Below are 72,089 nucleotides of genomic sequence, written 5' to 3'. Positions count from 1 at the left end.
GATTGTCAACCTACATTGAGGCTCTGTTTGGCAGTGCACCTGGTTTTTATACAACCAAAACTTGCTCCCAAATCTGGAATTCAAAAATAATCACCTACTTTGAGGCCACTGGGAGCAACATCAAAGAGGTTGGAGAGCAACATGTTGCTCACTAGCTACTGGTTGGGGATCACTGCCCTAAAGCAGTGATCCCCAACCAGTAGCTCGCGAGCAACATGTTGCTCACCACCCCTTGGATGTTGCTCTCAGTGGCCTCAAAGCAGGTGATTATTTTTAAATTCCAGGCTTGGAGGTAAGTTTTGGTTGTACAAAAAACAGGTGTACTGCCAAACTGACCCTCCTATATGCTGGCAATTCATGTAGGGGCTACCAATAGCCAATCACAGCCCTTATTTGGCACCCCAGGAACATTTTTCATACTTGTGTTGCTCCTCAATTCTTTTTACATCTGTTGGGGACTCCTGCCCTAAAGAGACTGAGTGAGTTTAGAGAGTGGGTCTTTGGTCTAAGGTTTTCTTGTGGCCCCTGGCATCCCAGTCAGACACTGGCTGGGGAAAATATTCTTACTTGTTGATAATTCTGCAAAAGTTACTGAAATTACATAAAAGTAATGGAATTTCATTAGCAGCTGAATTTGATAGCACTAATTTTTCTTTTTCAGCAGCTATTTCATTTCATAATGAGGCTATTCGTCTATTGACAAAAACCATAAGTCTGTGGTTAATAAATAGTGCTCTGATTGTACAAAAAAGAACTGCATTCTCCAGCCTAGGGAGCACATTTTTTGGGGGGACATGTTGCTCAGTCACATTTGTATTTCCTCATTCCTACAGATACTCTGAGCCCTGGGGAATGGACATTTATTTGAATCTTCTCCTACTTCTCAGTGCGATGTGTATAGGAACAAGTGAACTTAATATGGGTGCGTGAGTTACAGGGCGAGTAGAGGAGATAGCCGGCATGCGTTAAGGAGGGGCCACTTGGGGCGCATCATTTGAAAATCCAGCACTGGCCTCTTAAGCAAAATAAAAGTACATCCAATACAATAATGAACCTAGAAGCTTTCACAAATCTACGCAAAACAGTTTCCAAACAAAAAGAGAACTCAGAATTGAACTGTCTGACACTGAATGGTACAATTTATCTGCTTATCTGTTTACACGTTACTTTTTCCAGGTAGTGGACTAATAATAATTAAACCATGATGTCATATATAGAGTATAACTCAGTTGAACACTGGGAATATAGAAATTCCTTAGCAGGAGCCATCCAGCATGTTGTCCTACAGATCATAGGTGGAAGAAGAATAATGTGAATAGTATAAGTTTAGCTTATTGAGAAACCCGAATACTTATCTCAAATATATTCAGCTTCTTAAAGGGGTGGTTCACCTTTAAGTTATGTTGTAGAATGGCTTATGTTTAAGTTATGTTGTAGATTTTTTAGGATTTTTTAATTATTTGCCTTCTTCTTCCGGCTTTCAAACGGGGGTCACTGACCCCCATCTAAAAATTCAAATGCTCTGTAAAGCTACACATTTATTGTTATTGCTAGGCTCTCTCCTATTCATACTCCAGTCTGTTATTTAAATGAGTGCATGGTCGCTAGGGTAATTTGGACCCTAGCAACCAGATTGCTGAAATTGCAAACTGCAGAACTGCTAAATAAAAAGCTAAATAACTCAAAAACCACAAATAATAAAATGTTTTAATTCAGGCGACTTCGGAAAACAAAGCGATCCGAGTGCCACCCCGCCGGCAATTCAGATTCTATCCAACGGGAAGCAGTTCGGGAGATTAGGCGCCCCGAAGAAGAGGCGATTTATCGCCGGGCGACTAAATCTCCCTGAATCTGAGCGCGTGTCTCTGCCCTAAACAACTGAATTATCAACCCTGTAACCCTTAATGACAGTGGCCACAGTCCTCCTTCAGCATTCCCAAGTTGGAATTTTTATAAATCAGCTCCTTAGTTATGTGCACTGAATACCATGGAGTGATTTCCCTTCCATTGACTGCCAGACTTTTTATTCCTAATTTACAGGGAGGGAACATGGTGAAACGGCACAAATGTTTAAATTAAGCAGAGGAAAGAAAAGCAAACTAATCAGGCATGAACACAACATTCAAAACCACAAATTACTGAAAGATTCCCTGAACTTTACAAAAATATTTGGAAAGGGAACAGGAGTATATAAACATGATGAGTGTTTTCCTTCTGTGTTTTCCATAGTGTTAGGGGATGGGCAGAGAGGAACATGACAGTTATTCCTTTAATGAAATGTGCATGATGATTTGCTTCCAGCTGTATATTATCTGCTTATGGCTTGGGCAGCAAACTGTCCTACACAGAGGAGGCTCCGCTTAGCCGAAGTAATTATCTGCTGGAATTCTGCTGCATGTGCATTTGCTTCAAGTGAAATTGTAACAGCGCTGCAGAATATGTTGCCGCTTTATAAATATGTGATAATAATAGTAACAGCAAAAAATGAATGCAAAAGATTAATATTAAGTAGAATTTCAAGAAGTTAAGCAATAAATGTTGCTTTATAGTGATGAGCAAATCTGTTCCGCTTCGCTTAACTGAAAAATTTGCAAAACTGGCGAAACTCCGAAAAAATTGTGAAATGCATCGAAGTCAATGGGAATCAAAAAAATGTTTACACACGAGAATTTTTTTCTCGCACAATTTTTCTCATTTTTAGGGGTACATTCACCAAGCTCTGGTGAATGAATAAAGGGGAAAAAACTCGAATTTCGAGTAGTTTTTTGTGCTCCTCGACTATCGAATTGGCGTAAATTCACCTGAGTAGAATGATTCGAATAGATTGAGCGCAAATACGCTGCCAATATTCGCCCATTCGATAGTCGAAGTACTGTCTCTTTTAAAAATCATTCGACTGCCTACTTTGCCAGATTAAACCTACCGAATTGCTTTGAAAGCCTATGGGAAAGTCCCATGGGCTTGTTTTTGTTTTTGATCGAATAAAAAGGCATTCGATCGATCATTCGATCGAATGAAAATCCTTTGATCGAATATTCGATTGTGCGACTATTCGCCAGCACGTAAATTAGCCCGAATTCCCTATTTGTTTCTATTCCCCAGTCGAATTTCGAGGGATTTAACCCCTCGAAATTCGACCCTTAGCAGGGGGCGAAGTACAGAAATTTGCCGCAAATCCATGCCTGGCGAATAAATTCGCTCATAGCTATTGCTTTACTTTTTTTCTGAGTACAACTGAGTACAACTCTTCTCCAATCCCAAAGCCATTTCAGATGGTTCCCTTGCTTAAATCCTATTCTTCTGCCAGTAGCAACCACCAGGGTTGTGCCCTAGCCACGTGCCTACACTGCCTACCCTTAGTTCCGGCCCTGCGGTCCTCGACCCGAAGGGATTTTTAAGATCAACCAATCGACATCTGGCCAAGAGATATGGATCGGGGAAGCCCGTTGGATGGCCCCATACACTGGGCAATAACTTGCCAACTTAATCTGTCAGCAGTTTATATGTGCCCGTTTATGGGGGCCATTAGAACACAAAAATCATGTCAGTAGGTGACCTCCATAAATACAGCATGAAAGTCTCTGAACAACCAGAAAGTCCTTAGGGAAACTTCTTTACACATTTATAACCCCATATGGGGCATCTGGTGTTTTGTAAAGTGTTGTTTTAATATTGAACCTAAACTGTTTGTGTCTGTTATGCCATTGGCAAATACAGTGGCCTAACTAGATATTTCTGAGTCCCACAGCAAATGAATTGTAGGGCACCCATAATATCCAGAGTTTGTCCTGTTTTAACAATAAGGGGGTTATTTATCAAGGTCCGAATTTATTGCAGTATTTCTAAGATAAAAATCCGTCCAACTCTGAATTCCCAAACGGACCTTATTTATCATTCAAAAAAAAAAAAGTTTTTACTTTTTGGCCCAATATCCCTGAAATCATCGATATCGGTACTGACAGCAGCACAGACACTGGGACGTTCCCCATTGACTAATACAGGACCCCAAGAGCTTTGAGATGCCGGGTTTTCGGATTCAGAGTTTTCAAACCATAGGACTTTAATAAATCTCGAATAATTCGTACTATTTTTTTTTACTCTGAAAACTATGAATTATTCGAAGTTCGGATATTCGGACCTTGATAAATAACTCATTATTTGGGCCTTATGGGGCCCCCTATACTCCCCGGGCCCCCTGCAGCCGCAGGGTCTGCTTCCTCTGTAGTTAAACCCCTGGGCAAATAGAAAGTTTGTAGCCATAATGGTGCCTAGAAAGGAGACCCAGCAGATGTTGTTGTAAGCAAGACCTTTCTCTCTGCTTTCTTTGTCCAGGTTTTCTCCTGCAATAAAGACCAGTTTTTGCAGTGTTTGCACAATTGTTATCTATTCAATTACAATGGTATATCCTGATTTCCCAAACCCCACACCCCTACGGATCTTCCGATGACAACATTCACATGGACTCCTTTATTAGGCTCTGGGATGGAATAAAGTTAAAGAACATTCCTGCAAGCACACCGTGGCCTCTGACATTAGTAATTATAACAGCAGCAATTAGTCACCCATTAACCCAAGTAAATAGCTTTTCTTACAGAATCAGTTGCATAACTTTTACTACCTGTGCATAACAACCCAAGGCTTGTGACAGAAGGCATGAGGAAACTCAAGTGTCAGAAAAATGATCAGAATGAAAACAATCAGTTTGTAGGAACGAAACCCCAAAAGACTGTTGATTTTCCGTATAGGATGAGCCACCCAAATACCAGAACCAGCAACATTCCTATATTGTAATGTACTTTCTAAGGGTGCAATATTATTATTCATTAAGTCTAAACTGCATTGGCCACTTTAACAAGCTGACAGACGAAGCCTATTAACTGAGTATAACCTATGGATCAGAGGACTATAAATACTATAATTTAAAGGATTGCCATTCAATTTTATGACCTCAGAGTAAATGTAAAACAAAAGCTGGCTCTCGCACACCCAGTGTATAATGCGAAGTCCGGTGCTCAGTGGTAGAGGTTCGGCCACCTCACAATTGAATCAATACGAAAGAAATCCACGGCACACAGGCTGCTGCAAGCAAGGATCCCCTTGCACGTTTAATGCGGAAGTGAGCAACGTTTCGGGGTCACGCCCCTTTGTCAAGCCGGGCTTGACAAAGGGGCGTGACCCCGAAACGTTGCTCACTTCCGCATTAAACGTGCAAGGGGATCCTTGCTTGCAGCAGCCTGTGTGCCGTGGATTTCTTTCGTATTGACTCAGAGTAAATGTAGCAATATAAATGGATTGATTCTAAATCTAAATGAGTTAAGAGTATTTTTTACATATCAGTCATCTTGCAATTCCAGTTTAGGAAGGCTCTCATATGTTTGGGGATCCTTCACTTGATAAATTAACTTTACTTTTTTGGTTCTAAGTTCCTGAAATGATGCATCGATGGAAGATGGGGAAGAATCAGACACCACCAGGCATCATCAATAATAAGCTATTTTAGTAGATATGAACCTGCTTGCTGCAAGGTCTCCCAATACAAAGTGTTGATTAAATTTACTAATACTGACTCATAAATTACTTGATTTCCTGAATGGTAAAACAAGGAATTAGCAACATTGTACAAAACCATTGAGTGGGTGTTTACAGTGATGATGTGAATGACTGCAAAAGCTACTTACAAAAAAAAATCCTTCTACTGTCAGTGTCTATTTACAAGGTATTTTGAGTCTGTGAAAGTGTTGGAGTGCATACCTGAGGATCTGCTGCAAAGTTAAGGCTACGACCACTACAAATCTTGGGTAGTCGAGGGCCTTGGGGAAGAGCCCATCAGGATTTCTCCTGGTGTTCACCAGCCCAGTCTGTGAAACGGAATCAGTTCTCTGAAGAAGAAAACATCTTTCAGAATAGGTAGCAACACTGAGCTTTTGCTTTGAGATGTCCAAATAAAGGCAATCATCATGGGCATTTTATAAAGTGGAGGGATAACAGTCTATAATCAGTGATCCCCAACCAGTAGCTTGTGAGCAACATGTTGCTCTCCAACCCAATGGATGTTGCTTTCAGTGGCCTCAAAGCAGGAGCTTATTTTTCAATTCCAGGCTTGGAGGCAAGTTTTGGTTGTATAAAAAGCAGGTGTACTGCCAAACAGAGCCTCAATGTAGGTTGACAATCCACATAGGGGCTACTAAATGGCCAATCACAGCACTTATTTGGCACCCCAAGAACATTTTTCATGCCAGTGTTGCTCCCCAACTCCTTTTCCTTCTGAATGTTGCTCACAGGTTCAAAAGGTTGGGGATCCCTTGTCTATAGGAAGGGACTGTGGCTGGGGGATAGCAGGTATAGCAGGGAGTGATGGTGCCTATAGTAACAGTGGATAATAGTCTCTGGGAAGGGAGTGTGACTGTGGGATAGCAGGTATAGTAGGGAGAGATGGTGCCTATAGTAACAGTGGATAATAGTCTCTGGGAAGGGACTGTGACTGTGGGACAGCAGGTATAGTAGGGAGAGATGGTGCCTATAGTAACAGTGGGATAATAGTCTCTGGGAAGGGAGTGTGACTGTGGGATAGCAGGTATAGCAGGGAGCGATGGTGCCTATAGTAACAGTGGGATAATAGTCTCTGGGAAGGGAGTGTGACTGTGGGATGGCAGGTATAGTAGGGAGAGATGGTGCCTATAGTAACAGTGGGATAATAGTCTCTGGGAAGGGAGTGTGACTGTGGGATAGCAGGTATAGTAGGGAGAGATGGTGTCTATAGTAACAGTGGATAATAGTCTCTGGGAAGGGAGCGTGACTGTGGGATAGCAGGTATAGTAGGGAGAGATGGTGCCTATAGTAACAGTGGGATAATAGTCTCTGGGAAGGGAGTGTGACTGTGGGATAGCAGGTATAGTAGGGAGAGATGGTGCCTATAGTAACAGTGGGATAATAGTCTCTGGGAAGGGAGTGTGACTGTGGGATAGCAGGTATAGTAGGGAGAGATGGTGCCTATAGTAACAGTGGATAATAGTCTCTGGGAAGGGAGTGTGACTGTGGGATAGTAGGTATAGTAGGGAGAGATGGTGCCTATAGTAACAGTGGATAATAGTCTCTGGGAAGGGAGTGTGACTGTGGGATAGCAGGTATAGTAGGGAGAGATGGTGCCTATAGTAACAGTGGATAATAGTCTCTGGGAAGGGAGTGTGACTGTGGGATAGCAGGTATAGTAGGGAGAGATGGTGCCTATAGTAGCAGTGGAAACGTTGATCAGATGGTGACAAAAGTGCAAGAAGGCCACAGCACATTTTGTATATCTGTGCTGCCCAAACTGTATAACTTAAGTTGGTGTTGAAGTACAGCTTCCAGAACCTTCTGGTGGTCAGATATCGCTGAAGGGTCAAAATTCATACAGTCCTACTTCATATAAATAATTTGTCCCCACAAAGTATATTTTGTATACCATGACTAACGATGGCCCTGGTCATCTGTGTCCTGACAGATATCAGTATTTACCACACATCTGTTAATGCAGTTACCAAGCTGCCAATTAATTATTATTAGACTGTCTGCAGGGAAGTTGGCTGAGAACAACATTCAATTCTTGCTGACCGTTCCAGAGCTAATCCTGTTAAAGAGACTGAAAGTTGAGAATATGGTCTCGTTCATTGGTCTGCTTCAGTCTGGTCCCCTAGTTCTGTTCTCTGACAACAGATTGTATGACAAAATATCTTTTCATTTGTCTTCATTTTACAAGGTAAACCAGTAAAAATCTGTGGTTTTGGGGGCAATTCTATAATAGAAAAAGGCAGATTGTTTTGGACGCCTATAGAGTAAACTGTGAGCACAGAGACTTGTATGCCAATCACGGGATTACTATTAAGATACACTAGAAATAAAATTAGAGCAATAAGTTACAAACCTAAGAAATATCCCATAACAAGATGCTCAAGACAAGTGGAGATAAAGGAGACTGAGTATGAAGAAATACTGTCTCGGAACAACATACCTTAACCTTTTTACTCAGGAGGCCCATATTATGTTTTGCAATCAGCTTTGAGACCCAGTGAAGTGAAACCTATAATCAACAAACTTTTCTGTAGTATCAGTGTCACTACCCTGTTGATTAAGGCCATGGAAGAAGCTGGAAAAAACTTCTATTCAATGAGTAAATTTGGCCACATGAATACAGGTCTGGTTGTTTGGCTCAGCTGACAACTGGTGGCTAAACTCAGCCAATGGAAAGAATGATGAATGAACAGGGGTGGGGAGAATTTACTCTGAGTAGATGACTGCATACATACTCTCATGTGATCAAACCTACCTTATTGAAAAAAAAACACATAAAACACTAACCATCTTAAGAGAGAGGTGGATATGATAATTTTTTCAGAATTTTTCCATTGGGTCTGACCCATGTCAGCTATACAACAAACTCCATCATCTTCCAGGCTTTTTTAACTAGGGAGAACTAATCATTTATCCTCTCTAGTTTTACCATCTGTGTGCCCAGTCTGATGACTTGGTTATACTGGTCTATCCTATTTCCACTTCTCTGCAGACAGTAGACTAAAATGATTGGAATCTATTGGACAACTATTGGATCATTTAGATATTGTGCAGTTTGGCCTATTTGACACAACATGTGGATGACAATTTTACTGATCTCTTGGATGTGCTGCTCTATATTTCACCTTGGCTATTGACCCCATATATATGAAGAGAAGAGTCATAGTCCATACTGGTTTAGAAAACCAACTGTGGTTCAGCAAAGCAAAACAGTTCCAAACGTGCAGTCACACAATGTCACACTCTGTGAGGGACATAAAGTAAATTGAATGTATTCATGTTGCATGTTTTGACCAGGCATACTTGCTTCTGTAAATGGTTAACTTGCCCTTAAAGAAAATTCATAACTTTTCCCATATCACCACCTGGGCATTTACATCACTTTAAGTCTCTTGCGTCTCTGGGCATTTACATCCCTTTAATGATTTTTGGTTTACTGTATGTTTTTTTTTGGTACCGGTAATTTTATTTTTCTCTTCAGTTTTTATATTCTCTTCCCTCTCCTTTCCACTAAAAAGGGGCCACCATTCCTTCTTACTTGTTTTTTGACCTTCTCTCTTTCTTGCCTTCACCCTTGTCCTCTATGCATTTTATTCTGTTCCTATTTTCTTTTCAAACTTATCTTTACAATTCTTTTTGCCTCCTGTTGTCAGTAACATGGAAACGTATTTGATGTCACAAAGATGGTCTCAAACCCTGAAAATGGATTGGACTAGGGGTGGTGGTTTTATAAAGACATTTGTGCAGGTCATAGAGCAGTATATGTTCAGTCATTACATCATTTGAAAGACAGGTCTTTATCTGGCCAGAAGCCATTGTGTTACAAGAACATTACAGAGATAAAAGACAGGTGCATCTTTATATGAATAGATCATGTGGTGCGCCGCATGCCATTTCCTAGTTGCCATTGCAATTTATAAAGAAGTGCCATGTAAACCCATCAACCAGTAAGCAGGCTATGCTAAAGAGAGGGCCAATCAAGTCACTATACCTCCCAGGGGAGATGGAAGGAGAGGTGACCAATATAAATATAATGGGTAGGAGGGAGAGGAGGTGAAAAAGTACAATGACGTTGCAAGACATTAAAAACAGTGGTGGAGGAAAGATATGAAAGGATTAGTATCAAAGCTCATAAAGAGGATGGGCGAGAGGTGTTACATTAAATACAATGGAAAAACCATGGGAAAAGTCAGGTGCCAGAAAATAATGGGGATGGGAAAAGGTAAATACACAGGGGTGGGAGCCCTAAGGTGGTGAATCAAGTACCCCCTATTGTAAAATATAAGGCACATGACTTGGGGCAGCTGGGGAATTGACAATATGTCTAGCCCCATGTCAGATTTCAAAATTTAATATAAAAAAATCTGTTTGCTCTTTTGAGAAATGGATTTCAGTGCAAAATTCTGCTCCAGCAGCACTATTAACTGATGCATTTTGAAAAATTTTTTTTTTCCCATGACAGTATCCCTTTAAGAGCAGGCAACAAATGTGCCTGTGTGCCAGTACCATAAAACATTACAACAATGTCAGAATGGTTGAGATAAACATGAGTGATCTATCAACCAACAAGGACAATTAGGAGCATGCAATTACCAACATCACATTTCTATGTTACTCTAGGTCATCTAGACCTATGACAGATCTAGTAACCCAAAGCAACCAATCAGATATTAATTTTCAAACTGCTGACTATTAAATGCCATTTGCTAATTGGTTGTTATGGATCTCTACACCAGTGAAATACACTAAGAGGGGACCAATCAGAAAAACAAACAAAATTGTGAAAGGGAGAGGTGGGGGGGATAAGTGGAGAGGGGAAGGGGAGAGGTAGTGATTGGATACATTCACTGAGGGGCGGGAGATATGGGGTAAATACAATGAAGCAAAAATTATTTACGTGGCATCTTAGTGGAACAAGAAAAACAACAATGGTTTGTTATCATTGGATCAGACACAGTCATATGTCCTTTAATTATTTAAGCAGAGACTGGGAATACCAGAAAGACCAGTGCATCTTTATTTGACCTCATATTCCCTGCTTGTATCTTTATAAACCAGTGGGAACCTAGAAACACCTACTGGAGTAATTGCCAACACAAAAAATGACTAATCATGTAGTGTGGAACCACAGTATTGATAACTCACTGCAAAAAAAATCACAGTTGAAAATATTTTATAGGGTTTCATACCATACCCTGGCCAAGTGTGATATTATCCCGTTTACTACAGCAATTGCTCAGCAGATATGTTCTACTGGTCTAGTGCAGTTAGAATAATGAAAGCCAACATCCGGTTGGGTTAGTATAGTCTGTATGGCAAGCTTTGCCTGTGCAATTACTAGAATGGCACAGTACGTACAAAAGAACAGAACTAATGAGCATTATGAGAAACCAATGCCAACGAGAAATAAAGTGGGAGAAAATGCCTTGAAGCGCAGGATATCCTCAAATTCACATTCTTTTACCATATCAACGAATGGCCTTAGTTATTCATTCAGTTGATGCATGATCATCTAAGCTGCTATATATACACTGCTGCTATCAAAATCTACCCACACAGCAGACACATACATGGCAGCACTGTAGTAATAGGACGTAGTAATGCATAGACCAATATAGTAACAACTATTAACAAGCATTAACAGTGTCCATGGAAGCTGAACTAATTAGCCCCCAGGCATCATGCAGTGCTGTCTTATTTGGAAACCTTTATGTGGAAAATCGGTGTGCAATAAGCCTGTGCTCCTCTTGAATGGCACACTTTTGTCTGTCAGACACAGAGAATAAATCGGGACACTAAGGGGCCGATTCATCAAGCTCGAGTGAAGGATTCGAAGTAAAAAAACTTCTAATTTCGAAGTGTTTTTTGGGCTACTTCGACCATCGAATGGGCTACTTCGACCTTCGACTACGACTTCGAATCGAAGGATTCGAAGTATAAATCGTTCGACCATTCGACCATTCGATAGTCGAAGTACTGTCTCTTTAAAAAAAACTTCGACCCCCTAGTTCGGCAGATAAAAGCTATCGAAGTCAATGTTAGCCTATGGGGAAGGTCCCCATAGGCTTGCCTAAGTTTTTTTGATCGAAGGATATTCCTTCGATCGTTGGATTCAAATCCTTCGAATCGTTCGATTCGAAGGATTTAATCGTTCGATCGAAGGAATAATCCTTCGATCGTACGATCGCAGAATTTGCGCTAAATCCTTCGACTTCGATATTCGAAGTGGAAGGATTTCAATTCCTAGTCGAATATCGAGGGTTAATTAACCCTCGATATTCGACCCTTGATGAATCGGCCCCTAAATGATTTCTAAAAATGCTGCCATAGATACTGCACCTTAAAATACTACCGTAGGATTGGACTTAATTGAAGCACTGAAGTTCAGTCTTTGCCTGCAGCATTGGGTTTCATGGGTACTTCATATTGGATGAAAAATTTGCATTTGTCCATCAAGGTGAGAAACTTCTTTCAGATCTTGAGAGGTGTGGCGCATGTATCCTTATTTGTTTGAGACAGTATTGATGATTCCAATATTACAATACAAAAGACCTACATTACTTCAGACACCGATTCCATGTCCATAAACACGGCCTTCATGGGAACCCTCCAAAGTAATGTTCAAGAATTTCTGAGTTTGTCTTTGCTGCCCTTGTAAGAGTGTATCATTCTTTGCACATGTTGTACTCCTGCTGCTACACGGTACTTTTTGATTGGTCTTGGGATTTTAGACCACAACAGTGAAGGCAAGGAAACAATAAAATTGCAAATATACTGTAAATATACAACAGTAAGGGCAGGGGTTTCTCAACCTTTTTTATCCATGAGCCACATTGAAATGTAAAAATTGTTGGGGACTAACACAAGCTTGGAAAAAAGTTCCTGGAGGTGCCAAATAAGGGTTGTGATTGGCTAGATTGGTAGAATTTAAATATAAGCACCTGCTTTGAGGCCACTGGGAGCAACATCCAAGGGGTTGGCAAGCAACATGCTGCTCACAAGCCACTGGTTGGGGACCACTGGGTAAGGGTTATGGTACAAAAAAAGTGTCAATCCCAATGCTAGTCTCCTTATGCTATATGGGAACATATACCATTTCATGAACGTCTCTTTTAAAAAGCAAAACCGAGTCAGCCAATCGAGCACGTGTTATTTTACTCCATAGATATAATATATTTAACACCACTTTCTGTACAAGTACAATAAATGTTTTGTAAGCAGGCAGGCGTAACATGGATTGTCATAGAGATTGAAAAGAAACCCAAGTCAAGGCAACAGGGGGAGACAGGTGTGTTGGAAGCTTTCAACTGCATAATTTCCTACGCTGGAATGACAACCCAAGGAAGCCTGACATTCTTAGTGGAATGACTCATGAATCATGTAGGTTACTCATCCTTATTGCTGCTCCTGAGGTCTGAAACTCCTTGTACTGAAGAGGCATAGCACTGCACAGAGAGGGATTTTACTGTTGATTTTACTAGATATAGATACATATCAATCAGAAAATATAGTGCAGGTTGGATCTATGGGGTACACACACACACACACACACACACATATATACCTGTGTCTATAATTGAAAATCTGGTACAAGTTGGGGCTACAGGGTATTTGGGTGGCATCACTTCCAGAATCTGGTGTTAAACTGTTGTTAGCATGTGATTATTTGGCTTCTGTCTACTGCGCCTGTTGACACAAAGTGCTGAGGAACCCCTAGAGCTACTGCCACATTAAGGGTGCTGGTAGCTTTGGGATTCCCCAGCATCAATAGGCACACTTTTGCTTGATTCTTTGTAAGGGGCAGGTTGAATGAACGGAAGCTCGGCACTCTGAACTTTATGGAAGTGCAAGGAGAGGCTTTGGATGCAAGTACCTTTAAAGAATGGCGAAGATTCATGCAACAACTGCAGCCATCCTTGCATCCCTAATAGGTTGCAAAATATCCATCTATCTGCTAATGTTTTATACCTCCAAACATTTTAGAACAATCGCCAGACTCAAGTGTAACACTTAAACGAGGCTTGTGTTAGATGGGATTGTACGTTCAAGTATAATTGTAAGAAGCAGGACAAATCCAGAGCAGTAGCTATGACTGCAAAGTGCTTTTATTGGGGAAAATTGCAACACAACATGTTTTTGGGCTAGGCCCTTTATCATGGGATTGTACTGGCAATCTGTGGATTCTGGCAAAGAGGCGCTGCTGTAAGATGCCATAGAAAGTGGCATTTAGTGGGCTGAGGGCTGTTTGGGCCACTTTGTACTTGAAATGCCAGAGCCTGGTTAGAGAAGCCTTTCAGGGTACCAGGAACCAAGTAGCCTGAGCTCAGATCTATCAACCTGCCCTGGAGTTACCAGATTTTGGGCTCCGTCCCCTGGTCTCCCATCATTCCCCCGATTTGTGACAATTTTCGATGATCTGATGTTCAGCACAGAATCTGTGGCTCCAGGAGAGGTTGTGTGCATGTACGTGATGTCACTTCTGCTGTCACTTCCAGACTGGAAAACACTTCCAGACATAAACTGCAGGTTCCCCTAAAAACATTTTTTTTAAAAGTTGACAGCTCTGTGGGCCTGATAGTCCTTTCCCCCTTTCCGGAGCACAGAGCGTTAATACTTTACTATCTTATACAGGTTCAGTAGTCTCATTTTGTATTCCAAAATGAAATTGTGTTAAAATAGTCAGATGCTATAATCTTTTCTAAATGTAATGTTTTATACAAAGCTCTCAGGAAAGAAAATGATAGGAAATAGTTAGTTTGGGACTCAGGGAAACATGCCAAATTTATTACAACACAGAAGCAGGGGAGACCTTGGAAGCTGATAATTAAATTAATAAAACTGGGACAACGTGGTGGTACAGTGATCAGCCAAGGAAATAACTGCAAGGCGTTTGTATGTTCTCCTTGTGCTTGAATGTGATTCTTCCCACACTTCAAAAACATAGCAGGCAGGTTAATTGGTTTCTGATCTTTGACAGCGAGTATCACAGGGACTCATGTGAATAATGTCTGTAAAAGTGCTGCAGAATATGTCGCTATGTGTGCTATTTCAATAAAGAATAACAATACATAAGATTGATAGGGTGAGTTTCTCTAGAAGAATTTGAAGTGTAAATGTGATGGCAAGAGTGCTTAGAGATGCTCTTGTACTAGCAAATAGCACAGTGCAATACAATATTTTCAGAGTTTCAACAGCTCACAAATTATAATCCGACTGCTCAAGGAGCACTTTGGGAAATGAAGTTGCTGTGCAGTGACATAAAAAAGAGCAGGTAACAACCTGGCTGGCTTTAGAATCATATAGACAAATACAAGAGTCCTCTGAACTCAACCCATTATCAATATATTTAAGACAGAGACATTTTGTGCATACTGTTACTGAAAAATGTCTTGCCTTTCACACAAAACAGGGATTGTTTGTCCATATATTGCAATTTATTTAAAGGGATACTGTCATGGCAAAAAAAAATGTTTTCAAAATGAATCAGTTAATAGTGCTGCTCCAGCAGAATTCTGCACTGAAATCCATTTCTCAAAAGAGCAAACAGATTTTTTTTTATATTCAATTTAGAAATTTGACATGGGACTAGACATTTTGTCAATTTCCCAGCTGCCCCAAGTCATGTGACTTGTGCTCTGATAAACTTCAGTCACTCTTTACTGCTGTACTGCAAGTTGGAGTGATATCACCCCCTCCCTTTTCCCCCCAGCAGCCAAACAAAAGAACAATGGGAAGGTAACCAGATAACAGCTCCCTAACACAAGATAACAGCTGCCTGGTAGATCTAAGAACAACACTCAATAGTAAGGCCAAGGCCACACAGCGCGATTTCGCCGCGATTCTGCGCTGGGCGAGTTGCGAGTCGCTGCGGTTTTTAAGCCGAAATAGCTTTGTTAACTTTGGCGCTGGCGTCAATGCAAATCGCGGCGAAATCGCTGCGCTAATTCACACGCGGCGATTCTTTTTCTACTGTCGCCCAGAAACGCCCAGCGAGGCAACTTCGGGCGACAATAGAAAACGAATCGCCGCGTGTGAATTAGCGCAGCGATTTCGCAGCGATTTGCATTGACGCCAGCGCCAAAGTTAACAAAGCTATTTCGGCTTAAAAACCGCAGCGACTCGCAACTCGCAACTCGCCCAGCGCAGAATCGCGGCAAAATCGCGCCGTGTGGCCCTAGCCTAAAAACCCATGTTCCACTGAGACACATTCAGTTACATTGAGAAGGAAAAACAGCAGCCTGCCAGAAAGCATTTCTCTCCTAAAGTGCAGGCACAAGTCACATGACATGGGGCAGCTGGGAAATTGACAAAATGTCTAGCCCCATGTCAGATTTCAAAACTGAATATAAAAAAATCTGTTTGCTCTTTTGAGAAATGGATTTCAGTGCAGAATTCTGCTGGAGCAGCACTATTAACTGATTCATTTTGGAAAATTTGTTTTTTCCTATGACAGTATCCCTTTAAGCTGGCCAACTACGTCAAAGTCATCCCATATCTGGCCGGTCCTACGCTCAATTTTCATCTAATTCATTAAAAATTCTGTTACTTCATTATACATTTTACAAAGGGACTAAGTTTTAACTGCAACTGTCATCCCCAGGATTTTGCAATTTGGGGGTGGTACTGCAGAATTTCAGCATAGTGTCAGCATCACTTTAAGTAGAATATAGGCACACCACTGTATGCTGTCAACGCTCCCTTCTGTGCAGCCTCAAGACTCCCGGGGAGAATCTTCCTGCAAATCCGGATGGATTACATGCTTGAGAAGACATTTCTTTTGGCTGTCAGAGGGCAAGAGGAGCAATAAACAATATTAACAGTTGGATACAGCTGGATACACCTGCCACTCATATTAACAGCTGAATATTTCCTGCCACTGGATATGTAACAATAAAATGACTTGTTGCATAGAGGTGCATAGGGAAATAAACCAGTTGGAGAAAGTAAAAACTGTAAAGCACTTCCTTTTATATATCTTAGATATTCAGAACTGGATCCCTGTGTCTGTGTCCTTTTTATAGATATGTCGATAAGAGGGAAAGTGCAAAGAGCCTACCACCTTGACAATTACCAACCCTAGTGCCTTGTTACCCCCCCCCCCCCACTGCTGCCAATTAGGCCCATCAGGATTGGAGCCCACTGGGTTTTTTTCCAGTGCACTGGTGGACCTGATCGACCCTGGTCTTGCTTTGCAGACTTTCTGTAGGACTCTTCATGTTCTCCTGTTTCCCCTGAACGGCCTGTGAATGAATAGAGAAGGTGGAAAGTCTGACAGAGTAATCTGAGGACATGCCATGTGGGGACTGGGCAAGAGGGGAAGAAACAAAGCCTCCCTGTCTGCTTCAGTGCAGGTTAGAGCGTGTTCCCACAGCACATTCCACACACGTCTTGAAGTGCCAGATTTCTAGGAACCTCAGAGCTAACAGATTTATGCTGTACATTCACTTTCAGCTTAAAAAGCAGTGACACCGGCAGTATTTACTTTTGTCAACAGGCGAGGATTCCAATAATTGGCCTGCAGTTCCTTCCAGCTGTGTGAAGTCTTGGCGCTTGCTCCCATATGTGCAGACTAAAAAACTTACTTTCATAGCTGCTTACATGGCAATAAAAGGGACTTGCTGGGTGAAAGAGAGCCATCTGGCTTTTAGTGAATCCTGAGGTCAGTTCAGATTCCAGTTTACTGGGTGAAGTCACAGGAAATAATAAAGAAGTACAAGTTATCCCTTTAACACAGAACAACTTTCACAAAAACATTGTGAGGGTCTGCTGAGAAATTAAGGCCTGATACTTTCTCCTTATCTACTTACTACACTTGCTATCCCCCTTCCCCATGCCATAGTCCCTTCCCAGAGACAGTTATCTCCACTGCTACTTTAGGCACCATCTCTCCCTACTATACCTGCTATCCCACAGTCACACTCCCTTCCCAGAGACTATTATCCACTGCTACTTTAGGCACCATCTCTCCCTACTATACCTGCTATTCCACAGTCACACTCCCTTCCCAGAGACTATTATCCCACTGTTACTATAGGCACCATCTCTCCCTACTATACCTGCTATTCCACAGTTACACTCCCTTCCCAGAGACTATTATCCCCGTTACTATAGGCACCATCTCTCCCTACTATACCTTCTATCCCACAGTCACACTCCCTTCCCAGAGACTATTATCCACTGTTACTATAGGCACCATCTCTCCCTACTATACCTGCTATCCCACAGTCACACTCCCTTCCCAGAGACTATTATCCCCACTGTTACTATTGGCACCATCTCTCCCTACTATACCTGCTATCCCACAGTCACACTCCCTTCCCAGAGACTATTATCCCACTGTTACTATAGGCACCATCTCTCCCTACTATACCTGCTATCCCACAGTCACACTCCCTTCCCAGAGACTATTATCCCACTGTTACTATAGGCACCATCTCTATCTACTATACCTGCTATTCCACAGTCACACTCGCTTCCCAGAGACTATTATCCCACTGTTACTATAGGCACCATCTCTCCCTACTATACCTGCTATCCCACAGTCACACTCCCTTCCCAGAGACTATTATCTACTGTTACTATAGACACCATCTCTCCCTACTATACCTGCTATCCCACAGCCACACTCCCTTCCCAGAGACTATTATCCCATTGTTACTATAGGCACCATCTCTCTCTACTATACCTGCTATCCCACAGTCACACTCCCTTCCCAGAGACTATTATCCACTGTTACTATAGACACCAGCTCTCCCTACTACTATACCTGCTATCCCACAGCCACAGTCCCTTCCCAGAGACTATTATCCCACTGTTACTATAGGCACCATCTCTCTCTACTATACATGCTATCCCACAGTCACATTCCCTTCCCAGAGACTATTATCCCACTGTTACTATAGGCACCATCTCTCCCTACTATACCTGCTATCCCACAGTCACACTCCCTTCCCAGAGACTATTATCCCCCTGTTACTATAGGCACCATCTCTCCCTACTATACCTGCTATCCCACAGTCACACTCCCTTCCCAGAGACTATTATCTACTGTTACTATAGACACCATCTCTCCCTACTATACCTGCTATCCCACAGTCACACTCCCTTCCCAGAGACTATTATCCACTGTTACTATAGGCACCATCTCTCCCTACTATACCTGTTATCCCACAGCCACACTCCCTTCCCAGAGACTATTATCCCACTGTTACTATAGACTCCATCTCTCCCTACTGTACCTGATATCCCACAGTCACACTCCCTTCCCAGAGACTATTATCCCACTGTTACTATAGACACCATCTCTCCCTACTATACCTGCTATCCCACAGTCACACTCCCTTCCCAGAGACTATTACCCACTGTTACTATAGGCACCATCTCTCCCTACTATACCTGCTATCCCACAGTCACACTCCCTTCCCAGAGACTATTATCCCACTGTTACTATAGACACCATATCTCCCTACTATACCTGCTATCCCACAGTCACACTCCCTTCCCAGAGACTATTATCCACTGTTACTATAGGCACCATCTCTCCCTACTATACCTGTTATCCCACAGCCACACTCCCTTCCCAGAGACTATTATCCCACTGTTACTATAGACTCCATCTCTCCCTACTGTACCTGATATCCCACAGTCACACTCCCTTCCCAGAGACTATTATCCCACTGTTACTATAGACACCATCTCTCCCTACTATACCTGCTATCCCACAGTCACACTCCCTTCCCAGAGACTATTATCCCACTGTTACTATAGACACCATATCTCCCTACTATACTTGCTATTCCAGTCACATTCCCTTCCCAGAAACTATTATCCCACTGTTACTATAGGCACCATCTCTCCCTACTATACCTGAGAGGTCTATGCTGTCATGTGAGAGATGCTTATTCCTACAAAATGCAGAACATTTGCAAGTGTAGTGTTATTTACAAATTGTGAACTTCTTGTACAGAGGTCTTGCTTTGTAGGCAATTCCTATACAAGACACTTGGGAGACAAAACGCTTAAAATAGCCTTGTTTTTATATCATGATAGCACATGATATATCTTCCGTTCCTACACTCAGTGAAAATATTAAATATTTTACAAATATTTCTGGGACTTCCAGAAGGCTTTAATATTTTTGATTTGTAGATTACTTTTGCTTTGAAGTAGGAAGCCTTACTATCAATTAAGCATAGATGAGTCACTGATTGCAACTCAAACTCAAATAGTAAACATGCTTGACACTGCTTTATAGGAATGCTACTACGATGCCATCAATTCCAGTGAGCAGACAAATAATATACAGGCAAGGATCCTTAGATCCTTAGAACAGTTTAAGGTGGCCATACATAGACAGATTCCTTTGTGTAGACCAACCGATTTCAGGATGAACTGATAAAATCATCTGGTGGCCATTTTAAGAAAATAGTTCTTAAAAGATAGATGTCTGCTAATATTTTAGTAGCCCCCATTAAGTGATATGTTACCAGATGATAAGTATTTTTTGTGGTTTTGTGATTATATTTTTGACACTTATTTAAACAAGATGTGATTTGTTTGTGGGGGTAATATTTGAATATTTGGGTGTTTGAATTATATATATAAACATAAAGCAGTGTAAGTGAATGTTTAGAACACTATGCAAATATTTTTCACTGTTTAATTAATAAATTAAATTAATTGGTACTGTTCACTGATTGGTGATTTTGAATATTTATATGATGAGATGACTTCTGGGTGTATCCTGACAACGGTTCAAAAACCAAAACATTTGTTATTGAAACTTCAATAAATAAAGTTTCAATAAACCCATTATTTATTTCTGTAGTTGTGCTTCCAGTTTCTGCTATTGTTTGATTCGATTTGGGAAAGCACACGAAAAGTGTTTGTGATATGGTAAGTTCCAGTATTTATAGTGATATAGATATATATATATATATATATATATATAACCAGCAAAGAGCCAGCACTCTCGAATAAAGTGTTCATTTGCCTGGGTGCACAATCAATATAGTATCTCCATCCATCCAAAGAAGATCAGCACTCTCAGGGCTTAAAAATATGAAAAAAGGTTTTATTGAAAATAACACAGCATAGGACTAACGTTTTGGCCCAGTCCAGGGCCTTTCTCAAAGTATATATATATATATATATATATATATATATATATATATATATATATATATATATATATATAGTAAAAAGGGATGTTTGTTTTTTCTCCTGACGAAGATTCCTGTGGGGGATCGAAACGTTGAGGCTTAATAATAAAACATTTTTTGTTTTTTCACTAAAACCCTGTGAGTGCTGCAATCCATTTTTACTGCTTATTTCCCATGCTGGCACCCAGGTATTAATTTTGTCTACGGAGTGCACCATTCCTTTGGTTATATATATATATATATATATATATATATATATATATATATATATATATTAGGGATGCACCGAATCCACTATATGCAAATTAGGGGTGGGAAGGGGATAACATTTTTTACTTCCTTGTTTTGTGACAAAAAATCAAGCAATTTCCCTCCCTGTCCATAATTTACATGTGCAAATTAGGATTTTATTTCGGTTCGGCCAGGCACAAGGATTGGCCAACTCCGAATCCTGCTGAAAAATCCTGGCCGAATCCTGGATTCGGTGCATCCCTAATATATATACATATATATATATATATATATATTATAACAAACAAGGGAAAGTGGAGCTCACCACACTCATTTTTAAAACCATTAGGCGGGGGTGCAATGAGGCTGTGACCACAAAATACATATAGACAAAGACTTAGAAGTAGCTGGCCATCTTAAATATATTGCAATATATGGACAAACAATACCTGTTTTGTTTAAAGGGCAAGGCATTTTTAGTAGCAGTATGCACAAGATGTCTTAATGTCTTAAATACTGTATATTGATAATGGGTTGATATATATATACATATATATATATATATATATATATATTTGGCATTGTCATCAAGGATCAACAGATACGATCTTAAATTAAGCTTACAGTCCATACATAAAAATGTAATGTATACAGTCTATTTAAAGAAACACCATAAATATTGTTCTATTTAGTGCCAGAAAACCACATGTCACACTGAGTAGTGTTGTAACTTGTTCCACTCATTTCCTGGAAATCCCAGCAGATAAATTTCAATGTAATTTCAATTTCAATGAAAGGACTTCATTTACCTCCATTTAGAATCAAAGATAACGAAATTCTGACTTGTAGTTGCACATTTGTGGATTGAATATGGTCTGCTAGGACATGTAGGCTGGAAAACAGGTATGCTGGGATCTGGGCTGACTTTTTACATTCTATTTTAGTTGAAGGCCTAAAAATTCTTCCAGACAGATTTGACAAGGTTCATTGCTCTGTACACACACTCACCTGGGGGACTAGAATACCACCTGCCTCAACCCATGGGCTAAACATTTGGATACTATGCCATTTGCATCAATCGATTTCACATTTACCTGAAGGGTTTATTATTCTAAATTATTTATACAACACAGACCTGCTCACACAAGGCTTTACAAAGACTGTTCAATATTCACATTAGCCCCTGCTGGAGCTTACAGTCTAGAGGGGTCAATATTAATGGTTGCGCAGGGTTCACAAGAAAAAACAGGAAGCCATCCATGGCGGGTACACACAGGTCTTTGCCCTCCAAAATGAAGCACAAGCACCTGTCCTTTTACCATGAATACTGCACTGCCTGAGTTTGTCAGTATCATCTTTTAAATCAGAAATATTAATTGCCAGGGGCCAACAGTATCTTATATACTATCTTATAATACACAAGAGCCATGCATATCCTGCAAATTATATCCTTATAAAGATGCTTAGTGATGTCATCGGTTATAATCAGAACTTAGTGATGTGATGTCATATCTGTCACATGACTCACTGAAACTTGTGTATTATATTAAATAAATAAAGTACCCCTGTTGCAAAATATGAGGATATTAGAAGTCACCTTGGAGTTCCATGACCTGTATAAAAAAACTCAGGTTTCGACCTCATGTTTTTATATGGTCATGGAACTCCTTGGTAACTTATAATATCCTTATATTTTACAAGAGGGGTACTTAATTCACTATAATTACTGTTTCACAATACTATCTTTCTTCTATCTACTCTTTAGGGTTCAAGCACACGGGCAGATTCAGGGAGATTTAGTCGCCTGGCGACTAATCGCCTCTTCTTTGGCGGCGACAATCTCCCCGAACTGCCTTCCCCCTGCCTGCCGCCTGCTATAATGAGAAAACGGCAGCGCCAATGCACTCGCAGGGCTTTGATTTTAGAAGTCATCTGAAGCTGACTTACGAGGAAACTTCGTGCATTGGCGCTGGCGTTTTCTCATTATAGCAGGCGGCAGACATGGGGAAGGCAGTTTGGGGAGATTGTCGCCCCGAAGATGAGGCGATTAGTCACCAGGCGACTAAATCTCCCCGAATTTGCCCATGTGTTTGAACCCTTAAACTCATTCCTTATCTCTCTGGATCAAAAGGATTAATACCACTATACGTTTAATTATGGCTGAGTAAGGTATTTATCACAGCAGCTATGCTTTGAAGAAAATGCAAGCATTTTGTCTTAACAAAGTTCCATTTGAAGATTGAAGAAGTAGTATGTTGACAGTCAAGTAAGAAAAATGTTGAGGAACTAGAATAGAATATCCATACATGTGTTTTAACTCTAGGTTTGGCAATGTATCTGGACAGAATTTGCTTTCATGCCAAAAGATATTTGCCAAACAAAAGAGGGGTTAATAAGTAAAACCAGATTTAATGGCAACTCATTGGGCTGTTTACAAATGGAATAAAACTGTAAAAGAGAATGTTAAAATGACACAGAGCCATAGTAAAAAATGCAAGAAAATGATCAAGGAGAGGAAAGGAAGACCTTCCAACAAAACTCTACTATAGGAGCTGATAAACAGTTTATATTATGCCAGCAAACTAACAATGGCAGGCACCTAATAGTTAGGTAAATTTCCCCTTTGAGAATTTTTCTTTTGTATTCCTGTGCTACAACAGTTCTAACCAATAAAGAACTGTTCTTGCCACCGGTAGAAAAGTATTTTCCTAAATAATGGAAGCAGCAGGAAATTTCATGTACTATTATCGCTGTTCTAAACTTGGTTTGTACTAAAGAAAGAGTGAGATGCATTTTCAGAATCAATGCTTATATAATGAAAAACTATGCTGTGTACTGAAAAAAAAAAGTAAAATGAAAGGGCCAAATGGCTGCATTATATTGCAGAACAAAACTTTCAAGTATGATATTGTATAATTCTAAGAAATTTCAATTTATGACACTATGATGCATAGTAAGATACAGCTGTAGCATTGATATGCCCTAACCTCTATAAATACTTTCTGGGAACTGTCAGACCTTTTTACACTTTGTTCAAAGTATATCCATAGGCAGCTTACCACGATGAATGGAGTCTTGATTACAGTTTGCATAATCATTGCATAGCAAGGCATATCAATAAGAAATTAAACATTTAGACAAACTTTCCAGTCCTGGGCTGCTGTAAGGCTGTTTGGGTTTTTGTGTACTTGAAATGCAAGGGCTTATTTGGAATCCCAGTCCGGGCCTGCTGTGGTGAGTGAGATTGAGCTCCTTAGTGCTCTTACTTCTAGGACATTGCTTTGTTGTTGATTATACATTTAGAGGAACTGCTATAACGCAAGAAACACTAGCGAAAAATCACCAGCATTCGGCGCCCAGGACGAAACTTTGCAAATTAGCGTAGTCATATCGCATTTGTGCCTTGTCGAAGTGGTGCAAGGTGCGCAAAGCTGACGCTGCAAAAATTCGCCCGTTAGTGAATCTACCCTATATCTTGCACACAAGGAAAAACAATTAGATAAACTTGATAAAACTTCTCACCACTGCAAGGTTAGTGTTGTTACCACTCATTTAGTCAAGAAACCAACAGAAACGATAGCCCCTAATTTTCCTTTATTCTATAGCTGTATTTGTTGCTGACCTATTTGTCATTATATCCTCAAAATGAACGTCATTAAATTTTTTCAAACTGTATGTGCTTTTTCTTTAGTTTAACAGATTTTAATCTATTGCATATCTTAAGGTGGCCATAGACGCACCGATAATATTGTACAAAAAAAAATTTCATACGATATTCAGTGTGTGTACGGTGGTGGAGACGAGCCAACTGATATCGGCAGAAGACTTGGATATCGGTCGGCTCGTCCATATGGCTGGCCGGAAAACTTTGATAGGCACCCGAACATCGGGCATTGTTAGTGTTGAATCGTCAGAATTCTATTGTTTCTACATGTATATCTGACAATTTAACTCTACACGTGTATACTGAACGATCTTTCCTGGAAAGATTATTTCCAGGAAAGATCGTAATTTTAACGTCTATGGCCACATTATACGTTTCAACCACATTCCCAGTCTTCCAGCTGGCAAACTTCCTTATACCTCAAAACTGTCATCTCCCTTTTCCTCCTATTGTTTGGAAAAGCTTATGTTTGGTCCTTGTAGTTATTACTGCTTCCTATACTGTAGTGCAAAATGCAGAGAAGCAGAGCCAAACCTGTGGGACTTGCCCATCGGGGGATGGTCCCAGAGCTAAAGATGTGTGTGTGTGTGGGGGGGATTAGCATGAGGGCAGTTATATTGATATTTGTTTATAATGCTTCTTTGATGTCCAAGATAGTCTTAGACAACCAATCTATAGGTCTTTCATGATGAGGTATGGGATGAACTATTTTTTACTAACCTAGATATCCTAGGAACTCTGGTTGACTGATGCAGCAGTGTTATCTTATAGCTGCAATCCTGTTAAGAGCTAACTGGGCTTTGAACATCTAAAATCAAAGGGAAGTTTGAACTAAAAATAGTCCAAAGTCGGCTTCCTTAGAAAATAAGTTCTCTTATTTCGCAGTTTAATGCTGCTTTACTATGTCACCTTCTGGTGTCTTTAAACAGTTATTGTGGTGTTTATACAAATGGCCTGCAGATGTCACTGTGCTCAGACTTATACTGTGCATACTTCCTGAACATCTTAAAAGGGAAAGTTACTGTTGTGTAATGGCTGCATGAGAGCCTGCTAATAAAGCACTGCTATACTCTCCTCATCCTCGGCTACCCAAAACATAACAGTGATATTCAACGTTTTGAAGTGTGCTAAATATCTAACACCCTCCTTCTTGTATTATAATAAATTAGTGGGAATGCCACACAAAGAAATCTGTTAAAGAGATTCTGTCATGATTTTTATGATGTCGTTTTTATTTCTAGTTTACACTTCAAATAATTCACTCTACAATATAAAATTTAATTCCTGAACCAACAAGTGTATTTTTTTTAGTTGTAATATTGGTGTGTAGGTGCATCTCAGGTCATTTTGCCTGGTCATGTGCTTTCTGAAAGAGCCAGCACTTTAGGATGGAACTGCTTTCTGGCAGGCTGTTGTTTCTCCTACTCAATGTAACAATGTGTCTCAGTGGGACCTGGATTTTACTATTGAGTGCTGTTCTTAGATCTACCAGTGAGCTGTTATTTTGTTAGGGAGCTGTTATCTGGTTAACTTTCCATTGTTTTGTTGTTAGGCTGTAGGGGGGAAAGTGAGGGGATGAATTCTGCTGGAGCAGCACTATTAACTGATCTGTTTTGAAAAAAATGTTTTTCCCATGACAGTATCCCTTTAAGTTCTTGGGAACACAAAGATGGTTATTTACTAAACTCCGAATGCAAAAATCACGAAAAATTCATGATTTGTTTTTTAATAAAATCTGACTTTTAAAAAATTACTAATTTTTCGGAATTTATGAAACCCAGAGGATGGAAAAGTCTGAATCAGAAAATCCGGTTGCATATAAGTCAATGGGAGAAGTCCCAATGATTTTTTTGATGTGCACTGGGTTTCGTGCAATCCCAGTCATTCAGAAGTCAGTGGTCTGGTACTGGTTTAGTGAAGTTAGAATAATGTTACCAACATTTGATTGTTTACTAAGCCTGGATGGATCACACTTTTCCACTACATATTACGGATTGAGTTATGAATTATAAATCAAACTAAATGAATTTCCCTCTAATTATGAATTCAGGATTACTTCCAGTCATTCTGTATATTCCTAGAGGGAAAACCTTGGATGAATCATTTTTTTTAAAAGGTTTTTATTTAAGCATGTATAACATTGAGACAACAATAAACAATGCAACATTAGTTCTACAAAAGTGTTTCGTATCTGTGTCTAAAATACACCCAATACTCCTATATTGATTAGTCAGTGATGACCTACTCAAAATGATGTTCAGTCACCTGCTAAAGAAAAAGGGGGGCTTTGGAGTTCCTAGTGGAGTGAGGGGTCACAGTCTCAGAGGGGTACCCATATAGTGTTAGTCTATAGCCTCAGCCCATTCACCACATGCTTGTCATATTTTTGGGGGCATCCTCTTGCAGTGTAGGAGAGTTGTAGGATGGATCTCTTTTAGTAAGTTTCTATTGAACCCATTGTTCGAGTCGCTTCATTCATGGGCCACAGTCAATATGATGAAGCTTTATTCCTTTACCATATAAAGACCATTCTCTTAGGACACACTGCATGTTCCAAACAACAGCATCATTTTACAATACAGATGTTACATATCACTATCTTCATCAAACTAATTACTTTTTTGACAGGTGTTTTATACACAGATGTGTCAAACCACAATAAGGGTATTTTGTCTCAGCATATACAAAACTTTTGATTGGGTATTGGGTGCAGCTCCCTGTTGTGGAAAGGAGTCATTCTTATCAAACGAATATTAAAGTTCAACCTTTTCCATTTATATTAATTGCATTCTTGTTTTGAGATGGAAAATGCTAAAACTTTTGTACCCAAGAAAAACAGATATTGTTTTTGGATGTGTAGTTTATAACTTCAGGGAAGTGTATTTTGGCAGATTTGTACCAAAACATTGTGTTACCTCATCCTATCAGCTGTCAACCCCTAGCCATCCTGGAGGGCTTACAGGGGCGATATCTCCATTTTAGCAGATACTGTTAGCACAGGGATGACTTCCATCAAAAAGCTGTGATGATGTGGAATGACTATATTTAAAGGATATATTGTAATGAAGTGATGATAAGTTCATAACATAGGGCTGTCTAAGCATAGTGATAGGATCGAAAGGATTAATGGCCTTTTAACAATTAACTACTTTTAAGAACCTCAGGGAAAGTTGATAAAATAGATGCTATTTACCTTTTCAGGTTCCTGTATCATTCTCTTGGCAGGTATAGGTATACCTATGTTGATCCTGTCTTCTGTCCTCGGCATGTACCTCAACCTATGTATGAACTCTTGATCTCTTAATCTTGATCCTGTGCTAGCTGCCTGTCTTCAAAATACATACCTATATATAGGTCTTGACAATGTTTGTGACCTGTGATGGAGCTATTGCGCAGAGGGTGAACACACACACACATATATATATATAGATAGAGATATACAGTATATATATATATATATATATATATATATATATATATATATATATATATATATATATAAGGGCCCGAAGGCTCAAACTGGAGTAGCGGACCAAAGAGGAAGCTGAAGTTCAGCACAGTTCGCGGTACAATAGGATTAGGCAAAAGAATGGTCAAAGTCCAGGCAAATAGGTCAGTTCAGGCGGCAAGAGTTCAATAACGATAAACAGGCAATGGGTCAAGATCAGGAACAGGAATCAATATACACTAGCACACCCAGGAACACACGAAGTAGAACCTATAATTGGGCAATGTTTGCAGACCTTTAGGCTCCTTAAATAGGCCTCCATTGGCGCCAAAAGATAAACGTGATGACATCACTGTGCTGGCGTAATTGCGCAGGCGTTCTGATGCTGGCGTCCATCCAGGCGCCGGCGTCCATTCTGACGCTGGCGTCCATCCAGGTGCCGGCGTCCATTCTGACGCTGGCGAAAACGCGCTGGTGTCACAGTGCCGCGCCTGGGAAGAACCTCGTGGAAGGACTGGGCGCCGCCATCTTGGACAGCAGAGCAGCGTCGGCGTGGAGGCAGGAGGTAATTCTCCCTTACAATATATAAGTTCACCCTCTGCTCAATAGCTCCATCACAAGTCACAAACATTCAGGGTCAGGGCCCACCGGGGGTTGCTGTCCAGGGCCCCCCTCTGGACCCTCCACCCCCCTGCTGCACTACGTGTTTCAGGCGGTCACGGCAGGAAGGAACATGAAAATTCATGGATTTCTAGTTTAATAACTTTGATTAGTTTACATTTTTTATAACAATACACAAACTACATCAGAAGGGGTGTTATATGCATGTAGAAATCAGTAGTGCCCAGTTCCAGATTTCTCAATGGGGTACCCTAAGGCCAAGTCTGCCTTGAGCAGGGCTGTCAATTTTTCAATACAGCCGTCCAGGGGAATTTGCCACTTGCAATATAGTGCAGCCGAAAATTCCTGGGTTTGTGATTTCATGCACCGGAGGTGTCATCACGCTCATGCGCAGAGCTCCTCCTGAAGCAGAAACTGCTCCACTGATGTCACTGAAGTAGTCTGCACATACACACATTGGATTTTTGCCTGCAATCATGCAAAATCCTCAGAAATCGAGGGAATGTGTGTAAGTGACGGGAGACCAGGGGACACAGCTCAATATCTGGAAACTTCCAGTAAAATTGGGGGAGTTGCTTGTGTAATGCAATTGCCCCACTCTCTTCTACTTCCTCACGCTCACCCATTTCTGCTTCCCCTGCTTCTTTGCGCATGTGCTTTCTTCAGTCCCATAGCGCTGGTTACGTTGCGTGCAGCAGATTTACGCAGCTAAATCTCCTGTGTGCCCAGGTATTCAGAAACAAGTGTAGAGGAGGCTGGGTGGCATACTGCCCTAGGCCCGGGCCTTTGTGGCCTTCCCTCAAATCAGGGCCTGGTAGTGCAAAGCAGGTGTAAGTGTTTGGAGATAAGGTTCAGCACATATATTTATAACTGCAGTTTTGTGTGCTTGGTGTGATTCCTGAGTCGATAAAGGCATGTTAGACGAAAGTCACCTGTGTGTCTAGGACTAAGTGAACCCTGCAATTACAAGCAGGTCAAGGCTGGTGTTAATTCCCTTTAATCCATGTGCGCTATTGGGTGCAATTAATCAAAGCTTGTTTAGGTAGAAATACTTTTCCTGATACTCAAATCCTAGTTTGCTTTACGGCAAGGGTTGGCTTCGGCTGGCAGGACACTGGCAAAAAATACAATGGGCCCTGCCAACCCAGGCCTGCTCCCTCATCTGAACCTTGGGTGCTCTACCCCCAGATGGTGTAGAGGGTGGCAGTGGGTTTGAGAAGTGGAGGAGTTAGCGACTGGGGTGTGGCTGCACCGGTCCTGGACAATGCAGTTCAACACTGATTCTACTCATTGCCACTTTCCCACAATATACATGGGATCAGTTACCCTTCGACTAACTGGGCCATTAATACATATTACCATGCTGCATGGGTTGCCTATGAATGATTTCATGCTGAAAATAAAAGAGATAAGAAGGCTACACTGAGGCAAGTACACAGAACTGAGACAAATTCATTATAAACCATAAAAAGACAGTCCTATTGACCGAATCACAATACCACTGAGGACATCAGACTTGCAATTATTACATTAATTGTTAAAATCAAAGAACATTATAGGTATGCAAACGTATGGTGCCCTTGGCACCATCAACAATTTAATTAATATGGAGAAAGGTTTTTGGGTATTTCTAAAGTGCTTGCAACACTTGGCCATACTTGAATGATTCCTTGTTACCATAACAGGCTCCATGTGTCTGTCAGTAAATGTCATGTAGTCTTACCACATTCCTCTGTTGAGTTATATAATCTGACAGAGAATAAATATAACCCACACTGTAAATTTGATTAATGAACATTCCTGAAGAAGGGGTCTGCATTGTCATAATAGCTTGTAATTTAATATTTTTCTGTTCACCATTTAAAAAAATAAAAATTAACAAATACAAACACTAAGATGAGTTGCAAATGCCACTGTCCATATCATAATGAAATTTATAATCGAGGTACATAATAAGCTTGATATCAGTACATAGAGATGTCACCTGCAGAGGAAGCTAATAAACTCTTAACATGAATAAAATGGTGAATAGGTTAGAGGAACAAATAAATCAGTCTTTTGTATAAATGATAGCTTATACCAGACCATGAATATAAGCCAGAAGAAAATTAGAACCATGGAAGATAATAAACCTTGTTGACGAGAAAAATTAGTTAAGAAATTTGTGTGTTTGTTCCTAGCCTTTTACTATACTATTATTATATAATAATAATATTCAGATATTATAATTTATAATAATGATAATAATAATAATATAGCTTCAGTTCTCAAATTCGTTTTATTTAAGATAGGATATGAATAGAATGATGGCTGCAATTGCTTTGACTTTCCATCCTGACAGGTAAGTCATAGAGAATATACTACTAAATAACCTGGAATATGCTTTTCCCTAAGGTATTTATGTTTTTAAAATACTGTAAGAAAAAATGTTTGTATGTCATCCCCATGTCTGCATGGTTCTCCTGTATTCTTGTACACTCTGTACACACTTACAGTCACCCCAGACCATGTTCCTGGTTGAGCAGGCTCGGGTTGCACGTTGGCTGGTAAAATTACACATGATGCTAATGTTATTAATAATCAGAAAATAAAATGCTTAGGGGGTTATTTACTAAAATTCAGCTTTTTTCACATTTTTTTAATCAAGAAAGCTTGAACAAACGGCCATCTACCATTTTACCTTATTTAGCATTAAAATAACTCAGAAAAGTCGGGTTGGTTAAAAAACTCAGTAAAATCGAGCAAAACCCTGAATTGTATGATTTTTTGGGACTTTTCTCCTGAATCACGCGATTTTTACAGGTTATTGCCCGAAAACCCAGAGCTAAACCCAGCACAGACAACAAAATCTTCAAATTGGGATAGGGACATCTGCCATTGACTTATACATGACCTTGACAGGTTTGACGGGTTTGAGCTGCTAGGTTTTCAGATTTTGGCTTTTTGCAGCATCTGGGTATAATAAATTTTAAAAATTCAAGGTTTTTTTCCACTAAAAATTTGAGTTTTTGCCCCAAAAAGCCCAACCAGAAAAAATTGAGTTTTAATAAATAACTCTCTTAATGTTAATTTAGTCAGTATGGTTAAAGATATGGTCCAATACTTAAATTGGTTAAATTTCAATAGAATTATTTATTAAGTCAATGTTCCAGTTCTTTTCAGGTGACGGTTCTCATAGGGTATTTGTGACCATAGGGTATCTGTCACGACCGGCACCCAATACCAGAACAAGTGCCAAGCACCCTGGTCTCGGCTCGGCTTCACCAGTAGTGTGACCACCGTTGGGCTTCGGGAGGAGCCCTCAGCTTACTTGGGTGCCACCTGGACTTAACGAGGGGTACAAGGCGAGATGTTTTGGCTGGGCACGGCTGTTAGCAAAGTCTTTTGGGCCGTAGGTCACGGTACAAAAGGATTAGGCAGAAGGATGGTCAGACAGGCTGGGTCGAGGCAGGCGGATATCAGAATCGTCAGGCAGGCAAGGGTCAAACCGGGTTGTCAATCAAGGGGTTAAGCAGGAAGAGTTGTCGTAGGCAGGCAAGGGTCAGGATACAGAATGCAGAGTAGTCAAGAACAGGCTGGGTCAAACACGGGTAATCAAACAAACAGGATACAGATCAGATGCACAAGGCTCAGGAAACCACTAGAAACCAAGTTGTATCACAGGCATCTGTCTGCAGTCAGAATGGGCCTTTTATAGGGGAAAGAATTCGCGTCAAAAACGTGCACATTCGCGCCAAAACGCGCTGGCGCAAACATGCCAGCGTGTTTGTGCCTATAAACAACACGCAGGCACCGCGTGCACCCTAAGGAAGACAAGATGGCGCAGGAAGAGAACCACGCGGCGGGTTTCCCCGCCGCCCCACTAGACTGCCAGGGCAGGTAGGTTTTATTACAGTATTTTATGGGTTGTAGGGGCAACACAGTGGCTCAGAGCATTGCTGATGTCCTGCTTTGTTTTGTCATGTCCTTCCTGTGTTTATATTGGTTTACCTCTTTTCAGTGTGTGTGAATGTGTTAGCAAACATGTCAACCCACACAGATTATTTGGGAGTCACCCTGTTTTCCCCTCCTCCATCACCCAGTCATCCGCAGAAAAAACACAGTCATCAGTTCTCTGTAATTTGCTGCCAAATGACAGTTAACACCCACCATAAAAAAGGATTGAGACACACTGAATTACTTCAGAAAGCAGGAAGTGCTGGGCTTGCCCTGATGCTCCCCAATAAAGCCGGAATTTGCGGAAAGGCCACAAAGGCCAGGGCCTAGGGCGGCAGAATGGCAGAAATGGGCTCGGAAGCACTGGGGACATGCAAGAGATTTGCTAGTCCTTTAAATCTCCTGTGCACCAATTGCCATATTCCAGAACCGACGAGCTGAGGCTTGTGCATGCATGCATATCAAGGGGGAGGTGGTAAGGGGGGAGACAAGTGGTCCTGGCCTATTGTAACCCTATGTATAAATCCAGCCCTGACCCCAATTATATTAAGTACAGGGTTGGCACCTCTGTGTTAGAAAGCAAGGTTTTTACACTGGTAGGTATTCTTTTAATCATAAATAGGGCTGCCACCTTTTCTGAGAGAAAATACTAGACTTCCTATATTTAATATTAATATTTATGTCCTCTTAGTAACATTGCTTCAATAAATCTGTTATGGGATATTGCTATCCATTGGTGGGGCCTGTGCGTGGATCCAATTGTGATAAATTAAAAAAATAATAAACTTGCACAGAACCTCACTTCACAACATTTATTCTGATGAAGCACCCGATGGCACGAAATGCGGCAGGAGGGAGTGGCTGGAACGAGGCATGCAGACAGGGGGAGACACTGCCATGTGGTATGTTAAGCATGAACACTTGTAAATTGATTGTGCATATTTGAGTATGCTGATTTGTTTTTGGTGAATATGCACAAATAAATGTTTTGAAGTGAGGTTCTGTTTATAATCTTAGTAACATTGGCATGAAGCATCATTTTCATCGGCTAGGTCAGTAAAATACTAACCAGGAAGCAATCATAAATTGATAAGTAATGTCTGTAGGGCTGCTCAATATGATAATCTTACAGAAATACAGATCAACAGAGTGCACTCCAATAATAAAGTAATTGCACGCATCCTGCACTTCCGGGTTTGTGACACAACAAACGCAAACACGCGTGAACACAGAGATTTTAGCGTTCAATCGAACATGGGAATTTATACCAGCTTAGACAATTCTGTGACACATCAGAATCCCCCTTGACAAAAGCTGCTGTGCCGAAACATTGGGATATTCTCGTTGCTGGCAAGTATATCCGCTCCTTCCTCTTTTTTGCCTCAAACATATAACTGGGTGGTATATATCTTTATCTGACAATACTGTTCTGTATATATTACTTTGACAAGATATAATTTTGATTGATGTAGAATGCACTTTTATTCTATATATAAAGAAACCTTTTTTTACTTCACCTTGTGTTTGGGTGCAATACAGTTAGGGTTGCCACTCAGCCGGTATTTTACCAGCCTGGCCGGTAAAAATGATGGTTGATCCCAATGTTATTAATAGGGGAAGGGAAAAGTAGGGTTGCCACCTTTGCTGATGGCTAAACCCGAACGGGGGGTGGAGCAGTGATGTAGCAACAGGCACAATGATGTTGGTGGAGTTATGACACCGGGTGAGGCTATTGTATCACTTAGATGCCACTGTCAATGTTTTAAAGTGTTGATGTCCAGTTCCAAACCACACAGGTGGAAACCCTATCTATATTCTGCTTGATGATTAAGCCCAATCCTTTAATTACAGGTTTAAGAACTATTATACAGAAATCAATTATCCAGAAAGCTCTGAAATGCAGCAATACTAATTCAGAAAAAAAAATCGTATTTTTGATTGATTTGCCTTTTCTGTAATAATAAGAAATTAACTGCACTTGATAGTAGCTAAAAATGGCCAGACACGGGCAGATTAAAGCTGCCGATATCGGTATCTCCCGACGGGTCCTCCCAATTGATATCAGGCCAAAAATCATGCAGATATTGATCGGTAAAGTTTGATTTTTTGTACGATCCAGGACCGCATTGGCTAGTTGATGTGGTACTGCGACCCGTCGGAGCCCATTCGTAGTATCGTAATCTGATCGTTCGGCCCAAGTCCCGAACATTCATATTTATCCAATATCGCCCAGCCGCTAGTGAGCATATCGGGTTAAGATCCGCTCGTTTGTCGACCTTACCAAACGAGCGAATCTTATAGTGTATGGCCACCAGGTCCGGACTGAGAAATAGGCCCTGCCATTTCAGGTACACAGAGGCCCAATCAGCCCCACCAGCCCACTAAATACTAACTTTCTATGGGACCTTATAGCAGCCCCTCTGGCATTTGCCAGAACCCACAGATTGCCGGTCCGGGCCTGATGGCCACCTTAAGACACGTTGGGGTGAGTATCTTAGTATTAAAATGTTTTTCATGTATTGGCCAGATTATTGTTCAGGTTTCATAAGGCTGAAACCCAAACAGAAAGTTGAAACCCGAACAGGCCTTCCAAAACCAAACTGTTGGGGTCTAAACCAAACAGGTGACAACCCTAGGGAAAAGATAAATATATAGAAAGGCTGGTATTTTTTTCTAGAAAAGGTGGCAACCCTACATACAATATGATAATCTTACCAGGGACCTAGTAACATAACTACAGAGGAAGCAGACCTCAAAACTGTATTCTCTGACTGATAAGAAAATTCAATATTTATTTAATTGAAATGTTTTTTTTTTTTGATTCCAAAATGTTTTTTGTGCGTGGGTGAGTGAGGGGGTTGCCTTAAATACATTTTCCCAGTAGGTAAATACTAGTTACATAAATGTACTGACAAAAAATTAATAAACAGCTTCTGTAATGAGTAAACAGGCAGGTGTCAGGCGGACATGACACGTGTCTCTGTACATACAGATACTGCCCCTCATCTCTAATCTGAGAGCAAACACTTCAATTCCTATTCCCCTCTGGTACACCTAGCGCCAACACTTTGCCTTAGTTACCATTTATACCTTAGCAACAACTGCCGGCAGCTCGACCAATCACAAACGGATGCAAATCCCAGCCAATGGGAAGCCTACGCCACACCGAGGCTAGGGGCCGGTGGCCGCCATTTTGGTTGCAGTGAGAGACAATAGAGAGCGAGACGAGAAGCAGGAAGGAGCGGCTATTCGAGGTAACGCAAAAACAAACAAAAAACGTAGGAATACGTTGTGTTTTTTTTTTTTTTAGCTATTTCTCTACCCTGTCGAAAAATATATACAGATCGAAAGATAAAAAAAAAAAAAATAGTCTAAATACCGAAGGTTATTTATAATGGGATTAGCCGGTGTCGCGATGTCCCCAGGCTGCATTTTCGGTAGTATCGTAATGTGAGGAAACAATAACGTTCTGTTTAGTGGGTAAATATCGCCAGCCGGCTTATTACATAACATACTCCTCTTTGTCACGGGCTGCAAGAGACTCTGCTGGGATTGACAGGCTGCTGCTGCTTTACTGCACGTCGTAAAATGTTATTCTTTAAATAGACCGCATTGCCTGGTGTCCTGCCATGGAGAACTGACAGGTGTAAAGCTGCTGCAGAACCTCTTGATGACATAGGTCATAGCTGTCAAAGGAAATCTCTATGGGGATGTAACCTTCATTCCTATGACTGTTTCAAATACAAATCTGCAGGATAAATGAGTGTTATATGGTGGGAATTTCACCTTGATGTTAACTTTTAGGGGCAGATTTATCAAGGGTCGAAGTCAATACGAAGTAAAAAAAAAAAAATAAATTAAATTCGAAGTAATTTTTTGGATACTTCGACCATCGAATAAGATCCTACGACTTTGAATTTAATTCAAATTCGATTCGAAGTAAAAATAGTTTGAATATTCAATAATCGAAGTACTGTCTCTTTAAAAAAAAAAAAACTTCGCCTTCAATACTTCGCCAAATTAAACCTGCCGAAGTGCTATGTTAGCCTATGGGGACCTTCTAGACCATTTTTCTGAGTCTTTACACATCGAAGTAAAATCGTTCGACCGTACACTAAAATCGATCGATCAAACGATTTTACTTCGATCGTTCGACGGCCAAATTCGGTGAAAAATATATCGAAGTCAGAGTATTTCAATACGGGGGTCGAATTTATCACTTGGAAATTCCACCCTTGATAAATCTGCCCCTAAGTATGTTATAGAATGACCAATTCTAAGCAACTTTTCAATTCGTTTTTTTAATTACTTGCCTTCTTCTTCTGACTATTTCCAGCTTTCAAATGGGGGGCGTCACTGACTCCATCTAAAAAGAAATACTTTGTAAGGCTACACGTTTATTGTTATTGCTGCCTTTTATAAACGCTCTTTCTATTCAGGCCTCTCCTATTCATATTCCAGTCTCTTCTGATTCAAATCAGTGCATGGTTGCTAGGGTCATTTGGACACTGGAAACCAGATTGCTAAAATTGCAAACCAGATAGCTGCTGAATAAAAAGCTCAAAAAAACTTAAAAACCACAAATAATAAAAAATGAAAACCAATTGTAAATTGTCTCAGAATATCATTCTCTACATCATACTAGAAGTTCATTTAAAACAACCCCTTTAAAGGGTAAACTGAATGTGATGTTTGGGATACGGCACAGTATACTGTAGATATTTAGCAGCCTGGACACTGCCAGAATCTGCCTGTACAGTTATGTTATTAAATGTATATTGATTGATGCTAACTGACCGGTCCATTTGGTATTATGAAATCAAGTTGCAACAAAGTGTTCCTTAATGACCGGGGTTGTATCCAGCAGTCTGCATTAAACCTCCCTAAATCTGGCTATATCGGATGAATGAACATCCGTGCCAAACTTCCGATTAATATAAAGTAGTAAAGAGAACAAATCACACGATGTTCGGGCCATCAATTGACAGGCAGCAACCGTACGAAAGTTATGTCCGACAAATAGTAGTGACAGTCCCCTATTGAAATTGTCAGATACAGTGGCATAACTAGATATTACCAGGCCCCAAAATGTCTGGAGGTTGACGTGTTTCACCAATATTTATTGAAATTGTATATGAATTAGGGCCTCATGGGGGGTCCCTATACCTCCTGGGCCCCCCTACAGCCTCAGGGTCTGCTTCCTCTGTAGTTACGCCCCTGGTCAAATAGGCAATACATGCCAATATAAATGTTTTAATCTGTCCAATCGCCATGGTATGAAAAATACCAGGACAATCCACACAGTCCGAAAATTGTACCAACCTTCATTTTGTATGATTATATCTTTGCGTCTATGGCCACCGAATGGGATGCACCGAATCCAGGATTCGGTTCGGGATTCGGCCTTTTTCAGCAGGATTCGAATTCGGCTGAATCCTTCCGCCCGGCTGAACCGAATCCTAATTATCAGATGCAAATTATGGACGGGGAGGGAAATCGCGTGACTTTTTGTCACAAAACAAGGAAGTAAAAAATGTTTTCCCATTCCCACCCCTAATTTGCATGTGTTTAAATTTGGATTTTGTTCAATATTTGTCCGAATCTTTCAAAAATAGTGCATTCGATGCATCCCTAATACACAAAATGCTTCTTTTTCACAGAGCTAATAGGATTCTGTCTTTAAGTGAACCTTGATGTGTTTATATAGAAATAGTTTGGCTGATATTGCTCAAGAGAGGCAAACTACAGCAGTAACCGATTGGTGGGATATAGTATATTGTTTGTTTATATGTGTGGAATGTTATAATAGCGCTCTAGATTAGATTAGTCGATTATAGTAGATAAGATTAGATAGATTGGACTTCCTGGTGCTTGAATTAGGCTGTTGGTCATATGTTATCCCTGTAATCTTGTTTAACCCTTTAAGTGCCAGCAGAATTTCACATTTCTGGTACGCGAAATGCCAGACGTTTTTTAAGCATTTGGTACTTGTTCAGTTTAACAAGGTTTTTCTGTAGGAAAACCTCCATGAAACTAGGAAAATTATATATTGTTTTTTTCGTTATAAATTGGACTTTGACATGCAAGTGTAATTTTGCAACTTTTCTGGAGATTTAGTGTGTATTTTGGGTGAAATATGTAAAAAAAAAAATAAAATTATTAAAAAATTGAGTATATCTTGAGTTTTTTTTCCACAGAAAAGTTGATTTTACGAGCATTTTTTTTGTGTTTGTAAAAGCCGTGATCCTGCCAAGTCCAACGATACCAAATATGTATCAGTAACCCACTTTTTTTGTCCAGGAGTAACCCCCAAACTAAATCAGCATTTTCTAGAATTTTACACCAGAACAAAGTAGATAAGCACATGTAACAGTTGATGCAGCATAACTTATATGTAAATTTAAATTATCCCTTCAAGTTTGGTATTTTTAGAAACAACAGACCTTCAGGTTTGTAGGGGTGCTGTATTTTTTACTCAAAATTGAAATACATTTTACCAGCGCATCATGAAATTTAGAGCTTTTTTGTTGCATTTTTAGTTTTTTTCTAAAATGTAAACTTAGACGCAGGATCAAATGTAAATCTGACAAAACAACACGGTTATAAATGTTGAAACCACAGACAATTTGAAAGACAAACTTCTCATTAATAAAACAATACCCCATATGTATGGATACACATAGAGACGCAGCCACCAAACACCCCAAAACAGGAGCAATGCATAAGGGCAATTGCAGTTGAAAATCTGGGGACTGCGCTCTATGTGTACTACTTGCAGTTTTTCCATCTAAACACCCCCAAAATGTGAAATAACCCCCACAAACCATACATTACCGAAAAGTACACTTCTTCAGCTATTCAAAGATGCCATTCTCGCTTTTCTACACGGAGAATTGTGGCCGCAGTCCTTCGTAGAAGTCCGAGACTTGGCCTGAAATAAAGGAAAAAGATATACAAAGCTAGATTTCTCCCTAACTATCCATGGTAACTACCAAAAACCTGCTCAATAACAATCTGCAAGTCCCCCTGAATGAAATGATACCCCCTATGTATGGATACACATAGAGACGCAGCCACCAAACACCCCAAAACAGGAGCAATGCAGAAGGGCAATTGCAGTTGAAAATCTGGGGGCTGCGCTCTATGTGTACTACTTGCGGTTTTTTCAGTCTAAACACCCCCAAACTCTGAAATAACCCCCACAAACCATATATTATCGTAAAGTGCACTTCTTCAGCTATTCAAAGATGCCATTCTCGCTTTTCTACATGGAGAATTGTGGCCGCAGTCCTTCGTAGAAGTCCGAGACTTGGTCTGAAATAAAGGAAAACAGATATACAAAGCTAGATTTCTCCCTAACTATCCATGGTAACTACCAAAAACCTGCTCAATAACAATCTGCAAGTCCCCCTGAATGAAATGATACCCCCTATGTATGGATACACATAGAGACGCAGCCACCAAACACCCCAAAACAGGAGCAATGCAGAAGGGCAATTGCAGTTGAAAATCTGGGGGCTGCGCTCTATGTGTACTACTTGTGGTTTTTCAGTCTAAACACCCCCAAACTCTGAAATAACCCCCACAAACTATATATTACCGTAAAGTACACTTCTTCAGCTATTCAAAGACGCCATTCTTGCTTTTCTACACGGAGAATTGTGGCCGCAGTCCTTCGTAGAAGTCCGAGACTTGGTCTGAAATAAAGGAAAAAAGATATACAAAGCTAGATTTCTCCCTAACTATCCATGTTAACTACCTAAAACCTGCTCAATAACAATCTGCAAGTCCCCCTGAATGAAACGATACCCCCTATGTATGGATACACATAGAGACGCAGCCACCAAACACCCCAAAACAGGAGCAATGCAGAAGGGCAATTGCAGTTGAAAATCTGGGGGCTGCGCTCTATGTTTACTACTTGTGGTTTTTCAGTCTAAACACCCCTAAACTCTGAAATAACCCCCACAAACCATATATTACCGTAAAGTACACTTCTTCAGCTATTCAAAGACGCCATTCTTGCTTTTCTACACGGAGAATTGTGGCCGCAGTCCTTCGCAGAAGTCCGAGACTTGGTCTGAAATAAAGGAAAAAAGATATACAAAGCTAGATTTCTCCCTAACTATCCATGGTAACTACCAAAAACCTGCTCAATAACAATCTGCAAGTCCCCCTGAATGAAATGATACCCCCTATGTATGGATACACATAGAGACGCAGCCACCAAACACCCCAAAACAGGAGCAATGCAGAAGGGCAATTGCAGTTGAAAATCTGGGGGCTGCGCTCTATGTGTACTACTTGCGGTTTTTCAGTCTAAACACCCCCAAACTCTGAAATAACCCCCACAAACCATATATTATCGTAAAGTGCACTTCTTCAGCTATTCAAAGATGCCATTCTCGCTTTTCTACATGGAGAATTGTGGCCGCAGTCCTTCGTAGAAGTCCGAGACTTGGTCTGAAATAAAGGAAAACAGATATACAAAGCTAGATTTCTCCCTAACTATCCATGGTAACTACCAAAAACCTGCTCAATAACAATCTGCAAGTCCCCCTGAATGAAATGATACCCCCTATGTATGGATACACATAGAGACGCAGCCACCAAACACCCCAAAACAGGAGCAATGCAGAAGGGCAATTGCAGTTGAAAATCTGGGGGCTGCGCTCTATGTGTACTACTTGTGGTTTTTCAGTCTAAACACCCCCAAACTCTGAAATAACCCCCACAAACTATATATTACCGTAAAGTACACTTCTTCAGCTATTCAAAGACGCCATTCTTGCTTTCTACACGGAGAATTGTGGCCGCAGTCCTTCGTAGAAGTCCGAGACTTGGTCTGAAATAAAGGAAAAAAGATATACAAAGCTAGATTTCTCCCTAACTATCCATGTTAACTACCTAAAACCTGCTCAATAACAATCTGCAAGTCCCCCTGAATGAAACGATACCCCCTATGTATGGATACACATAGAGACGCAGCCACCAAACACCCCAAAACAGGAGCAATGCAGAAGGGCAATTGCAGTTGAAAATCTGGGGGCTGCGCTCTATGTTTACTACTTGTGGTTTTTCAGTCTAAACACCCCTAAACTCTGAAATAACCCCCACAAACCATATATTACCGTAAAGTACACTTCTTCAGCTATTCAAAGACGCCATTCTTGCTTTTCTACACGGAGAATTGTGGCCGCAGTCCTTCGCAGAAGTCCGAGACTTGGTCTGAAATAAAGGAAAAAAGATATACAAAGCTAGATTTCTCCCTAACTATCCATGGTAACTACCTAAAACCTGCTCAATAACAATCTGCAAGTCCCCCTGAATGAAACGATACCCCCTATGTATGGATACACATAGAGACGCAGCCACCAAACACCCCAAAACAGGAGCAATGCAGAAGGGCAATTGCAGTTGAAAATCTGGGGGCTGCGCTCTATGTGTACTACTTGTGGTTTTTCAGTCTAAACACCCCTAAACTCTGAAATAACCCCCACAAACCATATATTACCGTAAAGTACACTTCTTCAGCTATTCAAAGACGCCATTCTTGCTTTTCTACACGGAGAATTGTGGCCGCAGTCCTTCGCAGAAGTCCGAGACTTGGTCTGAAATAAAGGAAAAAAGATATACAAAGCTAGATTTCTCCCTAACTATCCATGGTAACTACCTAAAACCTGCTCAATAACAATCTGCAAGTCCCCCTGAATGAAACGATACCCCCTATGTATGGATACACATAGAGACGCAGCCACCAAACACCCCAAAACAGGAGCAATGCAGAAGGGCAATTGCAGTTGAAAATCTTGGGGCTGCGCTCTATGTGTACTACTTGTGGTTTTTCAGTCTAAACACCCCTAAACTCTGAAATAACCCCCACAAACCATATATTACCGTAAAGTACACTTCTTCAGCTATTCAAAGACGCCATTCTTGCTTTTCTACACGGAGAATTGTGGCCGCAGTCCTTCGTAGAAGTCCGAGACTTGGTCTGAAATAAAGGAAAAAAGATATACAAAGCTAGATTTCTCCCTAACTATCCATGGTAACTACCAAAAACTTGCTCAATAACAATCTACAAGTCCCCCTGAATGAAATGATACCCCCTATGTATGGATACACATAGAGACACAGCCACCAAACACCCCAAAACAGGGACAATGCATAATATTGGGGCTGCGAATTTATATGAGGTTCTCAACTTTTCTCATCCTAAACTGCACCTTTTCTGTTAAACCCCCACAAACCATATATTTTTGAAAAGTACACTTCATTAGATATTCAAAGATGCCATTCTTACTTTTCTACACGGAGAATTGTGGCCGCAGTCCTTCGTAGAAGTCCGAGACTTGGTCTGAAATAAAGGAAAAAAGATATACAAAGCTAGATTTCTCCCTAAGTATCCATGGTAACTACAAAAAACCTGCTCAATAACAATCTGCAAGTCCCCCTGAATGAAATGATACCCCCTATGTATGGATACACATAGAGACACAGCCACCAAACACTCCAAAACAGGGACAATGCATAATATTGGGGCTGCGAATTTATACGAGGTTCTCAACTTTTCTAATCCTAAACTGCACCTTTTCTGTTAAATAACCCCCACAAACCATATATTTTTGAAAAGTACACTTCATTAGATATTCAAAGATGCCATTCTTACTTTTCTACACGGAGAATTGTGGCCGCAGTCCTTCGTAGAAATCCGAGACTTGGTCTGAAATAAAGGAAAAAAAGATATACAAACTTAGATTTCCCCCTAAGTTTCCATGGTAACTAACAAAAACCTGCTCAATAACAATCTGCAAGTCCCCCTGAATAAAATGATACCCCATATGTATGCATAAACATAGAGACACAGCCACCAAACATCCCAAAACAGGGACAATGCGTAATATTGGTGCTGTGAATTTAGGTGCATGTATCCATATATCATCTGAAACTGTCCCTTACTGATGAAATAACCCCCAAAAACTAAGATTTCTTGAAAATAAACACCTTCAACTATTCAGAGATGCCATTCATGCTTTACTGCGTGGAGAATTTTGGCCACATTCTGCATTGTAGAACTCTGATTTGGTCTGAAATAAAGGAAAAGATAGTATACAAAGTTAAGATTTATCTCCCAGGGAATTTTGGGACCACTTTATGGATCTGCATCTGGGTGCTACTACCCCAAAATATATTTCACTCACCTATTCGGATATATTGTAGTGGAGTGTCTTTGAGTTCCATCTGTCCTGTGGTGTTACGATACGAATTCCTTTGCTTCTTCCTACACTATTTCGCCAATGACAAAATCTGTACCACATTTACAAATACATTTTCCAACAGAAACCATAGTAAATTTGGCCCATAAATTATGCAAGTGTCCTAAGAAGTTTAGGAATTTAGGTGGCAACAATGAGGATTGGGGCATTAGCAGCTGAAATACTCACAAATCCAGAGATACCTAAATCTACAAAAACAAATGCAAATGTTGCTCAGAAATACAGACAAAACTATAGATAACTGCGCTGATAGACGAGCTTTTGAGGTGCCAGTAAAATAAAAGACTTGTAGCATCAGCATTAGAGATGCACATCATCCCACGTATTCATCACGCACCACAAGTTCTATCGTGTGCCCTCTCGCCAACCAGCACCTCATTTTGCTATTTACCACCAGCGCAATAGAAGTGCTATCCATAACACAACTGGTCTAAAACACCATTGCTCAACACAAAAGCTGAATGCCTAGACTAAGAACAATTGGAGTAGACACTCGCACACCCGTTGTGCAGGTATATAGCTTTGCTCGGTGCACAGTGAATGGAGGATACGGTGGCCTCCTAGTAACGTCTTGTATCTGCAGGGCAAGCCCTAGCAAAGGTTTTTACTGCGGTGGCACCACGGCAGTAAAAACCTTTGCAAGGGCTTGCCCTGCAGATACAAGTCTCGTGTGCTAGTGTGGTTTTTTGATTTAGACTAAGAACAAACCTACATACAAGTTTTTACTGCTACATTGCACTGCTCACCCAGTGCCAAATCCTATATAAAAAAATCAAAGATCACTACTATACAGAAAAAAAACTGTCATTGTTTGCCTTGTCAAACTTTTTTTTTTTTATTAACAACATCTATACCTAGTTATAAGCGAAGTAGGGACCTGCCAAAATGTTAGATCTCAATAGGGGGGCTTGAATCTGAAAACCACTCCACAAAAAAAAAAAAAAAAAAAGAAAAGTATCACTCTGCCAGCACACCTAAACAGCTACTGCTAGCATGTGCATAAAAACCTAGAGCATGCCAAGTTTACTATACAGATTTACTAAATCCTTTTACCACCAACAAACCCAGAGAGCCCTAACCTACCAACACAACACAGAATTCAAGCCCTCTCGTAGTGTACCACAGTGTGGTACACCTCAAAACAGGGTTGGAAACACAAAGCAGGCTTGCTAGGACACTTGGGACAAAAATACCGCACATCTTTTCTAACACCCCTGGAACGGCAAACCTTACAAGCTCTCTGGGCATATCTTTTATTAGGAGTTGGTGGAATTTGGGCAATGAAATGCTTACCCACCATTCGGGCAACATTGTCATTGCCAGGCATTTCTGGAACCTCCTGTACATCACCAAACAAAAGGGCAGGGAGCAGCTGCAGCAGATAATTGTAAAAACTCAATTTTGGGCCTGGTACTGCCGTTTTGTAAACGACATAAGAATTATAAAGGGCCATTTGGATCATATAAATTGCGGCTTTTTTGTACCAGGCCCTGGTTTTTCTGGTGGCGTCGTAATAAGTTTGGATTTGGTCGGTTTTATCGACGCCACCCATATGCTTACTATATTCTTTACAACAGAGTGGCTTTGATTTTGCGGGCCTATCACCACTTCTGTGTTGGACAACTACACTCTCATTGTGGATAGTAGTAAGCATAAAAACATTTTTGGTGTCTGCAAATTTTAATGCCAGGAGCTCATCGCTTCTTAGAGCATGTACTTCTCCACGTTTCAATTTCTTATCCACCAGTTCCTTGGGCAGTCCTCTGCGGTTACGCCTAACAGTGCCACAAGCTGGGGTGTCCAACCAGTAAAGGGTTCTGAATAAGGGGATGCTTGTGTAAAAGTTATCCACGTATAAGTGGTAACCTTGGCCCAACAGTGGAGTAATGAGCTCCCAGACAATTTTACCACTGACAGTCAAGTCAAGGGGACAGCCGGGGGGGTCCAAATTAGTGTCCTTTCCCTCGTAGATCATGAAAAACTAGTATAGCCCGAGCTGCTTTCACAGAGTTTGTAAAATTTCATCCCATATCGAGCACGCTTACTAGGGATGTATTGGCGAAATTTTAGGCGCCCTTTGAAGAGCAAAAGGGACTCGTCCACACATATATTTTGGGAGGGGGAGTAGACCTCTGTGAAGCGCTGAGACAGGCTATCTATAAGGGGCCTCAATTTGTAAAGCCTGTCGTAACCGGGCTCATTAGGGGGAACAGCCGCTGCATTGTCGTTAAAATGAAGAAACCGCAGTAAAATTTGATAACGGTTTCTTGGCATAACGGCTGAAAAAAGAGGGATGGAAAGGACTGTAGTGGTATCCCAGTATGAAGCTAAGGTGTTGCGTTCTACGAGTCCCATTGCCAATGTGAGCGCCAGGAATCTTTTGATTTCATTTACAGTAGTGGGATACCACGCCTGGGCTCTTGAATACCCTGGTATAGGGTGGCTGGCAAGATACTGCTCAGCGTATAAATTTGTGTAATGGACCATGTCCTGTAGGATGGCCTCTGTGATAAAAAGATTGAAGAAATCTAGGATTTCAAAGTTAGTGGTGTCCACCTTGACGCCCGTGACTGCAGTGAATGGGGGAATTTCAGGGGCATAATTACAGGGAGGCCCCACATAGGCGCTCCAACTGCTGCATCACCACTACCCTCACCCTCTTCTACCTCCATGGGTGCATCTGGCACACTGCCACCAGCCTCTCCCTCTTCTTCTACTTCTTCAGCAGTAAGTGTGCCGCCACTACTAGCCTCTGCGCTAATAGTGCTGCTATCACCAACCTCTGATTCATCAGTAGAGTCATCAGATGGGACATACTCCGAATCAGAATTGCTAAATTCCTCTGAGCTGGAGTCCTCACAATACCTAGCTGCTTCTGCAGCGGTATAAAACCGTTTGGCCATTGTGCCAGAAAAATACAGACCACTGCAAAACTAGTAACAACTGCAAAGCAAGAAGCTCCTAAATCCAATCCAGCAAGATTTGACCAACTGCTAATACAAACAACGAGAGGGAAAAAAAAAAGGCAGCAAGATCTGACCAACAGTTAACCACTGCTAAAACAAACAACCAGAAGAAAAAGGAAAAAAAAGAAGGCAGCAAGATCTGACCAACAGTTAACCACTGCTAAAACAAACAACCAGAAGAAAAAGGAAAAAAAAGAAGGCAGCAAGATCTGACCAACAGTTAACCACTGCTAAACAAACAACCAGAAGAAAAAGGAAAAAAAAGAAGGCAGCAAGATCTGACCAACAGTTAACCACTGCTAAACAAACAACCAGAAGAAAAAGGAAAAAAAAAGAAGGCAGCAAGATCTGACCAACAGTTAACCACTGCTAAACAAACAACCAGAAGAAAAAGGAAAAAAAAGAAGGCAGCAAGATCTGACCAACAGTTAACCACTGCTAAAACAAACCAGAAGAAAAAGGAAAAAAAGAAGGCAGCAAGATCTGACCAACAGTTAACCACTGCTAAAACAAACAACCAGAAGAAAAAGAAAAAAAAGAAGGCAGCAAGATCTGACCAACAGTTAACCCCTGCTAAAATAAACAACCAGAATAAAAAAAAAAAAGAAGGCAGCAAGATCTGACCAACAGTTAACCCCTGCTAATACAAACACCAAGAAGAAGAAAAAAAAGAAGGCAGCAAGATTTGACCAACAGTTAACCCCTGCTAATACAAACAATCAGAAGAAGAAAAAAAAAACTAGAACTTGAACTCCTTCCAGAAATCTACAGAATAGATTACAGACAAGACACTGCACGTGCCCAAAATCGAAAAGAACCTTTTGGGGGCACTAAACAAGCAAACAGGGCAAAGGAACAGTCTGGAATAAAATCACCCAAAGCACTAAAACCAACAGCTATTGGAATGAAATCGGGGGCCAGAAACCTAAATCAACCAGCGTCACTGCAAACACAACTTTTTTTGGGGCACTAAACAAGTAGCAAAGGGCAATGCAAATGAAAAACAGAATAAAACAACAAAATGTAATAAAAATCAGCTAAAGCAATAAAAACCAACAGCTATTGGAATGAAATCAGGGGCCAGAAACCTAGACCAACCAGCGTCACTGCAAAGGCAAACTTTTTTGGGGGCACTAAACAAGCAGCAAAGGGCAAAGCAGAATAAAACAACAAAATATAAGAAAAAAAACTAGAACTTGAACTCCTTCCAGAAATCTACAGAATAGATTACAGACAAGACACTGCACGTGCCCAAAATCGAAAAGAACCTTTTGGGGGCACTAAACAAGCAAACAGGGCAAAGGAACAGTCTGGAATAAAATCACCCAAAGCACTAAAACCAACAGCTATTGGAATGAAATCGGGGGCCAGAAACCTAAACTAACCAGCGTCACTGCAAACAACTTTTTTTGGGGCACTAAACAAGTAGCAAAGGGCAATGCAAATGAAAAACAGAATAAAACAACAAAATGAAATAAAAATCAGCTAAAGCACAAAAACAACAGCTATTGGAATGAAATCGGGGGCCAGAAACCTAGACCAACCAGCGTCACTGCAAAGGCAAACTTTTTTGGGGGCACTAAACAAGCAGCAAAGGGCAAAGCAGAATAAAACAACAAAATATAATAAAAATCAGCTAAGACAATAAAAATAACAGCTATTGGAATGAAATTGGTGGTTAGAAACCTTGATCCACCAACGTCACTGTAAAGGCACCAAACAGCAAATAAAAGTGAAAATGCAATATAATAGATATAAAACACAAAGCAACAATGAAAATGGTAAAAAACTGCAAAAATACAATAAAATAAAGCAGATAATTATAGAACAAGAGTAGAAATAAAGTTTTAGCAAAAAAAAAACAACTACTAAAGAAAGCAAAGAAAGAAAGAAAAGAAAAGAAGTATAGGGGAAAGAAAAAGTGTAGAAGTGTGAGTGTGTGTGTGAGTGTGTGTGTGAGTGTGAGTGTGTGCTTGGCAAAGATGCCTGTAAGTGTGTGAGTGTACAAAAGTGTGCTAAATGATAAAGACAGAAGAAAAAAATATTCAAAAAAAAAAAAACCAAATTTAGAGAGATTAGAAGGAAACAAGTAAAATAAAAGGTGTAAGGGTGTTGTAGTTCAGCTCACTGAATCCAAGGCAGGCAATCAAGGCGACCAAACCAGCAGGAGAACCGCAGGAAGGCAGCAGGAGGGCTCCAACAGACACAAGTGCGCAGTAGGAGTGAAAGGGGAGGCGTCAGGAGGGCTGGATTTATTTGGGCAGCAGGAGCGCGTCACAGCCATGCGCCCTGCGTGCGCCCTGCGCTCCTATTGGTTCCAGCGACGATCGGTGGGGAGACCGGTGAGTATGACCGGTTTTGCTCGTTGCCTAGGGGGTTCTGCCAGCATCTAACGTGCGCTTGCGGTTTTAAATGCAACCGCTGCGCACTGGAACCCGGAAGTGCTGGAGATCGTAGAATCTACGATCTGTGGCACTTTGGTCCTTTGATCCACAGAACGTAGATTCTACGATCTGTGGCACTTAAAGGGTTAATCCAGGTCTATTTTTGTTTTAATGTTGTTTATGCTAAATTTACCCTTGTTTTCAGATAAAAAGCAGCAGCAAATAGCATTTCATGCATAGAGATGGACACTAGTTACATACAAAAGGACACAGGTAGAGATGACATACACCCTGGACACCCTAGAATCCCTGCACCCTCCTGGGAGCAAACATTGATAAGCAGTGCATTATACTCAATCAGTAGTAATTGTGTAGATACTGCATATACAGCAATCAATGGCTGGTAACCACAACCCCCCAACTTTCACCTGTCAGCCTTCAGCTGTCCATTGGATGGGGGCAGTTGTTGCTGTTTAACAGCCACTTCAGTGTTTAATTATGGCATTCTCTTTTATATAGGGATGTAGCTGTCTTGTACAAGAGGAAGCCCCTCTCCCCAACTTCCCTTCTGTGCCTGTGCAGATAACAGTTGTATTGTCATACAGTGAGGTTGCCTAATCTGCTCTCTTCCCTGGGGGATACATTCATCATTAATGAACAGTTGAAGATCAGCAGCTTGATCACCCCTTTAAATTAGATGGTTGTCTCCAATGTGCAGATACTAATAACACACTTACCAGGCATTAATAATTATCTGTCTATTGCTGGTAATAATGTAAGTGCAATATCCCTTCTTTACATGTCCAGTTGTTCTTCTCTTCTCACTTGGCTGTTGTCACTTCAGTGATTGATGATTCAATGACACAGGCATTTCATTCTCTAAAGAGACATTGGCCTCACTGTTGGCTTTAAACTTGATTGCCCCAGTACCATGGCATTAATGAACACTGTAAGGGTAGGGGCACGCGGCGCGATTTCGCCGCGATTCTGCGCTGGGCTAGTTGTCGCTGCGTTTTTTAAGCCGAAATAGCTTTGCTAACTTTGGCGCTGGCGTCAATGCAAATCGCGGCGAAATCGCTGCGCTAATTCACACGCGGCGATTCTTTTTCTACTGTCGCCCGGAAACGCTCAGCGAGGCAACTTCGGACGACAATAGAAAACGAATCGCCGCGTGTGAATTAGCGCAGCGATTTCGCCGCGATTTGCATTGACGCCAGCGCCAAAGTTAGCAAAGCTATTTCGGCTTAAAAAACGCAGCGACAACTCGCTTCGCTCAGAATCGCGGCGAAATCGCGCCGTGTGCCCCTACCCTAAGGAATTTACATATTATCTTTGCTACACTGGCTCTATTTTCTGAGCATCTGGCAGCTGTTTTACCTTTGCTTTCTGCTTGCACTGAACAAAAACTATAGACGATTGCTGTGCACATCAAAAGCCAACATTGCACAATTATTATTATGATTTTATTTGCCATATGTAAAGAAATTACTGTAAAATTGTATGTGTGGGAGAAACCATTTCCTGCCCATGTCTGTGGATTCACTTCATAAACTTCATATCAAGTTTTGAGTTCTGCTTAAGGTGACAAATCTATGTGACCACAGTGTATAATGAAACAGCCATGTCATAAATGCAGCTTTATTATGCTGCTTTTGTGTATCTGTGGCCATTTTGCTGCTGTTGGAGGGATGTATTTGATTCTAAAAGGGATTCTGTCATGATTTTTATGATATAGATTTTATTTCTAAATTACACTGTTTACACTGCAAATAATTCACTCTACCATATAAAATGTAATTCCTGAACCAGCAAGTGTATTGTTTTTTTTTAAAAAAAAAAGAGGTTGAACTTGATGGACGTGTGTCTTTTTTCAACCTTACTTATGTTTTTAGTTATATTGGTGTGTAGGCGCCATCTCAGGTCATTTTGCCTGGTCATGTGCTTTCAGAAAGAGCCAGCACTTTAGGATGGAACTGCTTTTTGCCAGGCTGTTGTTTCTCCTACTCAATGTAACTGAATGTATCACAGTGGGAACTGCATTTTACTATTGAGTGCTGTTCTTGGATCTACCAGGGAGCTGTTATCTTGTGTTAGGGAGCTACTATCTGGTTACCTTCCCATTGTTCTGTTGTTAGACTGCTGGGGGGGGGGGGTGAGGGGGGTGATATCACTCCAACTTGCAGTACAGCAGTAAAGAGTGATCGAAGTTTATCAGAGCACAAGATTTCATGTCTAATGACTAAAGTGAGTAACATCATTTTTGCTTATGTAAAGGGTTACTGACCTAAGTGATTTGGTAATGGCACTCGATTTCTAACATTTTTTGCGCCATTGGAAAGGACAAGATGCCATAAAGCTCCCCCATTCAAAGTAAATCAAAATCACCATGATGCCACCTGTCCTGTCTACTTACAGGCATATATCTCTTGCAAGGGAGGTGCAAAATATATATATATATATATATATATATATATATATATATATATATATATATATATATATATATATATATATATATATATATATATATATATATATATATATATGGGTGTAGGCAGACGGGAAGATTAGTGGCCCAGTGAAAAATCTTCTCTACTGTGGGCGACTAATCTCCCCAAATGCCTTCTGGCCGGCAAGTATACAAATTGCCGGCGGGATGGCATACAAATCAATTCGTATTTCCGAAGTTGCCTCACGCTGGGCGACTAATCTCCCTGTCTGCCACCCACCCTAAAAAAGCTGCTGACTGGGCCACTCCAGACTGAGCCAGCAGCATATTGGCCAGTGTTTAGGCTGTTGTGATATTTTATAGCAGGGGTCCTCAACCTTTTTTGGATTGGGGACTGGTTCAAAAAAATTTTTATTTTTTTTTTTATTTTTTTTTTTACAAGGACCAGGGGTGGGAGGTGGGGATGGGAGCGGCGGGGGTCGTCAGCAAATTTGGACGCACCGGCGCCCAACTTCGGCCTGCCTCGTTTTTGTGCGCTGGGCTCCGTGACCCGCTGGTTGGGGATCCCTGTTTTATAGGACAAAAGTCGGATCACGTTATGGAGCCTGCATAGATTTATCTGGTCTTGATGTGGTCCTCTCCCATCAGGATTTTCCAGCTAGCCTAGTTAGTATCTGGCCAAGACAAAATATTTGTTGAGGTAGCTGTCATCAGACTGTAACAACATATGGATGGATCTATTTCTGTGGATCTAGGATCCATTATTCGGAAACCCATTATTCAGAAAGCTCTGAATTATGGAAAGGCTGTCTCCCATAGACTCTATTTTATCCAAATCATCCAAATTTTTTTAAATTATTTCCTTTTTTTCTGTAATAATAAAACAATACCTTGTACTTGATCCCAACTAAGATATAATTAATACTTATTGGAAGCAAAACCAGCCTATTGGGTTTATTTAACGTTTACATGATTTTCTAGTAGATTTAAGGTATGAAGATCCAAATAACACAGCTATCAAGAAATAAAGTTCCAGAATAGCAGGCCGTAACTCAAATGTTTTAATAACTGGGGGGATATTTAAAGGGTTCTGCAGAAATACAATTCAAATGTAGAGAATTTTGTCTTTATCACACCACCTTTCCATTCATAATGTCCCTTATGTTTTCCTTATTAATTTTGTTTTTTTAACCCAAGTGAATGTGGGCAAGTAGTAGTTTATTCTTTTAAGCGTGGTAAAAAAGATATCTAACCTTTTTACACAAATTGTTAATTATTTAGATGTTTAATTGCACTAGCTGTATTTCATCTGCAGCTCATCAATTATTAATTGCTTACAAGCACATGTAAATAATACCCTGCTCGGCAAGTATATAGTATATATGGTATCTAATTATTTGTAATACATTTTTAGAAAACAAAATATTTTGCTGTGCCTTAATACCTGGCATATAGGTTTGTAGAACCCGTACAGTTTACTCTACCACATGTTACTGGCTGTACTACTACTCACATTAGCCAGTGGCCTAGATTTTCATAGGTACCTTGTTTACATACATACCGGCCTTCCAAATTCTGCACATGACCTTTCTGAATGCCTGTACTTTCCTCATGCATGGGCTTGGCTGTTCTTATGCTCTTTGTACCCTTGCACTGAGCCATAAAACTGGGGGTGTAATGAATCCTGGATCAGGACTGGCTAGTTGCCTACACACTGCAGTGAGGCAAAGTAGTACAGGTATGGGGCCTGTTATCCAGAATGCCCTGGCGTTTTCTGGATAAAGGGGTATTTCTGCAATTTGAATCTCTGTGCCAAAAATCATTTAAACATTAAGTAAACCCAATAGGGTTGTTTTGCCTACAATAAGGACTCATTATATCTTATTTGAGATCAAGTACAAGGTACTGTTTTGTTATTACAGAGAAAAAGGAAATCCTTTTTTTAGAAATATGGGAGACAGCCATCCCGTAATCTGGAGATTTTTAGATAATGGATCCCATACCTTATTCATCAGTGTCATCTGCTTTTCTTTTAAGAAAGATATTTAAAGTATTAAAGCTTGGAAACTAGAGATGCACCAAATCCAGGATTTGGTTCGGGATTTGGCCTTTTTCAGCAGGATTCGGTTCGGCCGAACCCGAATCCTGCTGAAAAAGGCCAAATCCCGAACCGAGTCCTGGATTCGGTGCATCTCTATTTTGCTTATGCAAATAAGGGTCGGGGAGGGAAATCCTGTGACTTTTTGACACAAAACAAGGAAGTAAAAAATATTTTCCACTTCCCACCCCTAATTTGCATGTGCAAATTAGGATTTGGTTCGGTATCCGGCCGAATCTTTCATGAAGGATTCGGGGGTTCGGCCAAATCCAAAATTGTGGATTCGGTGCCATATTCATCTTGCAGCTTCTCATTTAGACTACTACCTGGTTTCTAGGGATAATTGGATCTAAGCAACCACTCTTGAAATTCCTAAACTACAGTTCAGTGAAACAAATGACCAATTGCAAATTGTCTCAAACTATCACATATTCTACATCATATGTAAAAGTAATTTAAAGGCGAACTGCCCCTTTTAGGTCATCATTTGCAGTCGGTGGGTCATTTTGCTGTAGCGAACTGTTACTCCCATTATCCACACAACCCATGTAGGTCCCCATGTTGGCTGCACCTTTAATATTTAACACGATGGTTGAAAGAATCCACCATATGATTTTATTGCTGATAAAGATGGGCTCTTGGACGGTGTCCCCCTGTTGTTAGGATGGCTGATAGGTTAAAGGGGTTCTGTATTTCTAAATGACACTGTAACTAAATGTGTAGCAGTGAGACCTGGATTTTACTATTGAGTGCTGTACTTAGATCTACCAGGGAGTTGCTATCTGGTTACCTTCCAATTGTTCTGTTGTTAGACTGCTGGGGGAAGGGAGGGGGTGATATCACTCCAACTTGCAGTACAGCGGTAAAGAGTGACTGAAGTTTATCAGAGCACAAGTCACATGACTGGATGCAGCTGGGAAACTGACCCATGTCAGTTTATCTAGCCCCATGTCAGATTTAAAAATTAAATATAAAAGATTCTGTTTTCTCTTTTGAGAAATGGATTTGAGTGCAGAATTCTGCTGACGCAGCACTATTTACTGATGCGTTTTGAAAAAAAAAATTTTTTTCCTGTGACAGTATCCCTTTAAGGGGTGGCAGGTGAGACCAGAAATCCATATGGAACTCCACCATATTTTTTCTCAGCCCCTTCCTGTTTGTGATGAGCAACACAATACTTTATTTCTCCATAGAATTTAACTGCTCATTTTGGCATGCTTGAGTCATATTCAAATGTGAAAAAAATCATCAGATAAAAGACTGTTGCTTGTGAATATGTACTGCATGTGGCAAATGCCGGCAAATATCTGTCGTTATTATATAATTGGCAGTGACACAGCACTACTGCCTGTTCTTCTCAGCACGCAAGCCTCTCTACTGAAACAGATGTGATTAAATGGGTTTGCTTGCAAGATTGCACCGCAAAAGCTCTTTTATCCAATACATTTGCCTTTTTCTAGATGTTGTGTAATGTCATTATTGTTTGTGTATGTTTCTTTTATAGCCCAGTGTGGTTTAGAAACATTTTGGTCATTTCTATGTACCAGGAAAGCTCGGTCCCATTAAAAGATGTCATCCGGAATACTATCCGAAAAGAGAAACTGTCACGTCATTGTGAGCCTTATAATGAGCTCCTATGGGATTTAGTAGGGTGTGTCCATGTTGGTTTCTCTGGTTTCTTAGCAGGCACGTCCTCCGTTCCCTGGGACACACTCACGAGCATTTTATATGCCCTCCAAAGCTGTTCTTATATGGAACATTATCAGTTCCACGCTGTCACCTGAATGTCACTGCTGCCTTTGTGTTGTACTAAAGTCACAAGATAATTGCCTCCACCAAAAAGGAGTTCAAGCTTCCCGCAGTCCTATGTTTTTTTTTGTACAGTGCTTGAGGTACTATGGATTGCAGTGTTAAACAGAATCTGCAAGAGTTTAGAGCAGGGGTCCCCAACCTTTTTTACCCGTGAGCCACATTCAAATGTAAAAAAATTTGGAGAGCAACATAAGCATGCATAAAGTCCCAGGGGTGCAAAAATACAGGCTTTGGTGGCCCCTATGTGGATTGGCAGCCTACAAGGGCTTTCATTTGTAGTACACGTGTTTTTTATGCAACTAAAGCTTTACTTCAAACCAGAAATTCAAAAATAAGCACCTGCTTTGAGGCCACTGGGAGCAACATCCAAGGGGTTGCAGAGTAACATGTTGAGCCAGTGGTTTAGAGTGTGTCTATAGATTATACAGTGAATAAAGTACCCCCTCTTGTAAAATATAAGGATATTATAAGTTATATTATAAGTTACCGAGGAGTTTCATGACCATATAAAAACACGCGGCTGAAGGCCATGGAACTCCGAAGTGACTTCTAATATCCATATATTTTGCAACAGGGGGTACTTTATTTATTATAATACACAAGTTTGTCCTGTGACAGAAATGACATCACTACTCACCGTTTCTAACTGATGACATCACTACTCATCGTTTATCAGTACTCACTGTTTATAAGGATATAATTTACAAGATATTCATGGCTTTTGTGTATTATAACTCTGATACTTTACAGTGGATTTTAAGGAGAAGTCTGGTGTATGAGAAATAGTTCAGTATCTATTTAGGTCCCAGTATCGTCTGATCAGTTACTAAATCGCTGCTCCTTCACCTTTTTCTCAGGGCACCTAAATATAATCTTGGAGTCAGATTAGCAACCTAAACCTTGTTTAAATTGTGCCTAAATTAGGATGAAATTTTGTATGGGAACCTGTAAGGACGCCCTGCACTAGGTTAACCCCTCAGAATTGTGCCTCATTTCTAATATTTGTACAGCAAAGGAACGTTAAAGAGGTGGTTCACCTTTAAATTAACTTTTAGTATGTTATAGAATGGCTAATTCTAAGCAACTTTTCAATTGGCTGTCATTATTTATTTTTTTATAGTTTTGAAATGATTTGCCTTCTTCTTCTAACTGTCCAGCTTTCAAATGGGGGTCACTGACTCCACCTAAAAGCAAATGCTCTGTAAGGCTACACATTTAATGTTATTGCTACTTCTCTTTCTATTCAGACCTTCTCCTATTTATATTCCAGACCCTAGCAACCAAAATTGCTGAAATTGCAGAGCTGCTGAATAAAAAGCTGAATAACTGAAAGACCACAAATAATAAAGAGTTAAAACCAATTGAAAATTGTCTCAGAATATCACTATTTACATCATACTAAAAGTTCATTTAAAGGCGAACAACCCCTTTAAATCCTTGGCATTGTGCTTATTACATTACTGGCTTACCTTGCACCCCCTCTGTTTCTCCCTTGTGTTTTCAATAGTCCATAAAGCGATGGGAGCTTTTAGTATAATACTTAGCACAACTCATATCTGGTCACGAAAGAGTTAATCAGTGTAGGTCAGCAGATAAACAAAGGCATATTAGTTCTTGTTTAAAGCAGCCGACGGGTCCCCCTACTGGTGAATGTTATAAATCCATCGCTTGTGTTTGTGCTATTCCCTAGAAACAGTCAAATAACAGCATATTGAAAACCATAAGGAAAGGGATATTGGGTTTTATTAGCGCCATAAAGTGATTCAAACAACCCTTTTGTTTGTTATCCCCTCCAGCAACAACCCGATTAAGTATTTAGCCTGTAATTCATTATATTTTTTATATTCACATAATATGGGGGCGGGGGATGGGATGCTCTTGTGCAAAATTCATACCTTCTTATATGTTGGTGTTCAGCCTTATGATAACGAATACCCTGATTGTCCGCTCTAGTTTAAGACATCAGTTATATTATTAATCGAGTGGCTGCTAAAAATCACAGGGCATCTGTTTAATTCATATTTGGGATTTTTTTACTTGGGTTGCAGCTGCCTTGCTGATGTCTCATGTAGTGGTCTTTGTGTATAATGATGCAGATTCTCCGTATAAATCGGCCCTTGTGCCTATGAGAACCCTGTGTGCTCTTCTGAATGACAAAAACAGCTGAGAACAGCAGCGCCTCCACCTTCTTTTGTCTGTCCTGCTCCTTTTCAGGGTCCCGCCCATCCTTGCAGAGACATTTAGGATTGGCCGGAATGTCTGGCAGGAGGAGCAAATGAGATTGTTTTCCTTCTCCTGCGTGACATCACTCTATTTGTCTCGGTGCTGGGAGCCTGAAAGCTCATTAGAGGATTTGCTGGCAGAGGACGCGCACTGTGGATTCTCACTCTCAAAACCATGAAGCCTTTATATTGTGTTTTTATGCACTGAGGACTGCACTTTCTAAAACCAAAGGATTTTTTTTTTTTTGCATTTGTTTCAAACAGGGAATAAGCTACTGTAAAGGACAGACCAGAGAAGCTCCACCCAGACCCTTTGCTCTCTCTAATGTGCAGTAACGATGAGCCCTGCCTTCGGAGCCATGGAAGTGGAGCACTACGCAAAGGGAGTCCTGCTCGAGCCTTTTTTACACCAGGTCGGGGGACATTCGTGCGTCCTTCGCTTTAATGACAAAACAATCTGTAAGCCATTGATTCAAAGGGAGCATCTGTTCTATGAAACACTCCCTGCAGAGATCAGGAAGTTTACACCACAGTATAAAGGTACGTTTTCCCTTCTTTCTATGGAAGCCACGTTTATTTCAACTGTTTCTGGTATCCTCTGTTCTCCCTAAAACGCTTCTCTGCAGAAGCCTTTGGGGAATTTTTTTGTTCTTTTTCACATATTTCAATGTTGTCAGGGACAGGCTTTGATGCGTGAGTTGGCGATGCTTACCATTGGGTCTCTTGGCTGACTAAAAGCATTACAGTTTAGACAAGCTGTGCTTGGGGCCTTAAGTCTCCCATAGTCTCCCAGTAGGTAAGTGGAACTTGTTCAGACCAGCTCTTAGAAATAAATGATCATCTGAATCTTTCTTTCCTCTGTGCTATCATTTTCTTCTGCCTTCACTCTTTGAAAGCTGATTACAATTCTCCCATTTATATTTTAATGTTCCTGCTTAGAATGAAATGGCCTAAGCCTAATACTGAAGAGGAAAAGGATGACAGGGATAAATAACCCATTCTGTTTGCATCCTGTAGTAAGTAATTAGACTCGGATGCCGTTAGTTGCAACTCTTGAAATTATCTGCTTTTGTGATACTTTCTGGATAACGTTGAATATTCTTTTCAGTATATTCATTCTTTTTCTCATTTTCCTCTTTCCATATTTCTCATATATATGGACTGTATGAGGTCCTTCATTTAACAAAAGAAACACAAATGTGTTAATGGTATATAACAACACATTTAAATGTTCTTTGAAAGGTTGGGAACCAGCATTTATGACTGTTGTCTTATCGTCTCTGCTTCTTTCCACTATTTTGTTTTTAGTATGGTGAAGGGTGGTCTATTTACACAGAATTAACTGTGATATATTGACAGGCTGTTTGCTAGATGGCTTTAACCCTCTATCCTTGTAGCCATTCCTTTTTGTGCTTGGAAGCAGTGGTCTGAGCTTCTGCAAAACCTTCCCAGCTACTGTAAGTCCAGGGTCCTGCACCTCTCTCCCAGCAGTCCTGAGGGACATGAGCAGCAAGAACGCATGCAGACTCTAGAAAGCAGAGAGACTTAAAGGACATTTTTGGGGCACTCATGGATAAAACTTGAATGATTCAGATGTTTCAAAGACTTTTAGAAAAAGTCAGTTCTTTAGAGACTGATGAGCAGAAGGTGCTTCCATGGTTTCAACAAAATGCAGTTTACTTTGTATCTTGTGGGTTTTTTATTTATTTATTTTTTCAAACTGCCCTGCTGCAACTCAGAAAACAAGTCATTTGCTTTAAATAAAACCTAAGTAATCATGTTGACTCTGAAAATAAAGCTTTACAGATAGTTTGTTTCGTTTCACGTTCTGTTTTGCTTTGCTTGTAGCTCTACTAATCAGGTGCCTAGATCTGTCTTCAGTTTTGTGATATACTGAATGCTTTTTTTCATACTTTTTGATTTTTTTTTTGCTTTGCAACATTGCATTATGGAAACACTCTTGTGTTTCACTGTAAGATGTAAATAAGAAATGTTTTACATCTTTAAATACAATCAATAAAAACGTCATCTTAATAAATTTTATCCAGCATTGAAAAACGTCTCCTGTTATTATTTGGTCAGTGTTGTCCTGTTTACAAGTAAAAAAAAAATATTTGTATAATATGCTGTGTTTGTGTCAGGTATTTAAGATATTTGTTGTATAATATGCTGTGTTTGTGTCAGGTATTTTTGTGTTTAGCTCTTTTGATATTTGTTAGGTTGGCAGATCAGATATGGCCTGTGGCAGCATTTATTCTAAGGATTGGGTAAGGATAACACATTGTAATGTAACCTCTGTGTTACATTATGTTGACATGACACCTCTCTTTCTTTTCTAAATCTTGTGTATTCTCTGACATTGCAGGTGTGGTGTCTGTGAGCTTTGAAGAAGATGAAGATGGAAATCTGTGTTTGATAGCTTACCCTTTAAATGGGGACCAAGACAACCTGGAAAATGTAGACTATTCAGAATGTAGTGAGCCTAAAAGTAAACTTTCCAGATGGTCTCATAAAAAAGCTCTTCTGTTAGAAAACGATAACCTTACAAAGGAAAGACTTCGACAGCACAGAAAAGACGATAAAATGAAAAGGTAAGCACCTATCTGTAATACAGCTGAGAATTGGGTGCAATCCCTTAGTTTTATGTTGTCCAGCAAATGTAGTTGAATTGTACTTCAAAAGCGGCAGCTCCGGGTGCAAGCCGTACCGCCTACAAGGGCAAAATATGCATATATCAAATAAAGCAGCAGCACTCCGGTATTGTTGAAATAATAATAAATGCCTATGGCATTTGAGTAAAGTTTTTCACTTTTCTTCAACAATACCGGAGTGCTGCTGCTTTATTTGATATATTAAGTTTTATGTTGTATTACAGCATAAAATGTGTGTATTTTATACTATGGATGACATTTTAGAACTTACTTATACTTTGCCTAATACCTACCTATTACCTAATGTCAGACCACATGTCTTCTCTTTTGGCGAAAAGATAGAGAGAAATCATGAATGCCACCCTGCGTCTCCTAGTACTGATAGCATTGGCATTGGTCACTATGCACAGTGTTATTATGAGGGTGAAAATTCCCCTGTGTGCAGGTGCCATTTTTATCACTGCTGAGAGACATGGGGCATTATTCACATTTTTCACCCAGAGGAGAAACCGCCTAGTTTGACATTAGCCTTAGGGAATGTTCACATTGGGTCATAGAGGTATATGGAGTGAATTTAGCATTTTGAATTATAGACTTGAATATTATTATTATTTATCACTGTTTTTGTTCCACTATTTCAAATCAATTGAAACCCCAAATCATGCAATGGCTAGAACAAAATGTAATTTATTTTACATTTCATATAACCTGAATGCTCAAACATTCTTAATGCACGCTTTAAATGACTACATACCCGATTCAGCTAAAAGATGCCTTACTAACACGTTTTTTAGTAAACATAGGGTAGTCTATTAGCCTAGAAAATGATTAATGTGTGTATAATTCTAAATTGTGGGGATTCAATGGTGGGCACTGGGATCTCTGCAGCTGTTGAAAGCACAGGCTTGTAGACTGCTGATAACTCATGCAGTCTCCTCAGTCATTATGTAAACTCTTTCCAAAAAATGCAAGCTGTGCTTTACTGCTCTGCTGAAGGGAACTGCCTGTATATTTTTTTTCAATGCACGTTAGGTTGGGAGATCTGTTCCCATCACCAGCATTCCCCAGAGTGAAACAGAATGCACATTAGTTTTGCTTCATGACGAGAATTTAGTTCACTTTAGCATATTGCTCATATGTAACTTTGTGTAATGATTTAAGGATACTTTCTGGCAGGGAAGTACAACATCTGCTTACCCTTGTTTTTCTTGGCTGAAGCAGTGCAGTGCTTTAAATGTATCATTGGTTATGGTGTGAACCGGGGATTCACACTCACACCAGGTTAAGGTATTTTCTGGCATTTCCAGATGGTAATATTTGAAAGTAAGACATTTGCAAAATTAACAAATGATGATAAATCTCTGAACCTGAAAATCTAATCAGTCTTGTTTTTAATGACTTATGATTTATTGTGTTCATTTTTTATAGCCATAAACTGGATGAAGAATTTGACTGGGTGAAAAAGTCTGAAGTTTTATATTACAGCGTGGAAAAAAAAGGGAATGTTAGTTTACAGTTCAAGCACAATCCCTGGAGTATGAAATGCCACCAACAACAGCTGCAGCGCATGAAGGAAAATGCCAAACACAGGAACCAATACAGTATCCTTTCAATAACTGTTATCATTTGAATGTACTTTTGACGGGTGCAGCCCAGTATTAAAAAGTATTTAAACTGCTCTGTTAAGGGTTCTTGCGGCACACTGTAAAACTTAATTTAGGCTAGGGGCAGTCTGGAAACTTATTCATTATATTAAAATATACAAAAAGGTTGTTTCAAAATAAATTGAATACTTTTTGTTGAGTAAGAGACTGGAAGCTACTTTAATTATCAATGCATGCATTTCAAAAGTAAAATATTGAAATACTGAATCCCTAAGATGTATTCGTGTTTGCCATTGACCCACCAAGTAGATTAGATCCCCCTCATTAATAGGATTTACATACTGTACATCCTGTTGCAACTAGTATTGTAATTTGTCTCTGTATGTTTTATGTTCAGAGCTTACTTTATATAGTAAGGGGACATACGCGAATAATCTGTGTTTAGCAGGTCAGTCTGATATGTCTCAGGAAGGGAAAGCTGATTTAAGTCTCAATGACAAAATTAGGTTCCTGTCATTTTCATCAACCTCAAAAATCTTACAATTGATATGAATTATGTATATTCCTTAACTAAGTTAGAATTCATATTGTTGGAAAACCTGACCTGCCGACACCAAGTTCCGTGTGTTTTGGACTTAAAGATGGGCACTCGGCAGCATGGGGATGATGCATCCGAGGAAAAGAAAGCCAATCAAATTAGAAAGTGTCAACAGAGTACATCTGCGATCATTGGCGTGCGAGTGTGTGGTATGCAGGTGAGTTGGGCAAAAGATATTAGGTTGTGTTTGGGAATAGTTGTGACCCACCTTTATATGATTTGCAGCTATTACAATTATTTGGGTCAAGCAGGGCAAGCAATTATGTTCCCAAGCAGTTTGGGGTTGAATACCTTCAAATGAAAATAGTAACGTAGGCTAGTGGAGTCCATCATTCTCATGTAATGATAATATTGGTCCTGTAACGTGCTTGTACACTTAACCTGAAATAGTTTTTCATTGTGTTTGTCACTAAATACATAAAGACCTTGATTATAGCAATGGCACAGGGGGCATTATGTTGGCCATTTGCTCAAACCTACAATCATTACATTATCTACATATATCCATTAACACTAAAGGCACACAGATTGTAGATTCCGCTGCTCCCAGCCTGCGTATTGTTTGCAGGCTGAGAGAAGAGGATCCACTCAGCGCCTCATTTTAGCGATTTTATTAAGATCTGCTATACATCAACTGTAATGATGTGCAGAATTTCTCGACCTGCACCCGCCCCCTCCCGAACCTCACCCGGGCCTGCTCCTGCCCTCTTTTTTTAGACCCGCAGTGATGCCACAAAAAGGGGTGGGGGCAGACGGAAGTCTATAAATTCCGGTGCTGGAAGCCTGCGGTACTAGGTCGCGGGCAGGAAAGCAGAAGAGCTCCACCCACATGCGACCGCGACCCGAAGATTTTGTGCAGGAGTCGGCCCGACCCGCGGATCCCGCCGAGTTTCGGGTCGGCCTGCACATCACTAATTAACTGTGTATATGTCAGTCTTTGACACTTTGATGTTTGTAGAAGTTAAACCTCCAGCATCTCCCACCATTTCAGTGCCGAAGAGGATGCCGGTAGTTAAATTTCTGACAATGTTTACATTGGATATCGGTTCTCATTCTCACCACTCCCTTGGATCCCTAGATGTTGCTGGACTACAAATCCCAGCATTCTTTAACCTTTGATTATATATTGAAGGATAATCGGAATTGTGATCCAATAATATCTTGATTCCCAAGATTAAAAAACAAGAGCAAACAGGAAGGATAAATTCAAGCTAATGCAGTAAGGTTTCATGACTTGGGGACTTTTGTGCTAATGAAATGTTTCTTTCATTTGCAGGTCTACCAGACTGGCACGGGCCAACTTATGTTTATGAACAAGTATCATGGCAGGAAACTCTCAGTCCAAGGTTTTAAAGAAGCACTTTACCAGTTTTTTCACAATGGCAAACACCTACGGCGAGAACTTATTGAACCCGTAATCAAAAAACTGACAGAACTTAAAGTCGTTTTAGAGACAAAGGACTCCTATCGTTTTTATTCCAGCTCACTTCTAATTATTTATGATGGAAAAGAAACACAGGAAGTTCCAATGGACTCAGACCCTGAAGATCTAGAAGATCTATCTGAGGAGTCGTCCGATGAATCTGCAGGAGCCTACGCTTACAAACCTTCCAAGAATAAGCCCTCCGCTAGCACTGTTGATGTCCGAATGATAGACTTTGCACACACCACTTGCAAGTTCTACGGAGAAGACAGCATTGTGCATGAAGGACAAGACACGGGTTACATTTTCGGACTCCAGAACTTAATAGCAATTATTAAAGAAATAAGAGATGAAAACAGCGAATAAAATGGAATGCACGTAACATTTGTATGAAGCACTATATTGACTTTTTATATTCCAATGTGATGGCCACGTTCTTGTGGTTGAAATGATTACAGGATCAGATGGGTTTTTCCCCGTCATAATGACTTGTTCAAATGAGGGCATTTACTTACAGCTGTGCTGAAAAAATATCACTGATTTAAATGTTTGTCTACTTTATTTATTTTAAAGGTTTCTAAAACATTCCAATTTGATGATTCAAATACCTCTGTTACACCAGTGTGTACGTTGTAATATTCCCTTTTCTTTTGTTCGTTTGTGTGTACGTGACGCAGCGCTCGCACATGGAAAGAAAACGTTCCGTGTTTGATTGCTTGAAATAGCAAACCCTTTTGTTACATTAAAGAGGCTCGAATGTTGCCTAAACTACAATATTTATAACACAGCGTGCAGGACTATATATGAAAAAGCATTAATGGAAGCTATGCTATACAGGACAGCCGTTTTATCCTGAGTCGCTCGGCTCTCGTAATTCGCTGCATTTATAAATCTCTTATTTATTTGGCCACATGCCTTGTTACAATATCAGCAGAGCGGATATCGATTGATTTCATGAACATGTGCCTTTTTGCCGGAACAAGATCATTAATGCCAAATTCTAGCAGTTTATTACTATTACCAATGGTAAAGGTGTAAGATGTCGGAACAGGAACCGAGAATTCACTTTTAACTGTGATCCACTTCAATTGCACTTTGGCTCCTTTGAATATGTCGTTTAAACCAAATACTTCTATTTTTTTGATAGAATTCTGCAATGGAAACAGTTAAAGAAACAAATCCCTGGTTTGTTGCAATATGAGTGGTTCCTGTTAGCACAGCTGTGGCACGGTTAGAGGAGGAAAAATGACAAACATGGAAAATAAAGGTGATTTTTTTTTAAATTACAGGTCCAGATCAGTTAATCATTTATCAGATTATTTGCTTTCCGATCAGTTTGATGCTGACTAATTTAATTCGATTCAGATAATACTGCTTCAACAATTGGCTGTTAAATGGGGCCCGTGCTTTATCAAATTCATGATGTTGAAGGGAATAAAGCAATGCATAACTGCACGTCAGTCCTACACGTTTCAATTCCATAGAGTGAAGATGGGGGTGTAGCAGCAAAATGTTGGGATTCATTCCCATTCGCCATCTGCTGGAAATGGCGCTGAGATTTCTGCAGGTGATTCGTCACAGCTATAGTTCTTTAATGCACAATCACTTTCTTGCAGTCCATACCCGTGTTCGTTTAATGAGCAATGGAGAAATTTGTGTTCTTATAATAGTAAATAAAATCTATGACTTATAACGATGCTGTAAGGGTTTTTTGTACCGCAACTCACAGGTTTTCATTCATATGTATTGATATAACCACTTGGAAATGCTCTAACATGAGCAAAGGCACGTCCAAAAAGCCGTAACAACCAATCAGATGTTTCTTTGTTTTTTTTTCTCACTTCAGTAGACCAGTGGATGTTAAATGCTGGCCCAGAGCACACTGTTGCCTGTCGATTGCCCTTATTGCGATGGTTTTAGCTTGGTATAACTTTGCAGGTAGGGCTCATTTTCATGCCAAAGAATTAGGACAACAGGCATGTCCAGTATGCGACCTTCAGGTGATTTACTTTAGCAAGCAGCAGGCTTTGGCTTGTGTTTTTCCTGTTGTGTGAGGCTTGGCTGGCTTAAAGTAAAGGAATACTGTCTTCCTATGTTCAGACACCTCCCAGGCGTCCAACCATGATGACATTTTAGCATTTATATCACCATAGTGCCCTTCAAAGTAATGCATTCAGGATCCCTCATTTACAGAAACCTCAATCAGCCAAAAAAAAACTGGGCCTTCTACACACAGAACTGCTCAGAGGCCTGTTTCATTAAGGGCAGCACCAAGGGGCAAATTTATGAACAATTGAGTTCATATGGGCCCTTAAGCTCTCCATTCATTGGAAGATTTAAGATGCAAATTGTTTGGCAGCTTATCTGCCCATGAATGGCCCCTCTTCAACAAATCCCCCCAATCATGTTATATGTAAAAAGACTTGAAGAGCAACACAAGCATGATAAAGTCCAGGGGGATGCCAAAAAGGGCTGTGATTGGTTGTGATACAACCAAAACTTGCCTCCAAGCCTGGAATTCAAAACTAAGCTCCTGCTTTGAGGCCACTGGGAGCAAAATCTAAGAGGTTGGTAAGAAACATGTTGCTCGTGAGCCACTGGTTGGGGATCACTGTGTTATACTATATCCAGTTAACTGTTAGATCACACTGCCTCTCCCTTTAGGCACAGTAGGAGGATTATGGGAGATAATAGTCTGCTTTAGAGACAAAGGAATATATATATATATATATATATATATATATATATATATATATATATATATATATATATTAATAATATTTCCTTTGGGAAAGAAAATTCTAGCAAGCTGTTTTGGTGCTGGTAAGGTAAGCTTGCCTTGTACTTATTGTATTTTTATACTCACTGTTGACTCGTGGCTCCACTCCAAGGACAGTGACTAGCGATCGACTTCACGGGAATATAAATGGGGCACATTGCAAAGTTGGCACACTCGTATCAAATTCCTTCCTAAAAATACTTGTTTGTAAACTGCAATCCCCTCCAGACCCAGGAAATTATTCTTTGTCATTGGGTGTCCATTTATATATATATATTTATTGTAACATAAAGCCCCCCAGAACGGTGGCCTACAGAGAAATGTGTTTCTTGGAGGAGCCCTAAATACAGTAAAGCCTATCATTTTTCCATTGCCCACAGGGACTGTCTGACATTACATTAAATGCTGCCTGAAATGCTTGAGGTTTCTGCCCATGGGTGTGTAACAGCCATTCACATCGCTGCTTTGGTTAAGAAACCAGGCTGAGCCTTTATTTGCTATGCAAAGTGAGCCGCACCAACCTACATGACATCAGCTGCCGTTGGAAAGGAACTTAAATCTGTAAAAGGACATTTGGTTTTCTGGTACAGGAATGGGACCTGTTATCCAGAATGCTTGTTGGATCTCCATACCTTGTCTACGAGAAAATCATGTAAACATTAAATCAACCCAATAGACTGGTGTTTCTTCCAATAAGGATTAATGATATCTTAGTTGGGATCAAGTACAAGCTACTGTTTTATTATTACACAGAAAAATGAAATCATTTTTAAACATTTGGATAAAATGGAGTCTATGGGAGACGGCCTTCCTGTAATTTGGAGCTTTCTGGATAACAGGTTTCCCATTTTTCGGGGGGTCCTAAGTAGTGCAGCTCGGTGAGGGAGGCAAATTGGGGACTGAGCCAGGAATTCATACTGATGGGGAGGGAATAGATTTGTATTGAGTGGCATTAGTAATAGTTTATCTAAAGCGGTGGTACACCTTTAAATTAACTTTTAGTATCTTATATTATTGCCAATTCATCGCAACTTTTCACTTGGTCTTCCTTTTTTAATATGTATAGTTTTTTTTAAATCTTTTGCCTTGCTCTTTTGACTCTTTCCAGTTTTCCAATGGGGACCATCGAGCCCTTCAGCCAAAAAACTATTGAACATCAAGGCTATTATTATTATTAAATTATTTTTAATTAGGCCCTCTCCTATTCATGTTCTAGTTTCTCAGTCATTTGGACCCTAGCAACCAGATAGCTGCTAAAATTGCAAACTGCAGAGCTGCTGAAAAAAAGCTAAATAACTCAAAAACAACAAATAATTAAAAAAAATCTGCAACAACAGATCAACTGATACTAAAAGGCAATTTAAAGGTGAACATCCCCTTAAAACATACATCCTTATGCCTAATCTTCCTTGACTTTAAAGATGGCCATACATGGGCCGATAAAAGAGTTGGCAGCTTATTGACCCGTGTGTGGGGCCCTCCGATTTTGATCAGATCCCCCGTATTGCCTGCATTATGATCTGATCGTTGGGCCCGAGGGCCCACCAGGTCGGCATTTTTGGGAGAGATCTGTTTGTTTGGCGAAATCGCCAAACAAGAGGATCTTTATGTGTATGGCCACCTTAAGGACAATTGCAGAGATAGCCGTTTGACCACCAGCTGAGTAATTTGGAACTTTCTGGATAACGGGTTTCCAGATAACGGATCCAAAACGTGTATATATATATATATAGATATATATTTACTGTATATAGATGAATGGGTTAGTGTTTTATAGGTCATATATGATTAGGGCTGCCAACTTTTCTAAAATTTCTTGCTGGTGGGGGGGACGGGAACAAAAGGGGCGTTCCATGATGCAAAAGGGGGCAGAGCCAAGCAACGTGCCGCAAAAGGGGGCGGAGCCTGTCGGGCAATGGCCAGAAGGCCGGAAAAGAAAAAGGTAAGTTCTAAGCGAATTGGGGGCAGGCCAAGGGCTTTTTTTTAGGATACAGGTATGGGATCCGTTATCCGGAAACCCGCTATCCAGAAAGTTCCGAATTACGGAATGAACATTTCCCATAGACTCCATTATAATCAAACAATCCACATTTTTAAAAAGGATTCACTTTTTCTCTATAATAATAAAACAGTAACTTGTACTTGATCCAAACTAAGATATAATTAATCCTTATTGGGAGCAGAACCAGCCTATTGGGTTTATTTAATGTTTACATGGTTTTCTAGTAGACTTAAGGTATGAAGATCTAAATTACGGAAAGATCCTTTATCCAGAACACCCCAGGTCTCGAGCATTCTGCATAACGGGTCCCATACCTGTATTACAAATTTACCGGCAACTACATTGTACTTGTAAATTTGTAATACCGGCCCCGGACTTGGCAGGTGTTTTACTGGCTAGGCCGGTAAAATACCGCCGGCTGGCAACCCCTATATATGATCACTATGACATGCTGCGGGTTCAGATGTACAGATTTCCATTGTGCCTGTGTTCTGTTCTCATCAGTCATTATCGTTGTTTTATTTGCAAGTGCACTGTACACATATATATATGCTTTTCTCGTTGTACGTCCGGGTTTAACCACCTTAAAAAAACAGAAGCGTGTGAGTGAATAGGAAAATGGGTTGAGCACACGGGTCAGTAGGTTTCCATGGTCGTTGCAATGGAAGTAAATGTGCTATCGCGTGAGAGGGAAACCCCAGACTGGAGGAACGTGATGTGCTTTGCAGAGTTATTTAACACTTGTCTGTTTATGGAGCTTGGAAATCCTCTTGCGGTTGGGCTATAAGTGGCAGAGGAAAGGTCAGACAACTGGGCAAGCAACGCACTCCAACTTCCCACAGCAAAGGAAAACATGGCACCACTTTTGCTTCTCCTAGAATGTCTTTCAGCTCCTGGAACAGAGGTGTGTCCGTCACACTCCCCTCCGGGAATGCCGACAATGATACACGTCAAGCCTTTCAGATCACAAGCTCTGCCATTGGACATCTTACTCATCCTATAAAGACTCCAAACAAATGGGAGAAAAGGTCTTGTTTATTATCTTCAGGGATGCACCTCCTCTAGTCTGGATCAAACTCACAGTAGGGTTTGAAGGGCATGATGGGAACTCGTATTCACCCACATCATTCAAATGACTGTGGAATATGTTAAAGGGGTTGTTCACCTTTGAGTTAACTTTTAGTATGACGTAGAGAGTGATATTCTGAGACAATTTGCAATTGGTTTTCATTTTTTAATATTTGTGGTTTTTGAATTATTTAGCTTTTTTATTCAGCAGCTCTGCAGTTTGGAATACCAGCCATCTGGTTGCTAGGGTCCAAATTACCCTAGCAACCATGCTAGGTTTGAATATGAGACTGGAATATGAATAGGAGAGACGCAATAACAATAATAAAAAAGTAGCAGTAACAATACATTTGTAGCTTTACAGAGTATTTGCTTTTAGATGTAGTTTGTGACCCCCGTTGAAAGCTGGAAAGAGTTGGAAGAAAAAGGCAAAAAAACTAGAAAAAAAATTAGGGATGCACCGAATCCAGGATTCGGTTCGGGATTCAGCCAGGATTCGGCCTTTTTCAGCAGGATTCGGCCAAATCCTTCTGCCCAGCTGAACCGAATCCTAATTTGCATATGCAAATTAGGCGTGGGGAAATCTCGTGACATTTTGTCACAAAACAAGGAAGTAAAAAATGTTATGGTATTATGGTATTCGGCCAAATCTTTTGAGAAGGATTCGGGGTTCGGCCGAATCCAAAATAGTGGATTCGGTGCATCCCTTAAAAAAATGAAATGAAATAAATGAAGACAAATTAAAAAGTTGCTTAGAGTTGGCCACTCTATAACATACTAAAAGTTAAGTTAAAGGTGAAGCACCCCTTTAAGTCTATATTGGTAAATAAAGAATAACTCTTACATTCAGAATTATTGCTAGAAACCATAATACAGGTATGGGACCTGTTATCCAGAATGCTCGGTTTTTTTTTGGATCAGCCTATTGGGTTTATTTAATGTTTATATGATTTTCTAGTAGACTTAAGTTATGAATATCCAAATTATGGAAAGATCCATTATCCGGAAAACCTCAGGTCCCGAGCATTCTGGATAACAGGTCCATTACCTGTAATAATCAGTACCTTGTAATTGATCCCAACTAAGATATAATTAATCCTTATTATAGACAAAACAATCCTATTGGGCTTATTTAACGTTTAATTAAATTTTAAGTAATCAATGTATAGAGATCCGAATTATGGAAAGATCGCTTATCCAGAAAATCCCAGGTCCCGTGCATTTAAGATAATGTGTCCCATACCTGTGTTCTCAAAGGGGTTTGCTCAGTGGAAGGCATCAGCCGGGGTGAGCCAGGGTACTAGAGGGAGCTGATGTCTCAGCTCCCTCTAGTACAGTGATCCCCAACCAGTAGCTCGTGAGCAACATGTTGCTCTCCAACCCTTTGTTTGTTGCTCTCAGGGTCCACAAATTAGGGTCTTATTTTTGAATTCCAATCTTAAATTGTATAAAAACTAATTATAGTCCCAAGTAGAGCCTCTTGTAGACTGCCAGTCCACATAAGGGCTATCAAATAGCCAATCGTAGCCCTTATTTGGCACCCCAAGGGACTTTTTCATGCTTGTGTTGCTCACCAACTCTTTTTACATTTGAATGTGGCTCACGGGTTAAAAAGGTTGGGGACCCCTGCTCTAGTACCTATAAATGCCAATATTGCAGTAGATTTGACCTTCACTTGCAAAGCCATTAAAACCAAGTTGCCATGATACAACAAAACATGGGCCTCGGCTACCCTTTAAAGAGAGGGAGGGTTGTGGAATGGGAGTATAAAAGTCTCTTCAAATGTAAGCCATTTATCTGAGAAGACAATTCCTCTTGACATACCAGACGAGGAAGGCTCTACGTTACTGTACCTCATAGGTGACGACAGGCTGGGCCATTTATTTTCCATGATGGACATTGTAAGACACCTTGATAAATTTAGTACTGAGTTTAATACTGAGTTTCTTTTCTCAGGGTGTGCAAACATCTGGTGTATTTGGCTCTTGATGAACGTTTTGTGAAGTCATCAAGTTTGGTAGCCCTCTGTCAAGACTGCAGGATGTAGGCACCAAGGAGAAAGTTATCACTGGGGAACAGGCAAGAACAAGCAAATGTCTAATGGTGTGGTATCAGAAGGGTGAAACCCAATTATTAAAGGGATACTGTC

General features: G+C 40.3%; 1 protein-coding gene across 1 annotated transcript; it reads left to right on the top strand.

Moving 5' to 3' along the window:
• The first annotated feature begins 35,840 nt into the window (after positions 1–35,840).
• Positions 35,841–59,873, top strand: ip6k2.L (inositol hexaphosphate kinase 2 L homeolog). The gene is given in 2 exon segments (NM_001086408.1): positions 35,841–35,862; positions 58,080–59,873. A coding segment is annotated over 1 exon segment (273 nt). The 5' UTR covers positions 35,841–35,862; positions 58,080–58,153; the 3' UTR covers positions 58,427–59,873.
• The last annotated feature ends 12,216 nt before the right edge of the window (positions 59,874–72,089 follow it).

The sequence above is a fragment of the Xenopus laevis genome, chromosome 4L (assembly GCF_017654675.1).
Source record: "Xenopus laevis strain J_2021 chromosome 4L, Xenopus_laevis_v10.1, whole genome shotgun sequence".
NCBI lineage: Eukaryota > Metazoa > Chordata > Amphibia > Anura > Pipidae > Xenopus > Xenopus laevis.
Note: the sequence above shows the minus strand (reverse complement) of the source record. Positions and strands in the feature narration are given on the sequence as shown.